Source organism: Mytilus edulis, chromosome 14 (assembly GCF_963676685.1).
Source record: "Mytilus edulis chromosome 14, xbMytEdul2.2, whole genome shotgun sequence".
NCBI classification, from domain to species: domain Eukaryota; kingdom Metazoa; phylum Mollusca; class Bivalvia; order Mytilida; family Mytilidae; genus Mytilus; species Mytilus edulis.
In genome coordinates this window covers 34,529,044-34,598,739 of record NC_092357.1, presented here as the reverse complement: position 1 = coordinate 34,598,739, position 69,696 = coordinate 34,529,044, and the positions used below count along the sequence as shown (strand labels likewise).

The 69,696-nt window shown below is 32.1% G+C and overlaps 1 protein-coding gene across 1 annotated transcript; it reads right to left on the bottom strand.

Annotated features, from left to right (window-relative positions):
* Nucleotides 1-15,561: 15,561 nt before the first annotated feature.
* On the bottom strand, nt 15,562-26,408 carry LOC139504142 (interferon-induced very large GTPase 1-like). Its single transcript, XM_071294201.1, has 5 exons — nt 26,313-26,408; nt 26,011-26,026; nt 21,522-21,818; nt 20,847-21,059; nt 15,562-20,447 (listed from the first exon to the last, which is right to left on the bottom strand). Exons 1-5 carry the CDS (start codon nt 26,406-26,408, stop codon nt 15,562-15,564), a joined length of 5,508 nt encoding a protein of 1,835 aa, XP_071150302.1.
* Nucleotides 26,409-69,696: the final 43,288 nt, after the last annotated feature.

Sequence of the window (69,696 nt, the reverse complement as noted above, 5' to 3'; positions counted from 1 at the left end):
GTCATTAATGACTTTTGATCAAATTGCTGCTTGTTATATGAACCTTTATAATTTATTACGTATATGTTCATATCCGTTATGATATAAATAAATTAGAAGATGTGGTACGAGTGCCAATGAGACAATTTTCCATCCAAGTCACAAGGAAAGAGAACAATTATCGGTCTAAGTATAACTTTCAACACGGAGTCTTGACTCACATCGAACAAAAAACTATAAATTGCCTCTACATGACTATTGGAAAGCAATTCAAACAGGAAAACAAACAGTCTAATCTATATAAAAACCGATAACGAAAAACCTTTATGAACCACATCAACAAACGACTACCACGAAACAACAGGCTCCTGACTTTGGAAAGATACAAACAACAATGCAGCAGGTTAAAAAGTTTTAACATGGGTCAACCTTCACATTATGCATACTTTTAATGTCAGTGATTATTTTAAATTTTAAACTAATATGGTACGATTTTTGTTCTGATCAAAACACTGGTGATCCATAATCTTTTAATACACAGGATTCATCAACTTTTATTTATTCAGTAAAAATACATGCATATGATCATCTCGACTACTGAAATATAGTTTACACTTGATTTTGAGTAGAAGTAACACATTCGTGATCGAAATTTTATCATACAGTCTATTTGGCCGTTTTACCCTTTTTGATTCAAGCGACACTGATTTTGTAGACGAAACAGGCACCTGCCGTAAAACATGTCCAATCCACGTATCTATGATGAGCTTATTGATATACTGATTCAATTTGGTTCGCGTATATTATTTATCAAATTTAATCGAAAAGTTTATTCTGTCTATCCTCTGTGAATATTTACAACCTCCCTGTATTTTTTCTGCACTTCTTTAAAGTGTACGTAGCATATAGCATGTAAAGGTATTTAACATCTATAATTCATCACATTTAATTAAGCCAAGATATTGAATTCATGATCATGATGATATTCATTCACTTTTACAAGTACTGACATGAACAGGCTGCCCAGTTAAATGACAAAGAACCGTCAAAAACCAATCATAAGGCAACAACGTTTGTGAAGCTCATTTTGATTGAATAACCTCGCTAATTTTCATGGCATCAATTGACAATTGATGATATGGAAAAGCACCCGCAAGTACAGACGATATATACATCTTTTAACGTTGTTTTCTGTCAGTTTCATTAGAATGGAGATAACGATGTTGTATTTTAAGCTCCGACGACATCAGTTGGTGATTTTATGGTCGCAAATATCGTTTACTTGCCTTGATAACGCGTCTCCAGAAAGTTTAATTTGCGACCATCAAATGATGAAATTTTTTATTTTTTACTTTTTCATTTAAAAATACACATTACGTTTGACAAACTAGATTGAATATCAAGTTGTTTCATTTCTTCATAGTTTAAGGTAAGTTTGAAATTCGAAAGTTGAATTCATTACGTCACGTCTAACATTTAAATCATGTGGTATGCATTTCACTCCTGTGTTTCTCTTAATTGTTGGTGTCAATCGTCAGAGGCAAAGACAGCTGCAAATCCTCTTAATAATTGACAGAAAAAGGATAACCAATTATGTTTGGATAGTTTTCTCCCTTCTGATTTCGCCCATTTCTACCAATTTCAGTCTGTTTTTGGAGTTATGCGGTGTATACTGAAACCTATTTTAATTTTTTTAGAGTGGATTATGTGGCATTTCAGCATACGAAAAATATTGCTGATGTAAATCTCCCTATCATGACATCCAACGAATAGGAAAAAAACAACTGACGTTGTAGCCGTTTTACTCTGTTGCAAATGACTAGACGTTGCCTAACTTGATTGAAATGATGGAACGTTAAACTAGAGGCTGACCAGTTCAATACGTGTTTACTTGAATACGAGTTATGACTACTTTCTCGGAAGTTTCAGGGACTTTAAAGTGATTTTTTAAGCAAGAATTTATTCGCAAAAGAACGCGCACTAAATTATGTCTGTAAATTTCAATTTTCATTTCTCCATTTCTCAATCGAGATAAAAAAAATATATAAAAATCAACAAATTTCAAATGATTAAAACTTGGCAATGGCCCCATAACAAATATATTTACTAGTTCACTGATAATGAACGCCATACTAAACTCCAAATTGTACACAAAAAACTAAAATTAAAAATAATACAAGACTAACAAAGGCAAGAGGCTCCTGACTTGGGACAGGCGCAAAAATGCGGCGGGGTTAAACATGTTTATGAAATCTCAACCCTCCCCCTATACCTCTAGCCAATGCAGAAACTAAACGCATAACAATACGCACATTAAAATTCAGTTCAAGAGAAGTCCGAGTCTGATGTCAGAAGATGTAACCAAAGAAAATAAACAAAATGACAAGATTACATAAATAACATCAGACTACTAGCAGTTAACTGACATGCCAGCTCCAGACTTTAATTGAACTGATTGAAATATTATGTCTTCATCATATGAATATCAATCACAATCCGTCCCGTAAGGGTTTAGTAACATACCATCATAACATATATGAAAAGAACATAACCCGTGTCATGCCAACAGCTGGTTTTTAAATAAATGTGTTTAGTTCCGATGCAAAGAACCTATAAGTGAAACAATATTAACGCCAAAATATGCAATCTTTAATGACCTGACAACAGTATCGTAACTATATCCCTTTTTACTGAGTATATTTAAAGGTTTTGTTAGCTTCTGATGTGAATACCGAAATTTTTGTGCTTTGTAAAGAATATTTCTATAAAATATTGGATGTGAAATACCTGAACGTATAAGAAGTCTGCTTGTTGAGCTACATTTACGAATGATGTCCTTATACCGATGATAAAATTTAGTAAATGTTTTGACTAGTTTTTGATTTCGAAAACCCTGCTGTAATGATTTTTCAGTAATACATAAATTTCTCTCGTCAAAATCGAAAACATTGTTACATACACGAGCGAATCGTACAAGTTGAGATACATAAACACCGTAAGATGGTGACAAGGGAAAGTCACCATCTAAAAATGGATAATTAACGATAGGAAATGAAAATCATCTCTTTTATCATAAATTTTAGTATTAAGCTTTCGGTTAATGGATATAGGAAGATGTGGTGTGAGTGCCAATGAGACAATTCTCCATACAAATAACAATTTAAAAAGTAAACCATTATAGGTTAAAGTACGGCCTTCAACACGGAGCCTTGGCTCACACCGAACAACAAGCTATAAAGGGCCCCAAAATTACTAGTGTAAAACCATTCAAACGGGAAAACCAACGGTCTAATCTATATAAACAAAACGAGAAACGAGAAACACGTATATATTACATAAACAAACGACAACTACTGTACATCAGATTCCTGACTTAGGACAGGTGCAAACATTTGCAGCGGGATTAAACGTTTTAATGGATCCAAACCTTCTCCCTTTTTCTGAAACAATAGCATAACATCACAACAAAGAAAAACATACGATAAAATATCAATTGGCAGACTTAACTCAATCAAAAAACGTATGATTAAACAATGAACGAATAAATTTGATCTGCGATATCTGAATACAAATGCACAGTTAATTAATGATATAGATATCAAGATCGAGGAAAGGGCAGTGGTAATTGTTAGTATTAGCTTTATTTAAAGTAAGTTCAACAAGATAAATTTCTTTAGTATACATACTGAAGTCGTCATTATTGAGAGCCAAAATATCATCCAAATATCTAAAAGTATTATAATTTGTGTATCAGATGTTGTTTCGATGGGTCTTTGCTGATTTTTGTCATAAATTGTAACTCATAGCATTACAAAAACAGGTCCGTAATGAGTGGTGCACAGTTAGTCCCCATTGGAATTCCGATAACCTGGCGATATACGGAATTTCCAAAGCGAACAAAAATCTTATCTAGTAAAAATTCAAGGGCAGATATAGTATCAAAGCATGTCCAATTGACATAGTTTTTTTTTTATTTATTGCTACTTAAAATGACCTAAAAGAGTTTAAACATATATAGTCTGAGGAAATTGAGGTATTGCTTTGTCAATTCAAAAAGGAGTACGGGAAGTATTGTAAGCGATGAAATGAATATAGGATTTGATGAAAAGAAAAATATTAACAAAGTAAAGTCCGTCGTTATACTTAGGTTTTAATTTAACTTTCAACAAGACTTTTTTACCAATAAAAATGTAACAGATGCACCTAGAGAACAAGGTAACCCTTACATTAAAATGTCTGTCATTAAAACAATTTTAAATGAGTCCGGCTAAGAATAGATAGGGGTCCTACACCCAAGGGATATTTAAACTCAAAAGTCGAAAATATGTTGACAACGCCATGGCTACAAAAGAAAAATACAAACAACAAGACACGAAACAGAGCATAGAAAACTATAGACATGTAGCAACACGAACCCCAGCAAAACAAGTTTTTTCATGTAGTGACATTTTGGAGATTGATACTCTATGTAATGTTCTAGAATCAATAACACAGAGCTGATTAAAGCCGATAAATCCTGCAGAACTGCTTGAAATCCTTTTTTATGGGTAAGAACCCTATTTTATTTCAGGAACAAGGTCATTGACGTTCCGTGCAACACGTGAGATGTTTAGCGCTATAACACCATGTTCAATCCACCATTTTGTATATTTGAGAATGCCTGTACCAAGTCAGTAATATGACAGCTGTTGTCAATTCGTTTGATGTGTTTTATCATTTGATTTTGCCATTTGATTAGGGAAATCACATTTGATGTTTGCAAAAAATGGGGGTTCAGTTTGTCATATTTGTTGATTATTTCACCGATCTTGTTGCATACATGTACCACCATCGGAAAACAAACCCGATATATGTTGTGTTAAGGGTTATATATGTATGCTGTCAATTTGTCATTACTAATACACATTTTGTTTAGAGGCCAGCTGAAGTCCGCCTGTGGGTGCAGGATTTCCCTTGCCAAAGTTAAAGTCACATTGGTGGCCTTCTGCTGTTTTCTGTTCTTTGGTCGGGTTGTTGTCTTTAAGACCAAGTTCCTAATTCTATACTTAAATTTATCCAATTCAATATGTACAGATCAATAAACTTCATTCCAGTAAAATTCCAAAAGAAAAAGGAGAAAACACTCTTTAAATTAGTTTATTTGCTTTCCATTGGTTGACAAATCTTAACTGTAAATCAAATCCAAATTTTTATAATAATTACTGCTTGAGAAGAATAAAAATCGATATTTTCAATTACCAAACATTTATTAATTATGTATCAGTTGTTTAAAGATAATATATTTGATAATTATTTTACATCTTAAAGAATTTGATTATTGACAAATATAAGCAATATTAAGAATAAATTGAAACATTTGACAAGATCTCAAACAATACGTTTACTTTTTTACATCATTATTCGTGAACATCTGGCCTATGTTAAATATATATACAATTTGCTATCATATCTGAGGTAAACCTATGAAAATCCGGATTTTTTTTCAGACATCAGTTGCTCATTCATTTTCAATATCAAGTTCTTCCATTCTTGTCGCCAAGCGATAACTGTAACCTGTGTAATGGCTAATTTATTGTGTTCCAAATTCTTATTTTTCTATTTCAGAATCAAATTGACTATTTTGGTCGGTCAGTATACAGTAAATTGTGTTATAAATTCTAATGATGCAAAGTTTACCTAAGTGCTAGGCATTTAAGTTGTTCCTTATTAGACTATCTGTACACACAAATGAAACTTCCTGTGGGAGGAGAAACATGTCACTAATAGTTGAATTGTAAAGAGAAAGTTTGCATTGTGATTTTACAGTAAATTGTGTAATACATTCAAAGTGATCAACAGTTGATCACATGACTAGGCATACACAGTTGTCTCGTTTTATCATAAGACTATCTGTGCTCGCAAATGTAACTGCATCTGAAATACAAAACATGCCACTGATAGTTGGAACTTCGAATCATGAATAGAAAGTTTGCATATCCACTCGGTTCTTCAAATGCCCATTCAAAATAAACCATTTCACTTCTGTCATTGTACTTTCATCCAAACGAGTCCTTAAACAATCCAAACATCTCAATATTATCTCTAGGACACACTCTTCTATTTCTGTAACAGTATATATCTTCAGAGAATCAGTGACCTATCGTATCATTAAATACATATATAGTTTATTTTCATGTATTTAAATATTTGAAATAGTCGGTCAATATTACAATTAGTTTCGTTTTGAACCAAACTATGAAGGCAAGTATCTATTTATTATTACTTCAATAGTAAAATCATGCACGCATATATACGCATAGATACTGGTAAGAAATAATTGAGTTGATGATGTAATATAATTTCACCTGGTGTTTCGGTTTAGGTTTTATATTACCTAGGCATTATCCTCATCAGGTACCCTAGCCTTACAGCAACATGACAAAATACACGATAATTTTGGGGCACGACACTCAGTGAATCATCTTTCTGTTTGCTTTATATTAAATTGCGAATATTGTGATATAGCTTAATCTACTACATTCTATTTAAGTTTAGAAGATGTTAAATATTCTTTCAAGTTCTTGTGTTTCTGGTATGCAATAATGGGTGATTTCATCACGAGACTTGATGTGTCTGTTTTTCATAGACATTATCTTAAGGTTCTCACGTTAATCTGTTTACGTTTAGTAGTAAGTTCAAATTGACCGGTTAGCAGGCAATATAATGAATAAGTTGATTCTTTATTACTGATCACTGTCTCTGTTGGAGAGATAAGTGTTGCAGTATTTGTTACAATAATTAAACTCTATTGGAGAGATTAATATGTAATTTAGTTGACTGGATAATCACTCCCTATTGGAGAGATTAATGTATAATATGCGAAATATTAAATCTCTATTGGGGAGATTAATGTATGCATATATGTTGCAGTTAACAGTTATAATAGTATTTTAACAACAGTGTATATGTACATGCCAGTATAAAACTTTGAATTAGATAAACATTTACAGAAATCTATCAACAAGGATGTATACAACAATTAAGTTAACAGGTTTTTAAAATAAGCTTAAAAGTAATATGGATGAACTTATGGGAGTATCCTTCATACAAAAGTGCCTTAGATATAGCAGCAGTTGATAAAAGACTGGTTGTGCCACCTCCGCCAGCAAATTAGGCAAACAAACAAGAAAAGGTGACCCCTTATGATAAGTTTAACAATGAATAAATGGGAAACATTTTTAATATCAATATAGTTAATATAATTTGACTATTTGTGGAGTCAATATGGATATTTAAAGCTTGTATATTGTTTAGCTGGTAACGGTTCTATTATTTGTCAAACAACACAGGATAGATGGTGACACAACTGTTCTATTTTTCGAAGTACATGGTAAATTTTCTGTATGCTTAATATCTGTAATTTCAGGAAAAAAAGTAGTCAGTACTTATTTTAAAAATAATATTTTATCAACTGAGTGTATTGGTTATTTCTGTTTGATTGCTTCCCAATATCTTTATACCCAACATCTTCTTTATTCATATATACTTTGTAGTTTTCAACAAAACGATCATATTTTATTAATTTAATGTTTCTTTATCCTTTGGATACTTGATGAGAATTTTAAAATTAAGTCCAAATTCTTACTTGAATCTTTAATATATTAACTTGAGTGGGGACGAAATGGAATGGGTGTCAATGGCGTCAATGAGTCAACTATCTACCAGAGGGAAAAAAAACAAAATTCATATTTTGGTGCATCCTGAAATAACTGCTGGTATAAAAATTCATGAAAACTGAACATGAATTAGTTTGTATGCCTCAGTCTCTGTGGCAGTCTCAAATACATGTGAAAGTTGGATTCAGTGTTTGTAGTTGAACTTAGTATGATGAACACCTAATCACAGAAAATTGATTGACTTCTTTCTTATTAGGAAATATTAACAATATAACAGTTGACTGAGTGGTCGTGAAGAGATCAAGATATGTGAACTTTCCAGAAAACTAGATTTCATACAGGGTAATAAACAGATTTGTATTAGCAATTTGACAGTAGAGTTACTCTCGAATTTTATCAAATTATCTAGTATATTAATAACTCTACCGTTCAAAATTTTATACCTCCCTATTTTGATAACATAGAACCACCTATGATTTCATACACCTACAAAAAAAACACCGCAGAAGTTTAATTTATAATTATACGTCGGTTACAACAGACGTGAATGTAGATAATAATACTCCTTTAAATTGAAACTGTGAATCGTCGAAGTTTAGGTATGTTCCCTATTGCCATGTTTTAACAGGTTACATTTCTCTAAATATTGACAATGCAATTTCCCATAGGAACTCCTTTTACGGCTAAAACTGTACCACTTTTACTAGGAAGTTGGAAAAAAATCTTATCCTAGAATTGAAAGTTCATATGCACTCAATTTTTTCAAATGTCAAAATATAGGGCTGTGAGGCATATTTTCAACGTTTATATGCCCTGAACTTTTTAGAGTTTAAACTAACACTAATTTTCTTAACTACCCCTACCTCGAATGAAGAGTTACCACGGATTCCAATGTTAACAATATGCACATGTATATTTACTGGTAACATTCCCAAGTTATGTCTCTATGATATAGAACACAGAGAACATAGCTGGGAACCAGTATGTAAACAAAATTAATTTTCTATGAATATTCTAAATCTCCCCAAAAGAGGCGTGTTTTGAGAAACAGCTGTAGTTACAAAGTACAACCTACAGGGGACCTCAATATCGTCTAGAACAGAGAGGTTAAAAACGTTTTGAAAAATTGACAAAATATCGTCCTCCATCTAAAAAAGATTGGAAAGAGTGTCGTCAAGTTACCAAAGATGGTCTTTCCTCGTTTCGTAAAAAGTGGTGTAAACGGAATATATCTGATAAAAAATATTTTGATTCTTATTTAAATAAATGTATGAATTTGGTAGATTATAGAATATCACATTTTGATAAAAATTTAGAAGTAAATAATAGAGTACATAATACGCCTATTTCCAGAAGCGGTTTGTGTTTGTGCTTGCATTTGAAGGTTCCTACTATGTTTTGGCTATCTAAACTTCACAAAAAAACATTTAAGTTTCGTTTCATCTCGGCCTCTAGTAAGTGTTCTGCAACTACTCTTTCAGTGTTTTTAACAAGTTCCTTAAGGAGGCTCGCGGGTACAAAAATTTCAGCAACAAATTATACATTTGTTTTTTCATAACAAATTTTATTTAGTACACTATTAGTTAGTACTTTATGAACAAAAGATTTACCCTAAAAAATCGATTCGGTTTGGCCCCAGATGACTTTTAAAATGTTTATTTCATTGATAAAGCTCCAAATTATCTCCCTTTGGTGCAAACATGCTATTTTTTGGCATGAAAATTGAAATATCTTTTTTTTACTCATCGGTAACCTATATTTTATATCATTGTTTTCAAATAAGCTATACATAAACTTAATAATTGTAAACTTTAAGCGATTTCTGTAATTAAGTTCTTTTTTTATTTCAATAGTACCTCTTTTTCTCCTATTACATGTATTAGTTCAACAGAAAAAAGTACCTTTACAAAAATGTATGCTTCTTCGAAGGCAAATTGTGAGCGTAAATGATCGGTGACCCCTCTTTTTTATTTTATTTTTCTATTAGGTATAAGATAAAGTTCATTTATAGAAAAAAAAATAGCGAAATCTTATATTTATTAAACCCGCGAGCACCCTATTAAAGAGCTTATCATAAACTATTGTAATAAAATATATGCACATAGTGCAATTAACTATTTTTGAAGTGTAAAAACTTATTTGGATGTTTTAGATAAATAACGTGCTTTTGATGATCCTTGTGATTCTCTTGACAGTTATGTTTTTCTACTCTTTACACTTCACTTCCACACTATCTTATCAAACAAAAGTTTCCTATTTAATTAAATGGTCGTTTGGTAAATCTGAATGCAAATATATTTGCTGCAACTCATTTAAAGCCTTTTTCTTCAATGAGAAAGGTAAATATACTAGATATACTTACCGGAGGTGTGATGAGATGATTAAAGCTGTTAATTTTCTCCTTGATAATATTTATGTACGTTTCGGCAACAAAGATTATCGACAGGTTGTAGGTATCCCTATGGGCACATATGGCGCCCCTTGAATAGCAGACTTGTTTTGTACTGTTATGAATCACAGTTTATGACTAAACTCAGTAAAGACCCGTCGAAATTGCATTTAATTGATAAATTCAACAACACTTACCGTTATCTTGATGATATTTTTTCGTAAATAATCAAGAATTTTCTCAATATACTGCTGAGATTTACTCCCAAGGAACTTACTTTAAACCAAAAATCAAAAATTAAATCTAAACGGTAATAACTGTCCTTTCCTAGATTTGGATATTTCGGTTTTAAACGGGAAACTCCACACTAAAATATACGATAAAAGGGACGATTTTTCGTTCCCTATTGTTAATTTCCCATTTTTAGATGGCGATGTTCCTTTGGCATCATCTTACGGTGTTTATATTTTACAACTCGTTCGCTATGCCCGTGTTTGTTGTGACGTTTTTGATTTTTACGAATGTTATCTATGTATTACGGATAAATTATTAAACCAGGTATTTCGTTACCATAAATTACTCAAAACCTTAACTAAATATTTCCATAGTTTTGGTTTTGAAGTTTGATTGTACCTGTAGAAAACTTATTTCAAACAGGATAGCACATCCTTATTTTTACGGAAATGTTGTTAACCGTGCCCGGTTAGAAATGATCCTGGTAAACTCCTTTAAATATACTTATTATAAAAGGTAACCAATTCAACCTAAAATCATTGAATATTGTTTTTATTGGTAGAAATATTTATTGTGTTATCAGAAAATTAAAAGCGATCTAAATATGACTAGTAGTACACATTCATAGATCTACAATCTGTCTATACCTGTATATTGGCATTGCACAAGGTCATGATTTTCTCTGATTGTTCATGACGTTTTAACACTAAATTCATTGGATGTTGGATGTGTACGGATTGATAATTAAGCCTTAAATGAATGTTTTTTTATTAGTTGTTATTGACTTTGAACTAGCTGTCATTTAACTGCAATAACTCTCAGATATGTACCTAGTGTCTTTTTGTTGTTGGGATGTACAAATAACAGGCCACGTCCATTTATATTTTGTCCATATGATGAGTTAAGCCTTTTATCAACTGATTTTTATAGTTCGTTTTTATGTTGTACTGTTCTACCACTGTCCCATGTTAGGGGAGGGTTGGGATCTCGCTTACATGTTTAACCCCGCAACATTATATATGTATGTGTCTGTCCCAAGTCAGGATCCTGTAATTCAGTGGTTGTCGTTTGTTTATGTGTTACATATTTTTTTTCGTTCATTTTTTTTTACATAAATGAGGCCGTTAGTTTTCTCGTTTGAATTGTTTTGCGTTGTTTTATCGAGGCCTTTTATAGTGGACTATGCAGTATGGGCTTGCTCATTGTTGAAGGCTGTATGGTGACCTATAGTTGTTAATATCTATGTCATTTTGGTCTATTGTTGAGAATTGTCTCATTGGCGTTCATACCATATCTTCTTTTTCTATTTGCATTTCACCTTTAATAATGAGGAATTCTCTAAAATATACTGCTAAGATGCAACTAAATGAACTTTTTGTAAATATGTCAAATATAAGCACCAATGGGTGTCCTCTCCTTGATTTGGATATAACAGTAATACACAATAAACTCTATACAAAAAATTACGAAAAAGTGGTGATTTGTTTTTGCAATATTGTTTATTTTCCTTTTTTGGATGGTGATGTTCCTTTGGCACCGTCTATAGGTATGAATATATCCTATTACTCATGCGCTATCACTACAAACCGCTGAGTCAGAAACAGTAAGGTCGAGCACAGTTTTTACTAGATAAGACTTTACATAAGCTCGGAAGTAACTGAACTAGACTTTGGTCTCGATTTCACTTTATAATTTAAATACACTATATAGTTATCTCAGTTATATATTGATCTGACAGAATACAAGTTTGTTTGATAGTTTGACGTATTGCTGTCAAATGTAAGGATTTTTAAATTAATCGGCAAAAAATAGCTAAAATTTGACTGAATTCAGATAGATACCTTTGAATTAAATATTTAAATTTGATATAATTTTTGTTTTGGCATTGCACACGGTCATGTTTTTATCTGACTACTAATGACGTCTTTACATTTGTACACTGCATCCATTGCATGTTAGATGTATACTCTTTGATATTTTAATCTAAGGTATATGCTTTTTATTATTAGTTTTTATTGTGTTCTGTGCGTTGAGCTGTCAGTAACTGAGGGTACCTTCAGATCTGTACCGTCATTTTGTCGTGAGGGATTGAATGAAATACCCTGCCACGTCCTGTCACGAACAAGTAGCATGGGAATGATGTACGATGAAAGATTTTAGACGGAGAAAAGTTTCAGCTAACAATTTTTCTATAAGCAAAGTCGAGTGTTAAATTTTCGATAATGGGCTGCATTAATGTATAATATTTGAAAGGCAAAATCACCAAACAAAATTGATCAATGAAGCTCGAAAGATGGGCTTACAATAGATAAACTTATGCAAATGGTTTTGTATACCAAAATAGCCTACTCAAATCCTAGAACGGATCGCAACATATTTACAATAAATTCTGAAACAGTAAATGAGTCTTGAATTTGAGGTCATATGCAACAAACATATGTCAAATGGAAACTTTACGCCACATTTCATTTGTGTTATGTATCATATGACTATTCAGTTATTTACCCTCAAACATATGAATCCAAACATTTCAAGTAACCGCCACCTCGTTTTAGACGCCATATAATTTGCCATCTGCTGCTTTGGTGCTGGTGACTAAACTGAGCATAGTATATTTATTTATAAGAACTTATCAAGCAACAATTGTATTTTTCTACATTAGTTCAAAGTAAACAACAAGACATATTATAATTATATTTTAATTTTTGAAATTACAAAAGCAATGTTGATATCGACAAAACCCATCTGTTGTAATAAAAATTATACAGACATTTTTTAAAACCTTTTAAGTTGTACGCCTAGGGTTTTGAAACTATATTTTTTCTTCTCATATTCAACAACGTTAACGTGAATTCATATAATTTATACATACAATTGTACATAAAATATCAATTATCTATTAATTTTTATGAACTTTGTGCAAACCACCTGACAGTGTGTTATCTTTGGTCCAACTTTTATTTGTGTACTTAATAAGCTACAGAGAAAATAACAAGCTTAAGGTTGATCAAAGGTATAAGTTTCCCGATATAGAGCTTTTTATACTTGTTTTCTTGCTACATGTAAAACAAATTAAAAAATCTCATCAGTCCAATATAATTTTTCACTTGAATAGTTATCTCCCCTTAAATGACTTAGTTGAAAAAATTGATTCTAACACATCAGTATTTGGTATTTGTTTCAATATTTTGGATAATGTAATAAATCAACAAGTTTTCCTCATATCAAAAACAGTGTAGCCAATAAAAATGCACGTCTGTCTACAAATTTGCAGATTGGGGCAAATAACTAGACTGATTATGTACTGCCATAGTACAATCCAAGATGAATCTACCTTAAGTAATTTATGTAAATAATATTCAAATGGTATAGGTTTTAAAAATTACAATTACATTAAACAAATTGTAAGTTCATCAAAGCTTACGTATTCTTCATTGATTATCTCATTTTAAATATGCATGTTGATGAAAATGTAACAAAAATGTTAAACAAAATTCAGTGTATGCTTACATGGACAATACAGAATGATATAGGAAAAGGATGCTAACTTTAAGACAACTTATCAAATAACCATGCATTCATAAAGTAATGCAAATATTGTCTTTAAAAAAATCAATTTTGAATAGTGTTTACTGTATTATAGGTTAAAATATTATCCCAGAAACTGTAGGGTAACAATTTTTAATAAAAAAACACAACTTGTTCGTTTTCAATTCTAAATAAAAATTCCAATGACTACACCTTGTTAATTAAAATGGAATGTAATATTATTAGTAAGCTTTTTAGTGAGTAGTACAGTTGTGCAATTTGACTATATAAATATAAAAATAATTCTAAAATTACACATTTGTTCATCTTATCCACTGTGTATTTCATTTACTATTGTCATTGTCAGTATTGATACATTTTTTACTATGAATCATGTGTTCAATTTGAACAATAGTTTCCAATAAGGTTAGAAGATGTATAATATGTTTCTTTAATTCTAACTCGATGTGTCCTTTTTCAGACCTGTTGATTATGTATATTAATATTCTGATTTACTATATAGTTACACCAATATAATTTTAAATCCACATGGAATCATAGAAAAATGGACTTGAATCGACCTCCAAACGATCCATGATTCTGCAATGAGGGTTCCCATCATTAAAAATTGAATAACAGATGTTTTGTTTTATTTCATCAAATATTTAGAACAATTTGACATTAGTCTATGCTTAATATTATTTATTTTTTTAAAGAATGATACTTTTTTTATTTGCTTAATTTAAAAAAAAAACATGATAATTTTGTGAGCGTAGCATGACGACGTTACCGAGGCTTTTACTTTGTTCAGACAATGGTCCATCTGTTTATATATACTGTAAAAATTGTGTGTCTATCTAAACATGTTAATCCATGTTGAAATACGTGTATAGTGTCAAATCATAAAATTACAAATGTTTTAGTTCTTAAAGAAAACTTGTTAGATTTCCGCAGCTATTTTTGTTGAATATATGCTGTGTGGGTACTGTGACGTTATGTATCCTACAGGAAAAATCAAAATAATAAAGAAAAACTCAACCTTGGCCTTCATGATATCTACCTCTACGTTTTACTCCATATACTTTGTAACAAAATGAAGATAATCAAATACCGGTACCCGTTGAAAATTATGTCATTTGGATATTATTATTTTTTAACCTTTATTGCAATTATTTATATTTGCTTTTTGTACACCTCATTTAAAGTCATTTTGGTAGATCCGGTATTGCTGATGATTTTTACTTAATGGTTTTGTTTATCTATTTATTGTTGTCTTCGAGATAATTAGTAAATTACAAAAAGACTATTGAAGTAATACCTACTACTTGTTCTACCAAGAGTCATTAAATGATTTTGGCCAAACAGTATTTTTGTAGATCTTGTATTGTGGATCTTTCTTTTTGTTTAAAGTGTCTATTTATCAATAACAATTTTCAGATAAAACTCAAAATTACGAATTTTAGTCAAACATTGTACTTGGAAAGCAAAAAAAACCATAAATACTATTTTTTTACAATGTAGTCCTTTTCATTTAAATTTCATATTTCTAGATTTATATTTTTTCGTGAAGAAATATATTCACCTAAATCGATAAATACGCCTGCATAACTATCAAATATAACTCGTGAATATCTCTTGGGTTTGATAAGAAGCAAAAATGCATTATAGAACAAAAAATCAATTGTCTCTTTAGAATTGTTGTAATAGTTAATGGAGATTTGATGTTCACAATACCGACTACGAAATTGAGATGTTTTAAGCAAAAACACATCAATCTTATGAAGTGTTTGATATGCTCTTTATTGCTTGCTCTTTAGTTATTTTCCACCAATCTGATGGTATATCAGGATGCTCAATGCTATACATTTCTACAAGCTGGTGGTGATATCTACAGATAACCCACATCCAGTACCGAGAAACATCAGAAGATGGAAAAATATCCCAGTCTGGGTGACGTTTCTTATATTCTTTGTAGAATTTCCATTCTTCATTGTCATCTGTTGTATTCCATCGGTATCTTTTGTCAGTTGAAACGTTGTAATTGCAGAAACTAATTACCATCTTGTGTGTATAATGGTCTCGAAATCCCCGGATTCCAATAGGTCTGTGTTGTATACACTGGTGTGCAAATCCAAGACTGATATGATCTTTATCAGTATTTTTGCAGGTTTCAAAGCAGAACATACATTTGGCCTCACATCCCCACAAACGGTTCATAATTTTTGGAATAGGACTTTCACTCCACTGTACGTTTTCTGCAGTTGTTGTCTGGAATGTCGCTAAGACTTCACTCTCTGTTAATTTCAGGTTATCTAGTAACATCTTGGAGAAATTCGTTATATCTGAAACATTTCTTCCCTGGACATGTATAAGAGTGTGACTTGATAAAGGTAAATAATTAGAATCCCCAATACTTTTTAGAAAATATTCGATCCACTGTTTTATATCAGATTGTTCATGTTCAGAGCAGAGTGTATCTGTTACTTGTATAATCTGTGACAACTGACAAAATATTTCATGTATTCGTTTGTTTGCAAAATCTGCATATTTTGTTATTTGTACATTGCCTTCAAGTTTGAAAATTATATCATTAGTGAATTTAGTTATCCACAAGTTTGCAAAGGTGCTTGGTTCCTTGATAAATGATTTGTACTCGTCAAAATCGTCAGTATTGGCTAAATATACCATGATGTCCTTCATCAGACTAAATTTTGCATTGCTGAATAGGAGCAAAATATATTCTTGAACATCTATGGGCAACAATAGTGTCACGTGTTCTACTATAGTTTTTATAATTGCTACATTAAAGAACCCAGCAGCTATTACGTCTTCTGTCTTTTCTTCTACTAAGTTAATGAAGAGGGACCATGCTGTTCCTTTGTAACTTTCCATCTGACCTTTAGGACTGTGTTTTTTATTGTACCTTTCATTCAATTTTGTAAAAAATGGTGTTACATGCATAGCAACGTGGTTTACAATCATCGCCCGAAACGGTGGAAGAAGATTAAATCGATAGTCATTCATAATATGATCATTGTGACTATCTATGTCATTCACTATTATATTCATTAATTCAGTAACATATGAAATATCGAACCTAATATCTTGCGAGTCCAGTTCCAATAGCTTGGAATCAATTTTTCGGAATGTTTGGTTAACGATGTCAACAGTTTGATGTCTACAGATTATTGACTTCTCCTTTATAAGTTTGAATTTCCAAGACGTACTACGACTGAAGTGCTCTTTTGAAATACTGGACTCGCTAATACTTCCATAAATCTTTTTTAAAACATCATATGGTTGGTCTTCCTTCAATCGGTTCTGCTTAAAGAATGCTGCATCGCTTGGAAATTTGTCATATAACAGATTTTCAATCTGATCGGCAATCGACATTATCTCGATATCATCTTTTAGACCTAACTGATTAATCCATGAACTCCAGAAATGATTGAATTCGTCTTCTAAATTATCCTTGTCCGGTTTGTTTCCATGCATTTTAACTGCTAGCTTAGTCGCAAGCATGTTAATTTCAATCTCGTGATTCGTCTTCTCCCTTATTTTCAATCTCTGAACTTTAATTTCTTCTTTGATATTTCTGACATATGTTTTTGCTTTAAAGACAAATTGTTCTGCTATCATTTTAAATCTTGTTTTCTTATTCTCAATCCACTGAATCATAACATCTTTCAGTGTACTTCGTTCAACAAATGAATCGAGTTCCTTGCATAAACCTGTTACCTGCTGTGTTATATCGACAGGAACACGAGCAACAATATTTGAAAAAGCCTGCTCTAAATCGGTATCATTCAGACAGTTTACAAGAATGCTTTTTGCATCTGATCTGACAAACTCGAGGACAAATTTTTCCAAGCTCCATGTTAGACTCTGGCAATGTCGTTCCATACTGTTGTAGGCTTTTACTTCCAGACTATTCCTAAAGCTGAAAACGAAATCATCTTTCAAAATGCCAACCCATAAATCCTCAATTCGTGAAATGGTATCAGTGATAGTTAAATATGTCTCTCTCTCTGTCATGGAAGCGGAAAAAAACAACGCATTCTTCACTTTTTGAACACATTTACTGTAACCCAGGTTTACCGGAGCCATTGGAGGGTCACCTTGCCAAAGATCAGAAAAATACCAAACATTTTCCTCACTATCAAAATCTATTACTTGACTGAAAGCATTGATGTCGGCTATATTTTCTTCACATGCTGCCTCTTGCGTCATTTTGTCCAAAATTTCTACAAATCTTTTTCTTTGTTGTATCATTTTGTCATTGGCATCCGTAGCGGAAACATTCTGATGAACAAACACGCACTTCTGTTTTAAGTTAATTCGGTCATTAGCAAGTTTGAGTCTGAGAAAAGCATGCACAACAATCTGTAAAACATCTTGTATTTCAGCAGTATTCTCTCCCATGGCATTCACAATCGTAACATCCCCTAATCCAATAACAAATGTAGCAAGCTCGTTATCATGACTATATTTTTCAAGAGCTAGTTCTGGAGCTCGAAGTCCTTCTGTATCTATCACAAGAACATAATCATAAGCTTTTGTTTCATCCCGAGCAGGTACAAGTTGCATAAACACACCTCTTGTACAACGTCCAGCGCTTACAGCAAACTGTAAACCAAACATAGTGTTTAGCAAAGTTGATTTTCCAGAACTCTGAATTCCTAAAACAGATAGCGTCAGTAACTTTTTGTCTCCTATCATTTCCCTTAGTTTTTCTAAAACTGCTTTAATCCAAAGCAGAGGAACATTTGCTGTATCGCCGTCCATTACTTCAAAGGGATGTCCCAGTAATAGAAGTGTTGAACTAATCTCTGGCAATACAGATCGAATTTTTACAGACGTTAGAAGGTTACATTCTATGTTAGCTTCGTACATTTGGCCCATTTCGCGACATAAATGTTCAAACCCGAAGGAAGCGTCTGCCAATTCAAATTCACGTTCACTAAGTTCATGACATAGTCTTTCAATTGTTAAAGCACTACCGTTTTGGTCTTGGGCAGATTTCAAGTCCTGCCATTTTGACTTGTATTTTGCGAGATATTTTGGTAGAATATTCCTCGATCTATCATCAAAAAATATCTTCAACCACATAACCAGGACAGTTAGTTCTGTTTTAGAAGGTAAAAAATGTTGTATTGTTTCAATAAAAGTGCTCATAAGAGGGCCGAGATTTTCACAAATTTTTAATTGTGCCCGTCTTGCTTCCGTCATTTTATTACTCATTATCCCCCTTTCTTTTAAAGTTTTGTACGTTGACGATTTGTTGAAAGATTTTTGGTTAATGCTCCATTCTTTCCATGGCTTTCCTTGAAGAGGTACTAGCTGTGCTTTAATACCCGAATGCATTGTTGGAATATGACTTGTTATTTTGTAAGCTGCTTCCTTCGTACTATTGTATATAATTTTGTTTTCGTCTAAACAGGTCTGTTTATCAATGTCTGTTTGCAGTCTCTGACCAAGAGATAACAATGGCCGTGGTACAACCAAATCTGATAAGAATTTTTTAATCTCTTTTTTAAGATCAGAAAAACTTCTCACATGACCATCAACAGCTGTGATGTTTATCTTAGTTCGGTCCTTATACTTGCTCGTTTTACCTAAGAAAGTTTTAAGTTCATTTCTTAACACACCTTTATTACACTTTATTGCATCGATTGACAAAATTACCATAACATTTGTGTTGTACACGTCTGTAAGCAACTGCATTAACCGTTTGTTCTTCAATTCATAAATTTCCACCATAATGACTATTGCATCAGATAAGTGTGTCATCAAAGATACCTGTTGCTTATGAACATCACAATCACCTCTTAGATTGAGACAAACAGTGACATTAGAAAGAAGTCTACTGTTCGTTGATGGTACATACCAGGCTATTTCTATCAAGCCATTGCTTATCCTTCTAGTGGTTGAACCAAGCGGCCTGTCTTTGTTGAAGAATGTACAATGATACTGGTCTGAAATGATCTCATTAATCATTCTAGACTTCGAAACAGATGAATATCCCATTCTAACAAATGATACAACATTACAAGGACAGTCAACTGCACTGATGGGAGATTCTTCTCGCTCTATAACAATCGGTCGAATTGGCCACACAGATACAAACATGGCTTCGTTTCTGGATTGTGGAAAGACAAATGGAATGGCAAGGCGGCACATGAACATTTTTGAAGCAATAATCTGTTTGACTACAGGCGAGCAACATTTGAAAACAGCAATGGTTAAGTCAGTTGGATTTACTCTACTCGATAAGTCATCATTTCCAAGAAAATCATCTAAAATGTCGACCTGTTTATTACATTCATCAGATACATTTTCAAAAAGTTCTAAATATTCTTCTAAAATTTTGTCACGAGCTTCAAAATTTATGGAAATCATTTTCTCTAAAAATACCCAAGGGATATTACTAAGCTCTGTTTTTGAATGAGCTCCTTGTATCTTTATGATATCAAATATACCTATCTTATCTGGATAATACATTTTTAATCCTAATTCAGTCAATAGTTCAAATTCTGATTTATATGTCAGAGCTTGGGCTTGTTCCGTTTCTTGGTTAATGTCCATGTTTTGAATCAGAGAATTGACTGCAGTAGTACTGTGGATGTCCGCAAAGTTATTTCCACGAGATGTTGATTCATTGGCTGTAATAAAAACGAAGGTTTAAGACAGAGTTTAAAACATTACACCTATCTATACATAAGCACATATAGTGTTAATAATTTAGTATCGATAAAACTAAAAGTGTTGTTACAAACATCAAATTATAATATCAATATATATATTATGCACATCTCGAAAAAGATACAGATTCTCATTTATAAGCAATATATTCAATATATCATTTGTCTCATTGTTATGTATTAGATAACTTTTTTTTTCTTCTTGCATTCTATAAAACCAATGAAACCTATCATACGTGTACCTGTTTATTGTCCCAGTTAAAAATTCCCCACTATTCACCGAATCTGTTGTTCTTTAAGGACAAACCAAACAAGAAAACTCACAAAATGCTCTATGTAAATTCTATCACTATAATATACCTCCTGGTAATAATATTGCTGTAACTTCTTTTTCTGGGAACAACTGTGTCTTTGTTAAAATGTTCTCCAAAAAACCACCAATACTCTCTTGTAAGGTGTTACTGGCTAGTAATATCTCGTTGTCTACCTCTAAATCCATTAAAAGAGAATGACTCCCATCAGAGCTAGAATAAAACTCCTCTGCTGTTTCAAAATCATTAATCTCAAAGCTCACTGAAAGGATATATAATGTATATATTTTTAAAAGAATCATATGCATGCAGTATCTTCTAGATTATAGAATTTCCATTTCATTTTCGAATAAAGTAACAAATAGCACACATCAGTATTACAAAACTGCAAGTATCTAAAAAGTAAACGTTACGATATAATAAACAGTAATAGAATGGAAAAAAATGAGGACTCAAATTTACTGAGATCAAATTAAAACGACAGTGTCTGTAAACTCGTCTAATCAGGACAAAAATTAAAAAAAAAAGGCCAATTACTTATATAGAACGTGAAATAGAAAAAAAAACAATAAAACAAGATAAGTATGGACATTTGGGCAAATTTATCGAACCCAGCTATATTGTTTTCCTTTTATCCTTATCAAAATTCTAATTTAGTAGCTTTATTTGAAATTTCTTTTATTCACGTTGGAAATATGATTGAATATGCATGATAGTTAGTTACCTTCTTCAACTGCTATAATAACATCAACTACTGTCTCGACATGGAGCTCGTGTATATTTCCTATTTTGAAAACATGTTCTAAGAAATGCATTAGGTCACACATCAGATTTTGCTGGTGTTGCAATACTCTATTCAGAACCGTCACTTTCAAAATTAAACTTCCTTCTCGTGCACCTTTGAACTGAATAGTGGCGGATCCGTCATTCAGCTGATCGGCAAGAGAATTCAATAAAGCTATCTTTTCTTCGACACCGTCTATTCCTTTAACAATGATCATAAGTGGTGTGGATGATGAATCTAATGAAAAAAATGTTAATTAAATGTAGAGAAAGTTATGATTAAAACCAAGACAATTAGAGAGTGAAGCAGATAGGAAAGTTAAGTTAATGCGACAAAAGGGTGGATACATTCAGTTACTCATAGCTTATATTGATAAAATTGTACTTGTTCTATGTAGAGAAAAGACAGCAGATAACAAGTTAAACTGTATTCTATATTCTTAGAAATGATACCCTGCTTTTTTCAGTTGATAGCTCTGCATTTATTTTAATAAACTTAGGATTTTCAAACTTTTTGCCCTCGAACATCAATGAAGGAAGTTTATTGTCTAAATGCGCATCTTGTGCAGAAAATTCATACCAATAATGGGTATAAAAACGTATTCGGCTAACAAGAAGTGGACAAGTCATGGATGTAAAATCACATCATGGAGTAAATTATACCAATAAAATTTTTGAAATCTTGATATATATAGTTCCTGAGATAAATGCAGACAAAAAAATCATGCATGATCATTATGTGTTAGAAATGTTTAAGTATTAGATAAACAGGAATTTTTCAGGGGATGAATCTGGAAATGAAATAAGACTTGGCTCAAAATCTCTTGAAGATTGATTTCAAAACTCAGGAAGCTCTTAAATATATATAAAGATATATTCAATGACCGATAGGCAACTGAACTTAGTGGATTCTTTTTTTTAAATGAAACAATTTTGGTACAGTAATTTAGTCTTCTCTATAACTTCGCTATGTGAAGTCTTATTAAAAGCATATTTGTCGATTTTTAAGTGTAATATGCTTGCCTAATTTAATACGAGCATTCCGAAAATAGTCTTTATTTTTGTTTTATCATACTAATCTTGTGTTTCCTATGGTGAGTTTTTCTGTACAGGCTTTAAATATTCACTCTGTTGTGTAAATTCCTCTTACCAGTAGAGGTAAAAAAAAATAAAGTTTAAGTATGGGACATACATCCAAAATTGAAATAGTCAATGAAACAAATACAATCTTTTTTTCCAGTATTCAATATTATTATGACTTCAGTTTTAAAAATTAAAAAGGCAATTAACAAAAATGCTGTAAGAAGAATCATAACAACTGTTTTTTTTTCTTTCCAAATAAATAAAAGAAAAACAGATACCGTAAAGAGAGTGGTAAAAAGGAAAACACAAATAGATATTTAATGAGCGTTATTATGGTTCAAATCTTAATTCTGAATTTGAACCAGAGCATGTGCAAATTGGTGTGCAAAAACAGCAAGTTGTAGACGTATTTACAAAATTATTCGCTGAAAGAAGGGATAGGTTTGAGGACATCCTTTTAACAACAAAAAGTATAAACATAATTACCCAGTATTTCCGAGAAACTTTGGTTGAATATTTCATTTACTTATATTGTCTGTTATTTTTATTTTTTGTGGCATTCGTCTACCGTAGAATAAGAAAATGGGAATGTAATACCTAAATTTACGATTTGCATTATGCTTTAATTTTATTCTAAAATGGCATACCCACTTTGCATCTAGTTTTCGACTTTTTATATATTTGATTTTACATTTGAATCTTTAAATCTTTGGTTTCATTAGAAATAAACATAAGCTTTGAATTTGCAATAACATGGATCGGTTTAACAACGTCTATTAATAGGGAATCCTACATGTATATATAAGAATAAGATGAATATTCTTCGTAAATCAAAATCAAAACGATAGAGTCTGTTTTTGTAAAATGACTGAATTTTAAGGCTTTTTCTAAAGACATAAAGACGTAAAGCTACCCATTTCCATTCTCAATTTTATTTATAAAATACCTAGAAATAAAAATACCTAGTCATTTTCTAAATGCCTGAAATTTCTAATGAAAATTGAATCGTTTCAAATTGTCATTTCGGGCCATTTATAGCTGACTATGCGGTATGGGCTTTGCTCATTGTTGAAGGCCGTATGGTGACCTATAGTTGTTAATTTCTGTGTCATTTTGGTCTCTTGTGGAGAGTTGTCTCATTGGCAATCATACCACATCTTCTTTTTTTATATCCTCAGTTTTATGCAAATTTTAATTATATGAAATGCATGAAATAGATGATAAAAATATCTTGTAAAGCAAAAATTTGTGAGTGAAATAAATAGTATTCTTCAGAAAAAGTAGCAAGCAGGTATGTTTTGTAAATAGAACATCTGCTTTGCTCTGTATTTAAGAGGGTAATTAAATGCCCTTCACTTTACAATGACAGACGGGCACATTTTTGTTTTACAACAGAACAAAGATTTGAAACCAAATTAATTGAAAATGTTGATTCTATTAATCAGAAATGTGCAATATGGAACACAGAAAAATATAAAACTATTTTGAATTCAATCAGATTTAAATAATTGAACATTTCTAAAGTATTTTCATATGCAAAGGTACGTGCATTTATTTTAAAGCTATAATGTTGATAACAGTTTAAAAAAAAACATCAGTAAAAAAATGAGTGTCCTGGGAGCCTGGATCACTCAAATAATACAACAAAAAAATCTGATGCACACAAGGAATATTATCAAGAAAAGGTCAAATCAAATAAGGACCGTTTATAATAAGCTGGTGACTTATGAAAGATATAGCGAATCTATTATTGTTATGTCCCTGTAATAATTACCGTACTTAGTGTGCATAAAATATTTGCCACTGCACCCAACAAATAATCGACGTACGATGAGACTTATTGTTTTACTGGTTTGTTTAATATTTCCAGTCGTTCTTTTTTGTGTATATTTCATTCTGGTTTCTTTTTTCAGGCATTTTTTAAATTGCCTTAGAATTTTTCAGGCATTTTTCAAATTGTCTGAAAAAATAATTATTTTTTAAAATCGTTTAGCTGGTGCAAAGATGTTATTTTCCCTAGAAAGGGTTTTCGTCGTGTTTACAACGCTTAACTCTCACTTCACGGGTTATCGGATATACGACATCTCCATTTGGACTGGACATGGCTGCGTACGTATTTATCCATTTACAAATCCCTAAAGAAGAGTTTACCCTCGGACGTGAAGAGTCAAGAGATATCAATTTTTTCTATATAACCAAATCATTCCTTGTTCTTGAGTACCAGAAGACACGGGCATACATTAAGGTGACAGCAACATAACGACGGAGACAAATCAAATAATTTAGAGTCAACATAGCGCATACATGTAACTATGTTTTTACAGATATCAATCACAAAACCGCCAAATGACTTAAAAAAGAGAGTTAGTTAAATATTATTCACCGTTAAAGATATCCCAACAGGCACAAGAACATTTTTTGTGGTTGAAAAATGTCACCTTCTTTTTTTCAATCTTGATAAGTTGAAATCAGAACGGTATAATAAAAAAAAACAGTAAAAGATAACACTTCACTATAGAGTAAAGATTAAAAAAATGATGAAAATGGAGGGTTGTTTTATCATCTAGGGACATGGATGGTTGTATTTTTATCTAGTGACATGGAGGGTTGTATTTTTATCTAGTGACATGGATGGTTGTATTTTTATCTAGTGACTTTCTGTCCTACGTTCATCAACCGGCCGTTTCATATACGCTTTCGCGCATGCTACGTCGACGTACTGCCAGCGAAATTTAAAAAAACCTTTTGTTTCAACACGTCAAAAAGTTGTCCAAATGAACAGCGATGATTTCGCGGGCATATTCTAGTGATATGAAAATAAACCATTCTTTGTACGAGATGAAATTTAAAGATGCGGTATGATTCTAAATGAAAAAACTCTCAACCAGAGACCAAATGCCATAGAAGTTAACAGCTAAAGGATACCATACGGACTTCAACAAAAACAAAACATAAAGCTACATGTAAACAGATCCACAAAATGACAAAAGTGAAACAATTTCTCAGAGAAGAATATAAAAATCTTATCTATGTACACAACGACAGAGGCAAACCGACTACGATATGCTATGCAGAAACAAACGACAACCACTGAACTACAGGCTTCTTATTTTTTTAGTTATATAAAAATAAAATTCTTAAAATACGGAATCATTATTTATTCATTTGCTAATTTTTCTTCTCATTAAGAAATAGATAATTCGGCATTTCTTGTTTTTTATTCTATAAAACTACGACACGAAACAACCCAAATATACTTACGCACTAAACAAAAAAAAATGAACATACAAGTTTCCCCTTTATAAATATAATTGAAGCCTTCCGATAAAAAAAATCTTCATTGTTACCTGCAAATTGGGATTGCTGGAAAGTAATGAAAAAATGCATAAAACAACAGGTTTGTTTTTGAATTTATAAATGTAACGTTTCTTTTGTCCAAGAATATACCCAAAAAGAAACGTAGTCATATTTTGATCATGCATATGAAGTCCGCGAATGACAAGTCAACAGGACAATTTATCAGCACGCATTCAGTTGAAATAGTGCGTTAAAATGCAGTATTTCATTTATTTCAAACAAATTCATGTATTACCAAACCGGCTGCAAAAGAACACATCTGACAGAGCCGTTACAATTCTGAATCACTTACCGCTACATATTGGGTTTCCATGGTATCATTCATGCTTTCGTATTTTTCTATAGTAAAACGTAAGGCATTAAATCTAGCATTGTCTGTAGAACACATTTTTTTCACTATTTCTTCAAAATGATTTGGGGAAAATTATTATAAAAGAGTAATAATTCTACTCATCAGAGTATGTTAAGATGCATATTTTCGATTGAAGGGTAAAAAACTTGGGGGAAGGGGCTGGACAGTGGGTGGCCGTAATACAAGGCAAATTCCCCCCCCCCCCCCCAAAAAAAAATAATAATAAAATATCTAGATTGTAAAGGCAGATTAAACTCATTAATACATTTATGAATAAATCTTGTTTATTTACAGCAATTTTGTCACGGAATTATCCATGGCCATAAACTTACGTACATATTATTCTGTTTTGTATCTGTATTCCAAGACTTTTGTGTATTTTGTAGAGAGTGCAATATGACCATTACGTTGTTAAATTTATAGAAGTTAGTGGATACATACATTTAACAAATCGCTAAAAGTATAAGTAAGTTACGCACGGCCGTAAAATCCGTTACAAGCAGCCGTTCTATTTTCATTTACGTACGGTTTTTCGCAATCTAATTAAAATATTGATCTCTGAGCTGATATAGTGTAGTATAACGTAATCAGAGATCAAAATTTTAATTAGATTGGGCTTCCCGTTTTTTTTAAAGTCGAATAAAACCATTATATCGTTATTTTATCTACAGAACACTTGATATTCGTGTTGTTCTTTAATTCACACCGACAATTTCCAATTTTCTCTTATCTATCAAAAATGCTTTCGGAAGTAAACTATATTAAAAAAACAGGTTGCCTTTATGATAATTAAAATTTGGCGAAAAGAATATATGCATCTTTTTGTTTAAGGCTTGAATGTTATTTAGCTTTTGTTTGGTTATTTTTTAGGGGGTAAAAATCTTTATGTGTCGCCTATCGTGTCGACACCAAGTCTTTTCAACTCCGTATCTTCTTTTTTTTTTGTTTGATGGACTGCATTCTTATTGACACATTTTTTTTGTTTCACTTTGTATCTTTCAACAGTAGGACAATCGGAAGCGCCTGAGTAAGGATTTCGGCGCTCAGTGATACGGTTCACTAGACGACGTTGTCAACACGTAATGGCGGCCAGAACTTTACGTTGAATTTTGCATTTCAGGCTGATAAGTTAATGATATCATAATGTGATGATTGAACATTATACTATACACGATAACTTAAGAAGGAAAGGCTTAGCGTCCCTGGAGAGTTTGATGTGACGAAACGCGCGTCTGGCGTACTGAATTATAATCCTGGTACCTTTGATAACTATTTACTTAAGGTTACCCCGATTTGTTTTTTGTCCATGGATTTATGAGTTTTTAACAGCGGTATACTACTGTTGTCTTTATTTACTTTTATTTTTAGCTGAAATATTTTACAAGAAAATGCGTTCATCTAAATGTAGACTGCACAATTGAAAAAAATGAACCGACGTGTAAAAGATTTGATGCAGGAAATACCCAACAACATGAAAGAAGATAAAATTCGGATTGTAACTCAAGCTATCCGCGTTTGACTCCGGTGATAAACCAATTCACAAGACATCCGTTTTCCAGAGTTTGACCCACATGGCACACGACTATTTCGTATATCTGGGACGATAAACACCAAATACTGAACAAAGTGAGTGAAATTAAAATCCACATGTGGTCAGTTCATACCAACAATTAGTTCTAACTCCTGGTACCACTGCAATTTGTCTCTGATATGTATCTGTATTTGGTGGTTGCCCGGATGACGAACATGGCGGACCCACTTTTCTAGCTGCAGAGGAAAATCGTGTTATTTTACTGTTTTAGTCATATCATTTTATATACACATTGTTTTATTAACACCAACTCTACTCCAAAACAATCGTTCATGTTACCTGCACATTAAAACCATCATGTTTCACTTGGATAGCTACGAATCGTGTGTTAAACCGGCATCTGCTGACGACGCCATCTTGAGTTTTTTGGGTAAATTGATATTTACTCATATATACTCCACATTGTTTGTGTCTTCGTCTTACCGGACCTTATAAGCAACCCTTACAGAGAAATGTTTTCACCTTTTAACAGATTTTATAGCATTTTTAATTGAACCTGTTCTTTTAGTCTTGGATATTTTTAACGATTTTAACTGTTGCGTTTTACTGCTCATAATTTTTAACCGGTTTAACCGTATGTAGTTAATTGCCTAACATTGACATCCATAGTACTACCTCACGATATATATCACTTATTTCCATCGATTAGTTAATAAACAACGATGGAGATAGCAAGAAGAAGGAGTGACAGAGTCAAACCAAAACGCTCGGCCTATACCCCTGCCAAGACAGCACGTAAAGCTGTAACTGTCGCCACAACAAGTGACAAGTCATCTAAGGTCAATACAACTGATCACTCAGCTAGATATGCTTTAAAATAAAAACAAAGCAATTCGTCAAAAACTTGATGCCTCAAATCGAACATTCTCAGTAGTACCTGAATTTAGTCCTGGTGACTTAGTGCTTACATTCACTGCCGGTGCCTATAAGGAATTTAAAATCGTGTCCTTGAGTGTGCCTCAGGGTCAGGGGCTCTCAATAAGAAGGACTATAACCACCGACATAAACAAAGCAGTAGTCTCTGAATCTGTCGTTGTCAATGATGCACAGAATAAACTATGTATTAAACTTTTACAATACCTCGTCAAAAGTAGTTTTAAATGGTAATCAGCTACATATGTCAGCTTTTATTTCGTCAACCCTACCTGATATCTTGAATGTATTTGACCACAACAAGGATTGCATAACAATTAACAGTAAAATCAGACAATGTTGCACAGTATATCTTAATTCAAATCAGGCTAGTTGTACTCGAACAACTGACATTAATACTAGTATTCAACAAGATCAATGTCAACATTCTAAACAAAATAGTGCTTCCTCATCTTTAAAGTCACTAATAAATGCTTCTGATCAACAACAAAATGACTACTGTCCTACATGTGGAAATCTTTGTAGTTCTGACGATAAGGCAGTTGAATGTGAGATCTGTAATAAATGGCTTCATTATAAATGTGAAAATCTTACTGTTAAGGAGGTTGATGAGATAGAGAAAGATTTAACTCTTCAATATGATTGTAACAGCTGCAAAACTTTAAAACCATTGCAGTTAGATCTACTTGTTTCTCAATTAAAACATGCTCCGGAAAACACTGGTATTCAACCAACCACAAGTATACGGTCACGTTCAGAAAATAGCGATACTTCTAAAAACTTGAGTCATCCCACCGTTCTGGGTTCCACTCAGCCTCGTTTAAATAACTCTAACGTATATTCTATTCCTGTGACCATCAGTGCCACTCCAACAACCACATGTAATAACACTAACATTTTAGAAGAGGAAATAAAACATTTAAAATCTCAACTTGGACCAAAAGATAAGCAACTTAAAACCAAAGAATCACTCATTTGTAAACAAGATTCTGATATGAAATTAATGAAAAAAGAATTGGCTATTAACAGAGACCTCACTAATAAATTAGAGCAAGATAAAAAGGATCTTGAACATTCCTTATTGATACAACAACAAAAACCTAGTAATACGGTACATGAACCATCTGCGTTTAATCGAGAAGATAATTCTAGGAACAACGTGTGCGTTCATTAGAATTTGAACTACTTAAACAAGACAATAACATTTCAAATTTAGCTGATAAATTCATTGACTTTAAAATAGATAATGGACGTAAACAAAGCAAAGAAAGAAGATAAATAAACAAACTGCTGATAAGTTTAAGTATGAGAAACCTTCAAATGACTCTTGTACGTACATTTTAGTTGATTCTGAGATTGAAATGCGTGATGACGAGGCAGGAAATGAACAATCGCCCGGTCATAGTATATCGTATACTGATCAGTCACCTATTTTAGGCTATACTCGTGCGCCGAAAAGACACCTGCCACATATGAATTATTCTCCACCAAAGAAACCAATGTACCAACCTCCTCCGACAAGACAGAGAAATCCGAATCATGTCCGTCAACCAATTGTCCATCGACAATACCAAGTGATCCCGAGATTTCAGATCCAGAGTACACAATTTCACCCATCGAATCAGTCAAGAATTTAACTACACATTTGTTAAATATTTTATCTTTTAACATTGAAGGCCTGACCTCTAATTTAGCGTATCTTTATAAACTTATTAAAAGATCTGATATCATCTTACTTCAAGAGCAACGGCTCTATAGCCACGAGAAGGATAATTTGTACAAGTACACACCCGTGATATCGCGGGTCCGTGACTGACTTAAAGTATATAACTATGCCTAAGCCTTATTTTAGTAATTGGTATTGTCATCTGATGGTGCGCCTGTCAAATGCGGAACGTACAGATAAGGTAATAGCTAACAGGTGAATATACTTTTGGTATCGGTATCGGATTCGAGCCGGAACTTGTTAATTATTGGCAATATTAATTATGTGGAAAACAAAAGGGTCTGGAGTGGTGTAATTTTTAATCTACACCATTGTCCTATATTAGTTCTATATAGAGTTGAATTCTTGGATTTGTCGTTTTTACCCGATGACGGCTGACAAATTGGACCTCGTAATTATAGTATTATAGATACTAATTTTACTGATTTTAACTGTCATATAAAATGTTTTGACGATGGAATTATCGATGATGTAGTTGACAGATAACGCGCGCATGCTGGGGTCGCAATTTGCGTAAATAATAAATATAGTCCATATTCGGAGAAACTACCTGATGGAAGTAATAGAATTGCCGCAATACGTTTGAACTTTGATGTACCTCTGGTGATAATTTCTGTATATTTACCTCCTCGTAGTAATAATTATAGCCGTGATGACTATCTTTCCGTATAAGACGAACTTATTGAAATTGTCACAAAATATAGAGACTCCGCTAATATTTTAATTGGTGGTGATATGAACGCCTCCATTTTCAGGAACCATCCTAGAGATATAAGATAATGATTTTAAAAAATTTCTACGTAATAATAATCTTCGTATTCCTGACAACTGTGTTGAGTGTAGTAAATTTTATCATTTTAACAATCGTGATGAGTCACAAACTGAATATTTTATTCAGAATTTTGATATTATTAATACATACTGTACATATAGCCGTGAATCATCGAACACTTCTACTCATAATCCGGTATCAGTTTAAAAAAAAAATCAGATAAACCAAATGCTATTCCAAAAAGCAAACATTTGCAGCGTATTAACTGGAATAAGATTGATAAATGTGAAAATCAGAGATTAATGGAATTAAATTTACAGTCAAAAATAACTGAAATATATAATCTATCAATTGAAAACTTTGATGAATTTGTGATCTCTGCCTGTGAGATAGTTGCTCAAACTGCTGATTCGCTTCAACCTCCTAATAGTAGAAAACGTGGGAAAAATAGTAGATACTGGACTCCGAATATGACAGAAATTTTAAATCGTAGTAAATATCATTATTGGATGTGGAAACAAGAGGGAACATCAGATAAACTAAGCATTCATTATCAACAAATGAGAGTACTAATAAGAAACTAAGATCAGAACAAAGGAAACTAGAATCTGCTAAGAGACAGTTCAAATTTACTGATATTATGTCGCTATCTGACAGAAATGATAAAAATTTCTGTACTTTAATTAACAATCAGCGAAACTTGCACTCTTCTATTTTAAAATATGACAATAAAAAAATTAATACTGAAGAAGAAATTTTAGATACCTGGGCTTCATATTATGAAAAGTTAGCCACTCCGGTCGATAACCCGGACTTTGATAATACATACGAACTTATTGTGGAACAGGACATATCAGCCTTGACCGATACTTATACTGAGAATAGAGATACTCTGGCCCCAGTCTCAGAAAAGGAGGTTGTACAAATTATTAATTCACTTAAGAATGGAAAGGCACCTGATGCCTCTAGAGTAACCTTTGAACATTTAAAATTTGGTAGGAAAACTCTCTGTAACGTTTTAACATCTATCATAACATTCTCATTTTCAAACCATATTATTCCAACTATATTCAAAAATGGACTTGCTTGTCCTCTTTTCATGAAAAAGGGGAAACCGATCCTGGTTCCTACAGGAAAATTACTATTACTAATCGCGTTGAAATTAACTGAAAAATTACATCTTGTCAGGAATAAGGACAATATTTTCAACATACAACGTCCGTTACAGAAAGGCTTTACTCGAGGTGAAATACCACTTGTGGCTGCTCGTATTCTTCCTGAATTACATATTGAGGCTAAAGAGAATGGGAATCCACTTATTATTGCACTCACAGATGCTAAAAGTGCTTTCGATGTGGTCTGGCATGATGGTCTTCTTCGAGAAATGGATAAAGCTGGTCTATGCGGTGACAACTGGCTTCTTTTTAAAGACTGGTATAAAGAGCTGAACTCTAATATCAAATGACAAGGATAAACGTCCAGAACATTCCTGGAATCTCAAGGTGTCAGACAGGGTGGTCTCTGGTCCCCAATCGCTTATAATATTTTCATAAACTCTCTTCTCACTACACTCGAAACCTATCGTATAGGTTTTCATATTGGTCATGTTGGTTCAATCTACGTATGAGTCCCGACAGTCGCAGATGATGTCACCTTAGTTTCAAACTGTCCATACGAAATACAGACTATGTTGGATTTACAAACTTTTCATTCAAATAAATTCCGTTATCTCATTAGTAGTCAAAAATCGTGTGTACTTAATTACAGATCCGCTGACTCTTATGACTAATCTAAACCGGTTACATTTTATTTTGAGATGCAGTAAATTAAATAATTTGAGAAACAGCTTTATATAGAATCCAAAATTTTTTATAAAAGATGTTGTATCTACTAAACTTTACGATGAACTATTTTGTTCCGAAATTAATACTTTACAGTTAATTATCGACTGCAGTGTATTTCATTTTCTGACTAAACGCGATGTGTTTACAGTAGAGTGCAGCATTAAAGGACTATGCTTTAAGTTACATCAGGTGCGATCGACTTTATTGAGGTAGTACTAACGAATCAATATCAATCAGCTTAATGAATACGTGCTCAAATGTGACAATTGTTAATTTGAAATGGGACAATGAACATTTTGAGTCCAATGACTTGCGCTCCAGTTTCGGTCATATATATATTCATGGGATGCATTCATTCTCGTGTGTAAATAGAGGGGGTGGTTAATGTGTACAAACAAACAATATTAGTGCATTGGATTAATTGACAATTTAAATGATATTCACACTGAAAACTGGGTCGTCTGATATAGGCGGAACAGTACAGACTAAAGTAAAGTAAAGTATTATGTTCCCGGTGATTTGATTAGGCCAGACAAAAAAGATGCGTGTTCTGAACTTTTCTACAACCCTACCTTCCTATTTTTTAAGCGAAACAAAGCCTACACGAAGTTTAATTTTTCAAGACGCAGTGTTGAAGTCATAATGTCCCTCCCATAGACTCAATCAGTCAATGTATAAAAAAAATGGTAAAATGAAAAAAAAAATCCCTACCTACACGTACCTAAAATATACCCCATTTATTCAAAGATGAAACAGGAAACACACTCACATATTTTTTTTAACCTTACAATTATGTCATTTATCAATTAGCAATCAGCTATAATTTGTTGTCCTGTTTTTCTGATGTCCTCTTGTTTAACCCTGAACTGGTTAGTATAAAATATATATATGTTCAAAAAAGGGAAAATTGGAAGGAAGGGACCAAGAATTAAGAAAAGGAGCAAGGGTCGATGTTTGCCTCAACCTTCGGGTTAATCTGAAATATTTTTGCCACTTTTATAAAACACTTAAATCTAAGTGTCTATACATTCATTGACTTTTAATACATTGTAATATTTGATTCAATTCATTCATATGAAAGATTTTAACTGATTTAGCTATAAAAGATTCTCAAATTCAAGCTTTGATATGAAACAATTATCAAATATGCCATGATATGTCACTTTTGAGATAGTTTTTGTCAAAAATGAAAATGACTGCATCCATGTCAATTCTCAACCTCTAAATATGTTATGTAAAATGTTTTGCAGCTCGAGTTATTATTTCAAACTGGACAGTGTTCAGCGGCAAGTATTACAATGTGATTTGGATCAGATCAAAAGATGTATATCTTGAAGCACACATTCTGACCTATAGAATAAAGAGAATAAAGAAAGACAGTGAAAAACAGGAAATATTTGAAAGGGTAAACATGGCAAACATTTCGTTTTTAAATACAATATATAATAATATACTGATAATGAAATAAATTTATGATAATTTCCATCAGGAAATAAACATACCTCATTTTATATTAATTGTTACAAAATATGCTTTACAATCAAATAAATTGTATAAAATATCAGATAAATAGTGTTTGAAGTAAACAATACAAAGAAAAAATAAGTTCGGTAATTGAGTACAAAGAGTCAATTCATATAACAAAAGAGGGATGTATAAGTACGCAGCCACACATTGGGCTGACTAAGATATGATTTTATTCAAATTTGGCCACTTTCTTTTAAATACTTTACAATAATAAAAAAGTACTTTTGGCATGATTGCCAATGAGATACATTTGTACCAGAGACCAGTACATTAAATGAGTACTGAAAAGTGTCTCTTGTCCTCTACATCAGGAATACTGAAATAAGCATTTTTTTATTGGAAAAAACTTACTTACAGATTGTGGTTTGAAAGTATAGTTATTTCTTAGTTATAATTGATATCAATTTCTGGTACATTTCTTACAAAATTTTAATATGTCTCCATTTGTTTTATTTTAATATTTTGTAGATACAGGTGTTATTTCATATTGGACAATGTTCAGCGGCAAGTGTTACAATGTGATTTGGATCTGATCAAAAGATGTTTACATTGAAGCACACATTCCAACCAATAGAATAAAGAGAAAAAGAAAATACAGTGAAAAACAGGGAATATTTGAAAGGGTATACAGTTCTTTTTTAAATATAACACTGATTATGATATAAATATAGGTTAATTTCCATCAGGAAATTAGTATACCTCATTTTATATTTATTGTTACAAAATTTGCTTTACAATCGAATAAATTTTATAAAATTTCAGATAAATAGTGTTTGAAGTAAAGAGTACAAATGAAAAATAAGTTCTGTAATTTAGTACAAAGAGGGTCCGTGTATATCTGCGTCCATTCGTTTTTCGTTTTGAAATATCATAAATTAAATACAAAAAACGAAAGTGTTTTCGTTTTTCATTTTTGATTTCACAAAACATAAAACGAAAAACAAAAGTATTTTCATTTTTGATTCTCAAAAACTAAAATCGAAAAATGAAAGTGTTTTCATTGAAAAATGAAAGTGTTTTCATTTTTCAATTTTGATTTCACAAAAACAAAAAACGGTCATTCAAAAAATGACAATGTTGTCATTTGTCATTCATTTAAAGGTCGTTAAAGTATACATGCACAGCGGTTGTCAGATCAATACTACTTTAATCAAATTTTCAAAATTTCCGCAATTTCACAATTAAAACTGGGATATTAAAGCCTTCAATTGGTTTGCCATTAGAAGCCTTTAAGGTATTAATTTTGCTTATTTGTGAAGACTATAAGGTGACATTAACTAGAGGCCGTTGATGAGGGATTATGGAATTGAGAATAGTGGACAAAAAATATAAATAATAGAGACAATATGGACCAAGAAATAAATAAAATAGCTAGAATAATGGTGTTAAAATGTAATGAGAAGAGAATGAATGTCAAAAAGTATAACATGTATAAAGAATAGAGAAAAATGGCCTCAAATATAAAAAATACAGAAATTAAGAACCCCGAATCCAGACAATCATACCGGTTGCCTTAATGAACGTTAGTTTGTCCCTGGAAGATTGTTATTGGTTAGACGGTTTCTCTTTATTTCTATGTCTATTGATTAAGAAGCGTGCTTTCATTATTTTCCAACATTTTACATATCACATTATAAAAAAAAGACTATTATTTTGCAAACTACCATAGATTTCCGGTAATTGTTCTGCATAGACCACACCACATTGGAGTCCCTGTAAAAAATGTTCAAGTGGACCTCAGTTACCCACCCTACCCCATCATTACATAAAAGTTAATAAAAAAATGTCTACGGAAATACTTCTGTCCCCACAATGTGTAAAGGGGAGCTGGGTAGCTGATGTCTGTACATTTTTCAAAGATAGGTCGAACACCCAACCCCTACCTTATCGAAAATGTTATAAAAATTGTCCTCACTAGGTGCAAAGGGAAGCTGGATAGCTGGGGTCTACAGTAGAAAAATCCAGGGTGTTGTTCTGCTTAGTTTTTTTTTCTAAAGTAGGTCTAAAGTTGAGGTCGTATACCCTACCCAACCCTTACCGGACAGTTAATAAAAAAAATCTGCGGCAATATTTTTATCTGCACTAGGTGAGAACGTAAGCTAAAGATCTAGGGCCTACTTGATCAAAATTACAAGTTAATTTATAGCACGGATCAATCTTTTTTAAGCTAATAAATAATTTACTTGACCACCATACTTTGAATACAAAAAATAAACCTTTGGCCAGTCATATTTAAGCGAAATCAACTAGTTCAGAGGTAGAATGTTGTAAAAACAGTTTTGTGTGGCAAACAAAAGTTAAAGCACGAGTGCAACTTTCTTTTCTTTTAATGCAGAATTATTATTACTTTTCATGAACTATTTAAAACAGGATGCCGATAATAAGGAAAGCTATTTCACACAATAGTGCAATTTTGCCATCATTAAAAAAAATCATAATTATTTACAATTCTATAAACACTCAAAGTGTTGACTATTTAAAATGTAAAGCGTGCAGTACGAAAGCGATTGATTTTGCCTTTATATAACTAATAATTACATTAGATGTATGTTTCATTATAATTCGTTATTCTGATTGGCTAGCTACACATCTCATGTTATTCCTTACGCAATTGCATTACACAATGAAATTCGTCATTCATGATGACACGAGGTCCCACAATAAAGTGCACAGGTGAATTTAATAAAAACTTGATAGAAAATGTAATTATAAATATGGAATGCTTCTTTATGTAACTTCATAGTGTTGTAAAAGCGTTGACCGTGTGCACATTTTCAGAATGAAGCGCTTCCGCGTTTCATACAAAATGTATTTCGGTCAACCCTTTACACCTCAATGAAGTAACCAAAAAAAAGCATTCAATTCTTAAATGAACCAGAAATGAAATTTTAAAACTCATTGAATAGTGTCTTTGACTGCTTAATTATATATCAAAAACTGATGATATAATGATTATATAGTAATAAAAACATTTTAAGTACGTTTGAGTCTGATGCAATATTTGTGTTTATATATTTGAAAACTGGCTGCTACCGACTGGCTGCTTGAGCCTCGTCTCACAAACTCCGCATTTTCATTACAGCCGATTACATTGAGTGTGTAGACACGGGTAATATCTTTGGATCGCTTGTTTGTTAGCTGAACTATGAAGTAACTAGGTAATGTATACTACCCTCCTGTAGAAGGAGCCTAGTCCTAAAGACATATTTATTGGTTGTCTGTCGAACTAGTCTACTCTTAAAGGAGGGTAGTTTACCTAAACTAATAATACAAGAAATCTAACCAAGGATATGCTACCTTTGCCTACACACTCAATGCAATCGGCTGTAACTTCTTTACATTACAGGTTGCAACACCTTGCCAAATCATTGGGTTCCAATAAACGTTTGGAAAATTAAGTCAATTTGCTTTCCCATAGGGTTTTATGCAAAACAATTACCGGAAATCTATATATGGAAACTTACAAAAACAATATCAAAATCGAAATCTAACTGAACAATGAAGTTACTCATATTAAAAAAGGTTACGACATTGAAGGCCAAATATTTTTTTTTATTCTTGCGTGTCTTATTATAATCAGACGGGAGTTTACAAAGAAATTTAAGACAAAAATTATATAGAGTTTCATTGGTGAAATTAACACTACAATACAAATAAAGGATTCTCAAATGATCATGATTTTTCCTTGTAGTAAAATGATCAATCAATCAATCAATCAATCAATCAATTGAGCAATCAATAAAATTGAGAATGGAAATAAAAAATGTGTCAAAGAGACAACAGTCTAACCAAAGAGCACAGCCGAAGGCCACCAATGAGTCTTCAACACAACTAGAAAATCCCGCAACCAGAGGCGGGCTTCAGCTGGTCTCTAAATAAAAAATATATACTAGTTATGTGAAAATGAACGTCACACTTAACTTAGATAAAAAAAAAAAAAGAAACATAAAAAAACTAACAAAGATCTGAGTTTCCTGACTTGGGACAGGCGCAAAAATACGGCGGGGCTAAACATGCTTTGTGAGATCTCAACCCTCCCGCTATACAACTATATCTAGCTTATGTAGAATAAACAAACACATAACTACATGTTTAAAACTCAGTTTAAAAGAAATCCAAGTCGGATGACAAAATAGCAAACAAAAGAAACTACACATAATGAATATGATTCATAAATTAACAAAGAACTACATGTACTAGCAGTAACTGACATGCCAGCTTCAGACCCCAATTAAACAAATCGAAAGAATATATAGATAAAAGAAGATGTGGTATGAGTGCCAATGAGACAACTCTCCATCCAAGTCACAGTGTGTAGAAGGAAACTATTATAATAGGTTAAAGTCCCCTCTTCAACACGAATCCTTGGCTCACACCGAATAGCAAGTTATAAGGATCCCCCAAGATGACTAGTGTAAAACCATTCAAACGGGAAAACCAAAGGTCTAAACTATATATATAACTAAAGGCTCTAAAGAGCCTGTGTCGCTCACCTTGGTCTCTGTGTTTTGGTGATGGTGATTTGTTCGTAGATCTTACTTTACTAAACATGCATTTTTGATGCTTACAATTATCTCTATCTATAATGAACTTAGCCTAGTAGTTTCAGTGGAAAATATTTTGTAAAAATTTACAAATTGATGAAAATTGTTAAAAATTGACTATAAAGGACAATACCTCCTTAAGGGGTCAATTGACCATTTTGGTCATGTTCACTTATTTGTAGGTCTTACTTTGCTGTACATTATTGTTGTTTACAGTTTATCTCTATCTATAATAATATTCAAGATAATAACTAAAAGCTGCAATATTTTCTTAAAATTACCAATTCAGGGACAGCAACCTAACAACAGGTTGTCTAAATCATCTGAAAACTTCAACACTGATAGATAATGACCTAATAAACAATTGTACCCCCTGTCAGATTTGCTCTTAATGATTTGGTTTCTGAGATATAATCCAAAATCTCGTTTTACTCCTATGTTCTATTTTTAGCTATGGCGACCATCTTAGTTGGCCAGGTCACCGGAGACATTTTTTATACTAGATACCCCAATGATGATGGTGGTCAAGTTTGGTTGAATTTGGCTCAGTAGTTTCAGAGGAGAAGATTTTTGTAAAAGTTACGACGACGGACGACGGACCACAAGATATGAGAAAAGCTCACTTGACCCTTCGGGCCAGGTGAGCTAAAAAAACGAGAAGCGAGAACGACATCACCAAACGACAACTACTGTTTTTTGTGTGATTATTTGATTCCTAGACCAAATATTTTTTTTATAAATTAGGACTGTATTTTGGATTAATAATTGATTACCAAGTTTAATAAAAACAAAATGTGTGTATAGCAAACATATTAACTTTGGCTTGAAAGACGTCTATTTAATTGTATTCGACTCGCTCTGCTCGGAAAAATTGACAAGAATAAAATCCTAAGATTGAACGCGTTCGTTCAACAATCTTATTAAAATTAATATATGTATATTAATTTTCTCATACACATAAGTATAACAAAATGAGAGATATACCTTTTAATTAGATTAGCTCGTCTAATTTACAAATGCAGTATTATCTGTAGTAAATTTACTGACTTCTTTAATAAAGGATTTGAATAAGAATGTGTCCATAGTACATAAATGCCCCACTCGCACTATCATTTTCCATGTCTAATGGACAGTGGAATTGGGGGTAAGAACTATATTTGGCATTAAAATTAAAAAGATCATATGATATAGAATATGTGTACTGAGTTTCAAAAACATTATATCTGTACATTAACTTCACTTTCAGGTATAGAGATGTGATTTTTTTTCTGAGACAAGTGCTTGTGACAATCCAAAAGAACTTGCAGTCATTCGATGTTCAGTACTTCAGTACTTTGATTGTTATAAAACGAGGTAAAAATACCCTGCCACGTTCGGTATGTGTTTTTGTTAGACCTTTTTTTCTTCTTCTGTTTTGTATCGATCTCATGCGTTAAGCCCTTTTCCACTGATTTGTATAGTTTGTTCTTATGCTGTGCTGTAACAATACTGTCCCAGCTGTTTACAAGCATGTTAAACGCCGCAATATATTGCATGTGCCTGCTCCAACTCAGGAGCATGTACTTCAGTGGTTGTCGTTTGTTGGTGTCTTTTATATGTGTTTTTCGTAATTCATGTTGTTTTAAAATAGGCCCTTATTTTTCTCAATTGAACTGTTTCATATTTTTCAATTCATTGACTATTGAAGCCGACAATACCGTATGGTTTTTTTTTCTCTCATTGTTGAAGATTATATGGTTGCCTATATATAATTGCTTACATCCACTACATTTGAACTCTGTGGGATAGTTGACTCATTTGCATTAATATCAAATATCCTTATTAAAAGTTGAGGGGTGTGTGTATTTCTTTGGACAATTTCAATGTTTTTCTCCACGGTCACCCAGTTTGAATAGAATATTTTGACATTTTGCTGTGCTCTTGGATTTGAGTTAAGAGCCAACCAAAGCTCCTGGCCTGTTGGTGGGTAGTTGATGACTATATGGTAAGCTCTGGATGTCTTTTTGAGTATTGCATACGGTGATTTGGTGATGTCTTCATGTCATGCATTGTCCCATTACTTTATATAGACAGCTTATCAGTCAACCTGATCTATCATAGTAGCTCTCCTCGCTTTTTGTATAGTCAGACGAAAAACAAGATATAAACTGACTTAGCTTGGTATATACATGTTTATTCAATATACTTATATAAATATAAAAAAAGAAGATGTGATATGATTGTTAATGAGACAACTCTCCACAAGAGACCAAAATAACACAGAAATTATCAACTATGGGTCATCGTACGGCCTTCAACAATGAGCAAAGCCCATACCGCATAGTCAGTAATAAAGTGCCCCGAAATGACAATGTAAAACAATTAAAAAAAAAAATAACAGCCTAATTTATGCACAAATATTGAACGAAAAACAAAAAATGTAACACATAAACAAACGACAACCACTGAATTACAGGCTCCTGACTTGGGACAGGCAAATACATTTTGAATGTGGCGGGGTTAAACATGTTAGCGGGATCCCAAATTCAAGTCAAATTGATATTTTAAAACAACATAAAAATAAAAAAAAGTGTAAAAATTTTTTTTTTAATAAATGTTGAAAATATTATTGTGTTTGTGAGTGGAAAACTACTTAAAATTGTAGAAATATTCAAAAGTAGGTCTCGCGTTTTGGTTCTGCGGCTACGTTAACGGAACACCAATCAAGTAGTCGATCTTCATGACTATGGTTTCAATATTCAATGGTATAAAATATCATGTTCTGCTTGTCGTAGACTCAAAAAGACTTCAAGTTAATCTACGAAAACTAAAGAACGTTCATGTGTGGTTTGGCAATTGTACATGCCCACGACACCGATGTCCAGATATTGTTCGGAAGATGTTTTGAGAAGTTACGATGCTACCGGACATGGAAAATTAAACTGTTACAGTGTATTACAGAACCCAAAACTGGCTATCTTTGCTGTAAATACAAGTTAAAAACCGGACATGGATTACCATTAAAGCTAAAAATCCCAATCCCACGGCATCAAATAATTTAAAAAAAACATATCACCTTTAACATAGAGGGCTAAACTAACATTGAGCCGTGTCCAGGTCCTAAATAGAAAATAAAGAGATGTGGAGTAAATGTACACGGGACAAAATCGCACACAATATATAGAAAAAATACAAATTACATTGTATTAATGAACAGGGCTTTTATTCCTGTTCTTCATCTTGAAAGGAGCCGGAGGGTCTTCAACGAGGAACTAGACCATTGATCCTCATTATATATACAAAAGTAACATAGATTAGTGCATCGGACTATAAACACATAAGTTCCTGGTTCGATCTCCGTTACGGGGAGAAAATTTCCAATCCACTATTAATAAATATGTTTAAACTAACAATAGCCACACACTTGACTTCGTGGATTACATGTGCATTATTTTTTTTTTCTTCATCCTACATATGTCTTTTGATATTGAAATTTGTTCATACATGTAAATACTAAAAATCTTACACTGTATCTATATATTTTGCTCCGAGACCAGAACATAATAAAATATATAAAACAAAACTTGCGCTTTAGATTAAGAAAGGGTCTGAAAGATTTTGTATCATTTTTTCCAGTTCTTCTGGGGTCCTTGGGCCCTTCCCTAGCCAACAATATATAGTTTGCTTTATTTGTAAAAGAGGCAAGTTACGCTTCTGTATTATCATCTTAGATTAACCTCTCCAAACTTTAAAGTAAAGATCACGCATCCTTATTGTTTAGATTGATAAAGACTTTTGCATCCGTCGATTAAAATAATATTGATCTGACAACCGCTGTGCATGTTTACTTTAACGACCTTTAAATGAATGACAAATGACAACATTGTCATTTTTTGAATGACAATTAAACAGTGTGGGAAAGATAAATTGAATACACTTTCGTTTTTCGTTTTTTGTTTTTGTGAAATCAAAAATGAAAAATGAAAGTGTTCGATTTTAGTTTTTGAGAATCAAAAATGAAAAATGAAAATACTTTTGTTTTTCGTTTTATGTTTTGTGAAATCAAAAATGAAAAACGAAAACACTTTTGTTTCTCATTTTGGTTTTTAAGAAATCAAAAACGAAAAATGAAAACACTTTCGTTTTTTTGTATTTTATTTATGATATTTCAAAACGAAAAACGAATGGACGCAGATATACACGGACCAAAGAGTCAATTCAGATAACAAAAGAGGGATGTGTAAGTACGCAGACACACATTGGGCTGACTAAGATTTGATTTTATTCTAATTTGGCCACATTTTTCAAATATTTCATTTGTATTTTACAATAATGAAAGAGTACTTGTGGCACGATTGCCAATGAGATACATTTGTACCAAAGATAAGTGCATTAAATGAGTACTTAAAAGTGTCTCTTGTCCTCTGCATCATGAATACTGATATAAGCATTTTTTATTGGAAAAAACTTGCTTACAGATTGTGGTTTAAAGTATATTTATTAAGTTATAATTTGTATCAATTTCTGGTACCTTTATAATATATTTTTTATATGTCTCCATTCGTTTTATTTTAACGTTTCATAGATAAAGCTATTATTTTATATTGCACAATGTTCAGCGGCAAGTATTACAATGTGATTTGGATCAGATCAAAAGATGTTTACATTAAACATGTTAAAGCACACATTCCGATCCATAGAATAAAGAGAAAAAGAAAACACAGTGAAAAACAGGAAATATTTGAAAGGGTAAACAGTTCATTTTTAAATATAACAGACTTATTATGATATAAATATATGTTAATTTCCATCAGGAAATTAGTATACCTCATTTTATATTTATCGTTACAAAATTTGCTTTACAATCAAATAAATTGTATAAAATTTCAGATAAACAGTGTTTGAAGTAAACAATACAAAGAAAAAAAAGTTCGGTAATTGAGTACAAAGAGTCAATTCATATAACAAAAGAGGGATGTATAAGTACGCAGCCACACATTGGGCTGACTAAGATATGATTTTATTCAAATTTGGCCATTTTTTTTCAAATATTTTACAATAATGAAAGAGTACTTGTGGCATGATTGCCAATGAGACACATTTGTACCAGAGACCAGTGCATTAAATGAGTACTGAAAAGTGTCTCTTGTCCTCTACATCAGGAATACTGAAATGAACATTTTTTATTGGAAAAACCTTACTTACAGATTGTGGTTTGAAAGTATATTTATTTCTTAGTTATAATCTATATCGATTTCTGGTACATTTCTTACAAAATTTTAAATTAAAATTATATTTATTATAATTGGAGTTTATTCTGAACTTGTCATCTCACTCTATTGGGTAGTTAATTATCTTTGCACACGGTCTATGACGTCACAGTGCACATTCCATTCTAATCTATATTGCTACGTTATTACTTCACACGATGTTTGCGTATGATATGTGCATGCACGTAATACATGAACTTCTATGGTTTAAACAGCTTTTTGACTTGAAACTGTGTACTTTGTTTCTTTATACATCAAAAAGAATTTCTTCCTATAGAACAACTTTGTGTTTAGCCTGATGCTTTTATTATTGGACAAATTATCTGTGTAAAACGTTCCTCTCGTTGTGGCTTCTAAAAGGAGGGATACTAGGAAAAGAACTCGTGGTCTAGAACTAGAACCTAATAATCCGAATAATTGGACATCAACAGAGCTAAAAGATAAATTAGCTTCGCTTGGGATCAAAATATCCGAAAACTTTACTAATAAACAATTAAAACGTATTTTCTTGAATAATCAAAAAAGTAGTACGGCAAGTTCTGACAGTGGAAATACTGAAACTACCAACATCAGTGCAAATTTGAATACTTCTATAGCATCAAATGTAGAAGATGATGTTATTTTATCGACTACAAATACGCAAAATCCCGAATTTTCCAATATTCCGACAGCATCTACCTCGCGGATGAATACATTGGAGCCCACGCCTTTACCAGTAATAGGTGCTTCTGCGCATCAAAACAACGCATTTCCGCCCAGGGCTGATCTCAATACGCTTGACTATGCTCTTGTCAACAACACATTACAATTGTATTAGCAAATTATTGCCGGAGTTCCAAAACAGATTAATAAATACAACTTGCATTCCGCCATGAACTTTAACCCCGGGCCTGGATCAACATTACCCGTTAACCAAAATACATTTGGTGTTCAAAACCCTACGTTGGGAGAATTTGCAAACCCCAATCAGATGAATTTTCCAAACAGTTTCGTTTCACAAGTTCCAATCTTTTCCATGCAAAACCAACAAATGCAAATGTCAAAACATGGATATCCCGCCACAGCGTTTTCCGGAGTTGATATGGTTTCTCCAGAGATTCGCACCAAAATTATCTCAGGTAAAGACATCAACTTAAACATACTCCTACTTCCAAACTATGAAACGCCCAATCACCAAAAATCTAAAGAAAATGATGACCGTTTAAAAAGAAATTTAACATTAGACGATTTTATTATAGCTTTTGGAAGATATAAACAAATAATGTGTCAAGTATTTCCAAACAGGACAGAAGAACTAGATGGCTGCCTATCTCACATCATCGAGACCGCTAATGTGTGGCCAAAATTTTTTGAATATCACAAAATGTTTAGTGAAAAATGTTCAATCATGTTACTAAATCACAATATAAAAATTGACTGGTCAAGGGTTGATTTAGAATTGAGACAAATTGTTTGTGCTGGATCTACAGTTAATATGTGCAATATCTGTTCTTCAACATTTCACAAATCATCTATGTGTGGGAATAACAGGGAATATCAAAATTATAAAATTCAACCTACACAGGATAAATATGGAAGAGATATTGTGATGCATGATGGAATGCAAATCTGTAATAATTTTAATCAACCAAAAGGTTGTGTCAAACCTTACTGCCGATATGCTCACGTGTGTAAAATCTGCAAGAAAACCCATGGAAAGTTTGAATGTTCCACTAATAAATCTATGTCAGGAACCCAACAGGAACAAAACAAATCATTCCCAGTTAGACAGCCCAACAGAAAATCAAAATGGCTAGATTCTATTGATACAACAGACGTTCCTTCAACACCTATTAACATTGACCATTTTGAAAGGGAACTTTTCAATCATATTTTTAAGCTAAAGCTTTGTACAACGTGGGATATGAACATTATCTTAAGTTCTTACAATTACAAGGATTAACTTGGTCAACTTTCCAGTTACCACCTGTTTCTGAGAACTTGTTGATGCGTTTTATAGCCTATTGCGAATCTAATAAGCATCTGAGATATTCCACCATTAAATCCTACCTATGTGGTATACGTTTCGTTTACTTACTAAAAGGGGGTGTTAATCCATTAGAGAACTTTGTCGGTAAACCATTGCCAAAATTAAAATCAGTATTAGTAGGTTTAAAAAAGAAGCATGCCATTATGCCTAAGAGAGTTCGTTTACCTATAACATTTGATATTTTACACAAAATATGTTTTTTACTACGCAATTGTATTTTTGATAGTTTTACAGATGTTTTAATAGAAGCTGCATGTGTAACAGTTTTTTTGGGGGTTTTAAGATGTGGTGAATGTTCTGTTTATGATACCAAAACATTTGATCATGAATCAAATTTGTGTCTAAGTGACGTTCAAATATCAAATGACTGTATTTTTGTGCACCTTAAGAAATCTAAGACTGATCCTTTTAGGTATGGTATTACTATTCCTTTGTTCAAAAACTCTACAGATATATGTCCTGTAGTTGTACTTCAAAAATACTATAGACTCAGAATGAGTATTTTTAGCAATTCTGAGTCCTTTTTTATTACTAATAAAGGTGATCCATTGTCAAGATTTTTTTTTCATTTCTCATGTAAAATGTACATTAGACAAATTAGAATAATCCAGCGAAAAGTATAATGGCCATTCATTCAGAAGTGGTGCTGCAACTACTGCACACAAAGCACGACAGGTAGATCATCTTGTTCAAACTTTGGAACGATGGTCCTCAGATTGATATACCAAATATATTCATACATCTCCAGATGTACTTAGACAAGCTCAAATTCAAATGACCTCTACTTTAAAGAATTAAAAATTTGTACTGACAGCAAGGAGTGGATTGATTTTCATCCTTCTCATTATTTCAAGTTTGGGCTACAGCTGCAAGCATCTGTAATTGGCTATTTCGATACAGAATGTTTAGTCAATCTATGAAAAATTAACTCAATTCCAAGTATCAAGATTTAGCTAGAGTTATCTCCCTTTTCATATGGAGATAGAACATTATACATTATTGGTTTTTAATTGCTGTTGCCATATTGTAAATAAATGCATATGCTTTTAGATTCTTGAATAAATAATAGTTTAGTACTTAGTCTTTGTATATATTAGTATACTTCTCATCACACTTACAAACTACAGACATGTGTCCTTTAGAATTGAGGTTTGGGTTTATGCTTATGAGACAGCAACTCGAAGGCAAGAATTGTCATTTCTGTGTTAAAGAGTGGTATGGGTAAACTAAAGAGACATTAATTTGGTATTAGATATAACCACTTATAATACATCAAGAACAAGTGAAGTCATAAAATAAAAATTATATCTATTATAATTGGAGTTTATTATGAACTTGTCATCTCACTCTATTGGGTAGTTAATTATCTTTGCACGCGGTCTATGACGTCACAGTGCACATTCCATTCTAATCTATATTTGCTACGTCATTACTTCACACGATGTTTGCGTATGATATGTGTATGCAAGTAATACATGAACTTCTATTGTTTTGGTCAGCTTTTTGCCACCACCTCCCCGCCACTCTCCTTGCTGTCAGTGCCATGGGGACTTTCATTGATTTTATATATGTTGTTACATAGTTTGATGTTTATATTATATACTTTTTGTTTATTATTAGAATTTTACAATTGCTTGTTATTATTTTATTTGTTTAAGAATTTTTGTTTTCTTTGTATTGTAATATCAAATAATATTAACCATTGAATCAATTTTTGATACCATACTGACGTATGGTCTTAGTACCTCATTTTGACACCATACTGACGTATGGTTTAATTTACCTTGATACTTATAACATATTTTTGATACCATACTGATTTATGACCTGAGTACCTTTCTGTGGCACCATACTGACGTATGGTTTAAACCGCATCATGTGACACCATACTCACGTATGGTCGTAATTCCTTATTTTGACACCATAATGACTTATGGTTTAAATTACCTCTTTGACACCATACTGACGTATGGTCCAAGCACCTCTTTTTGACACCATACTGACGTATTGTCTAAGCACCTCTTTTTGACACCATACTGACGTATGGTCTAAGCACCTTTTTTTACACCATACTGACGCATGGTTTAAGTATCTCATTAATATCATACTGACGTATGGTCTAAACATCCTATTTTGATACCATACTGACGTATGGTTTAAGCATCTTGTTATTTTTATACCATTCTTTTTATATGGTTTATACTTTGCTACAATGTACTGTTGGTACAAAATATCCTTAATTATGAACCTTTTATTAACATTATACATTATTGGTTTTTAATTGCAGTATGTCTACATTTGTTTTATTTTAATGTTTTATAGATACAGCTGTTATTCAAAATTGGACAGTAATCAGCGGCAAGTATTACAATGTGATTTGGATCCAATCAAAAGATGTTAATATTGAAGCACATACTCACAAAAGATATATTGAAGAATTATCCACAGACAGTAATAAAAGATAGTGAAAGACAGGAAATATTTGATAAGGTTACTATTTTTAAAGAATAGGCAGATTGTGGCTCAATTATAATTTATAAACCTCGTATTTACTTGTGACGTCACTTCTCGAGTCCCAGTTGTGTTATTAATTACAAATATATTTACGATACCTTATTTATTTGTCCAGCTCTAGTAATATACTTTCACTGGTGGTGAGTGGATGGTCGTAACGTAAAGTGACGGTTAGTCGAAAAGGGGACACAACTCTGGAGGTCAGTTTTTCTTTTTCCGATTTTCGTGCAGTAAATGGTTTGTTTGAACCAAACTGCTTGTCTCTTACATACTAATCGTCAGTTGTTTGATATTGCAATAAAATTTGATACATAAAATCATTCTAATTTTAGTCATTAAAAATATCGAGCATGATTGTCGAAACTAAAACAACAAAATAGGTGAGGATAGTCGTAAAGTGAATCTTGATGGTTGTAACACTTTATTGATAGGTCAGAATAAGGCAAGTCAAGACTTTTAAACGTGTCTTTGTGAATAAACAAATTATTTATTTATATATATATGATTATTTGTGAAGATTTTTTTTACAAACAACATTTAGTAAAGCAATTTCGGTCCGTCTAACATTTAAAAAAGTTTTAAAATCTTATTTTTTTGGTATTTGGATCAAAGTTTTGAGATATCAAAATTCCAAACTTATTGAATGTTTTTTAATTGTAATATGTTCACCAAATAATAAAAACTAAAAGGGGTGAAAAGAGTGGTACCTATAAAGTGCAAAACAGAAGAAAAGTGGAACGAATCGAACCCTTTTCCGATATAAACACTCAATATCAACGCACTTATGAATAGTGTGTATGAGACAAGCGGTTTGGCTCAAATGAACCTTTTACTGCACGAAAATCGGTAAAGAAAAACTAATTTCTAGAGTTGTCTCCCATTTTCGACTTACCTTTACTTTACGTTACGACCATCCGCTTACCACCAGTTAAAAGGATGATCTTAAAGTACTGATTTTGACTTGCACAAGACATATCCTATAGAAATAGCGCTATCGGGTATTTTTAGGGTCTAATCACAAAATTATTGCTGGTTCATCTTTATATCTACTGTTCTAAGTTGGTGTTTGGGTATCAACAAAAAATTGATAGACCTTTTTCCTAATTTGTCAAAATGTAATTTATATTGTGATACATTGGGAAATGTGACCGATCTTGATTTCAAGCTACAGATTGTGAAAAAATATAGTTTTATGGATTATACAGAGAAAAGGCGACGCGGGGCGGGGCTAGGTAAACGGATATTTGCGACAGTAAAATCAATTTTAACGAAGGTCAAACTTAAATTACAATGAAAAAGTCCACGAAACTATTGCATTGTCGATCTTTATATGATTTTCTTTCGTAAGGAGATCTGGTATAATATTGCCTACTAAACAACCAGATTTAAAATTAATTGGTAGTAGTAAGCCACAATAAGCCATCATACGGTCTTCAACACTAGGTAAAAGCATACCCGAGTCGACTATAAGAGGCCGCAAAATATGGAAAAATAATAAATCAAGGAAAGGTAACAGCCTAATTATAACGAAAAACAAATATGATTGACATGACGCAAAGACATCTGGCCTACAAGCTCCAGACTTTGGCATATACAAAATTTGTCGGGGTTTTAAAAACAGTGAGTGCTGAATCATACCTTACCGGTTTTATTTTTAATTAATTAATTTTATTGTCTTACCTGTTTCGTCTTTATATCATTTATGTCTATAATTTAACCTGTTTCGCCATTCTACACAACTTTTTTATCAGCTTACCAGTTTTATTTCACTCGCACCTGATGATAAAAGCTTACCTGTTTCATCCTTAATATCTCTGATGAGTTCCTCTAATGCTTTTCCGTAATATACATGGACCACTTTTTCTTTGATACACAATTGGGTTTTCTCTAATAAAAAGAAAGAGCGGAAATTATTTTGCTTTAAAATATAAGCTACACAAAGTGTTTTCCAATATAAACTATATATATATTAAATTTTAAATCGATTGACAAAAAAAAACAAATCCGGGATACAAACTAAAACTGAGGGAAACGCATCAAATATAAGAGAACTACGACACAACAAAAACACAACATTAAAATGTTACACACACAGAAACGAACTATAATACAATTTATAACAATGGCCATTTACCTGACTTGGTACAGGAAATTTTAAGAAAAAAATGGTGGTTTGAATCTGGTTTCGTGGCATGCCCAACCTCCCGCTTTTATGGCAATGTTAAATATAACATTAAAATGAAAACATTTCATGACAGGCCTATAATACAAATAAATGGGAGAAAATATAGGACAGAGAAACACATGAATAATAGCTAACAAAAGGTAACAAAAAGACCGTGCCTACATTAAATGTCTTGTAATGTATTTTTTTCAACAATTAGTTTCGTGTAATCAACACTGGTTTCACATTGCATTTTTCCTCGTCTTTACATCAGTTTTATTTGCCAAAGAAGGGGGTGGAGGAGAGAAGTTTTTTTATATTCATTTTTTTAGAAACACATAGATTTGCTTTATGTTGGAAGTGAGAGAAATCGTATGAATCATTTAAAAATGAAGGCTGGGAGGATTCAGCATGGCGTTCCAAAAATGTTGCTGTATGTTATTGAAAAAACAGGAATTATTTGTTACCTTCAAGACATCCTATTTTCTGTAATTCTTTTGTGTACTTCTCCTCAAAATTCTCATCAATGGGGCTAGTCTTGTAGTTAACTATATTTGTTTCAAAGCTCGCATCCAATGGCTTCCCAAGATACACATCTATCCTCTTTCCAAGTTCACTAAACTCATCAAAAAATGTGTTTAGTTCTGCGTCCGTCATTTCACAGTTTATTCTATGTACTAAATCATTTCTTTTTAGCCTGATCCGCTCGACATCGTCACCAATTTCCCTCTCGTGAACCAAAGGCTTTGTTCCCCTTTGGCGCGATGGTGATGGGATAAGGTTAAAGAACTTGCCAATTTTATAGATAAGTGTGACGTCCAGTTTAGTAAAGCCATCGGTACTTAATGTTTGTAAGGAGATTAACTCTGTTTTACTAAGTCGTTCTTTGAACTGCTTGTTGTTAAGTATAATTTTATGTAGGGTAGATGGTGGAATTTGAGATTTTTCCAGTAATTCTTGCATCATTTTGGGGAACACTTCCAGCACTACTGCACTGCATCTTGCAAACTTGGAATGGCAACCCATAACTAAGTTGAATTTACTGTTCAGCTTTCTATGGTAAGAAACACAAAATGTGTGTAAATATTATGTATAGGCATCTTATAGATAGATGTTTCAAAACCACAGAAGACGAAGACTTTTTGAAACAATTTGATTATATATGTATGTTAATTGATAAATTCAGTGGAGGTGCGTTTTAATTGCTGAGTTCACATGTAATTCGAAATCGATTCGCATTAACTAATTCGAAATAGTTTAATTCACATTCAAAACCTTTTACGTCCTAACGTCAATTATAATTCGAATTGAAATGCCCGTCAAATTTGCTTTACTGTCCTTACGACGTAAACTTTTAATTCAAATTAACAAAAAAAAAGTAAAAACACAAAAATACTGAACTCCGAGGAAAATTCAAAAAGGAAAATCCAAAATCAAAAGGCAAAATCAAAAGTTCAAACACATCAAACGAATGGATAACAACTGTCATATTCCTGACTTGTTACAGGCATTTTCTAATGTAGAAAATGGTGGATTGAACCTGGTTTTATAGCTAGCTAAACCTCTCACTTGTATGACAGTCTCATCAAATTCCATTACATTGTCAACGAGGCATGAACAAAACAAACATACTCAAAGAGTAAAAATGTCAAAAATAGGGGTACAGCAGTCAATATTGTGTTATCATCTTAAGGTTTATGTACCCTTCTGTAGCCATTTTTGTACGAATTTTTCAAACCTCAATTGTATCAAAACTAAAGATATAATAAATAATAGAGATATGCCATTTAGTACATGTACCCAGGGGAAACTTGATGCAAAGCATTATTTTTTACTGTTTCATTGCATTTGATAGAAAAAGAGGACTTTGTGGCAAATAAATCAAGATTTTTATAGAAAATCCACAGCCTTTAATACAGAGATTTTTGTTATAAAATTTGAAACATAAATTACTCACTTGATTTTCTATGATGTGCTAGTGTTTATTTTTTACAAAAAGTTCTAAGAAACCTGTAAATTCCAAAACACCTCGTGCTGAGTCCCTAAAGTCAAACGCACCCTTAAAGGTGTACTTGATTTTGGTCATATTTATACTTGTCTTAACCAATAACTACATTTATAAACTTGTTTTAAGGAAATCAATGCTAGCACTGCATGCAATAATCCTATATCTATCAGTCATCAAATTGCCAAACATGAGAGTACAAGGATAAAGGCTGTGGATTTTCTATAAAAATCTTGATTTATTTGCCACAAAGTCCTCTTTTTTCTATTAAATGCAAAGGAACAGTAAAAAATAATGCTTTGTATCAAGTTTCCCCTTGGAATATGTACAAAATGGCCTATCTCTATTATTCATAATATCTGTAGTTTTGAAACAATTGAAGTTTGAAAAGTTCGTACAAAAATGGCTACAGAAGGGTACATAAACCTTAATATCACTATAAAAACAACAAATGTAACGTAGAAGCACAAAAAGGTATACATCAAATTTAACATACTCATCTCTTATACGAATTGGATAATGCGAATTGGTCAATTCGAATCAATTCAAATTAAAAAGAAGAGTGTGTGAATGCGATAAGAGAATTCGATTCGCATTCGATTCGAATTCAATTATATACTTTGTATTGTTTTAATTTATATTTTGTATATTTCTTTTTTGTATTGTTTCGATTCGTTACGTTGTGTTTCGTTTCAGTTTGTTTTGGTTTGGTTTTTATGGGAGGAGGGTATGGGTGTGGTGGCCGGGGGTTGAAATGTTTAGGTATGTATAGTTCTAACAATATTTTTCATATTAAGTATTCGAAATAATTCTAATATTGGAAAATGTTTTGTTTTTGTTTTTGATGTTCACTAGCTACTGTGATTGTGGAAATAAAATATTGTTCCTGGTTAACAAGTGGCAATTAAAAATTTGTCCAAGTAGAATTCGTAATCAGAATAGACACAGGCATCAAGATCAGGATGACACTTTTTTCGTAGGAATTGTCACTTCATAAAATAAAATATCATTGTCCATCAGCTTAGTTTAACCTATTGGCATATTTGATTACTGTTTACGCATGAAAATTTGCAAATACATGTAGTTATTTTAGATTTTCCAATGTATTACCTTATTTTTTTATTTTGTTTACCTAAATATCAAATTTTAATAAGGATAAATATGACCGAAAAGCGAGAATATTTTTTTTAAAGCAAGTATGTATTTAATGTAATTGAATACCTCATAGAGATTTAAAATTGTTTACAACCATCTTTATTATGATTATTAGGTCTTTCCACTTTTCTGTGGAAAGACCTGTTGTATTTCTTCTGATTATTAGGTCTTTCCACTTTTCCGTGTAAAGACCTATTGTTTTTTCTCTGATTAATTTTTTTCCGCCTAATTTTGTTCTTGCGATAAATATTTGTTTTGCAATATGTCGCTTAGATATTTGGTATATGATATCGAACAGTTTATGCGCCTTTGAAATTTACCCTGCGTAACCGAATACTTTTCTTTGTAGAAGTTATCTCCCCAAACACTGATTTCCTGGTGTCCGCTACTCCTTCTCAACCGTAAAAGATTAAGACATTTGATATAAGTGAGATGCATTTCTATCTTCTAAACCATAAGTCAAAGAGACCTAGGATCTTTTGATTTGAGGTCCTTGGTTAACACTTTTAAAGATATATATAAAAGAACAAGCCTAAAATGTTTGCTTTGTCGTAATAAAGATATGTTACATTTAGTCTGAAAAAATCTAATGGTATCTTATAGGATTGAGTGTCCCATAAATGTCTAATTATAAGGTTAATTGATTATTACTACAACTTGGTTCATTATAAAGCCATATGACCTTTTGCAAAAGATTAAGTGACATATGACCTTGAAAAATAACAACCGGAAGTGACCTTGAGAACACCGGAAGTAGCTTTTTGTGCACTTTTTCATGGAAAAGTACTCATAATTCATTTTTTTTGTAATTTAGATACATAAACTACCCACCAAGGTGACTTTTCATAAACCGGAAGTGGCCAGTTATCTCCTGTTTTACATGCAAAAGTATATCGAAACTATATATTTTGGGAATCAGTGTGAAAAAAATCTATTTTATGAAACCGGAAGTGACATTCAGTTAACCGGAAGTAGCTAATTATCTCCCTTATTTCACCTAAAAGTATCTTGAAACCATTTAGTTATTCCATCAGTAAAAAGAAACTTATGATTAGGTGCCAATTTTAACATTGAGTAGATAGGAACTAGATTCTTTTCAATAACTTTGAAAATTGACATGATTGATGTGGAACAATTGGTTTTTAATTTTTTTTATTTTTCTTCTGCCAAATTTTGTACTTGCGATAAATGTTTGTTTCGCAATATGTCGCTTAGATATTTCTCATATTGTATCATATAGCTTATGCACTATTAAATTTCACCCTGCTAAGCCGACTCATTTTCTTTGTAAGAGTTATCTCCCTATTCGCTGTTTATCATTTGTGTGCATCTCCTTCGTAACAAAAAAGATAGCGACAAAATTCTACACACAAATTGTTCATTACATCCTCAGGAATTTTTGGCTAATTTGGTTCGAAGGGATTCGATGAAATTTTATAGGAGTTATCTATCTTTAGGTGTAATACCACCAAATCATGGTACGTCACATCCGGTTGTATACGAAAGTAGGTCTAAAAATATTCCCTTGAATTTGACAGTTGTAGAAAATTAACCCCGCATTTCAATGCACTTAAATTTTTCAGAGTCATAAACATGTATGTTGAGTGTCTGAAAGCATCATTCCTTTTTTATTTGATGGTCTTATAAAATATTTTGCAAAGTTAAGGTTACATAGTTACCAAAGCAGGTAACCAGTAAATAACAATGTAAAAATTGGGTTGTTTACTTCCGGTGATGGTTACTGTCTTATATGCAATGAAATGTAGTGTGAAATTTTCACTGTAGAACTGGCAAGGATTTTAACTTTATACATGCAAAGTATTTCTTTGGTTGAAATAAATGTAAATACTTTACATTTGTTTAAAAGTGCCAATTCAACAAAAACTAATGGGGGAAAATCAATGGTGGTATTACACCTATTTAGGGAAACTACATGTGCACTCGTGACCTTATTCTACTTTCATTTTTAAAAATTATTACTAAACTGGTTCATACATTGTAAACATGGACTATTCGGAATGGATTGAGATACAGAAAGCACGTTTGAGGTAAAATTGCCGTGAAATGGGGGTTTACGGGTGTTTGCTAAGTCAAATGGGTGGACAGACAAAAATGTATTCAGTTTACTGTGTCAAATTTTAAATTACTCTTACAGTTTTGTTTAAACAACATGTGAATTTTCATTTCAGTGTTAACCATGTTCTGAAGAGCAGTCTGAAAAATCTTATATGTGAATTAGTCTGCAGATGACACTTTAGCATTAAAGTATGTATCAACTAATGTTATATTTTTTTTGTGTTTTGGTCGCAAAAGTTAACAATTTGCCATTGTGCCGTCTGCATTTTGCACCGATAAAACATCATCTAAACACTTATTTGCCCTGGATTTATACACATAAGAATCCAGTCTCACATACTTAAACTTTATAATTCTGACCTATTTTTTATTTTTTTTACCAGCATTCCAAGGGACATAACTCTTTTTAAAAACATTTTGAGGTATTTTTTTATAACTCCTTCTCCCCATTTTCTAATATAAAATACAAGAAAGTGATTTTTTGTGTAAATCTATTAGAAATATACTGTTATAAGTAAATAAAAAGACTTTGATACCAGTGACAATTAATGATTGAATGAAAGGGAACCGTTATTTGTCACACTAGGGGAACAGACCAAAAAACTCAAGTTACACATAAGGGCTTATAGAAACTTCCTTGGAGACTGTTAACATTTATAGAGACAGTTCTTTCAGCTAAAACACTTTACCTATTGATTTAACATTACATTTATAATATTTTTTGGGGAAAGTAATCACATTTGTTTTGTTTTTTAGACAAAAGATATCAAGTTTTGATGAAAATAGAAGGAAGAAGGAAAACTGGACCAAAACAGACCAAACAGACCTTCAAATGAACTCTAAAAGGTGCAATAAAATTGTTTATCAACTTAAAGTTGTCTTTTGTGTCCTATTTAATTGTTTAAATGCATAGATCATGAGTATATGATCAGATATTAGTCAACACTGCATTTAATAATGATACACTGAAATTATAGGATTTTTCGAAGAAATTAGACTGAAATCGTCGTAGGATATGGCCTTACATTATAGTGATTTTCTCTTAAACTATAGCTCTGACTGAGACAAAACTTGACAGTTATGCTTGAAATAACTGGCAATTGGAGGGGAAAAAATTACATTAAGTTTATTCGACATTTAGGTATTCTTTAGGTGTAATACCACCAAATCATGGTACGTCACATCCGGTTGTATACGAGAGTAGGTCTAAAAAATATTCCCTTGAATTATGACAGTTGTAGAAAATTAACTCCTGCATTTCAATGCACTTAAAATTTTCTGAGTCATAAACATGTATGTTGAGTGTCTGAAAGCATCATTCCTTTTTGATTTGATGGTCTTATAAAATATTTTGCAAAGTTAAGGTTACATAGTTACCAAAGCAGGTAACCAGTAAATAACAGTGTAAAAATTGGGTTGTTTACTTCCGGTGATGGTTACTTTCTTATATGCAATGAAATGTAGTGTGAAATTTTCACTGAAGCACTGGAAAGGATAAAACTTTATACATGCAAAGTATTACTTTGGTTGAAATAAAGGTAAATACTGTAAAAAAAAAATTAAAGTGACAATTTAACAAAGACTAATAGGGGAAAATCACTGGTGGTATTACACCTATTTTTACAAAATAAATTTGTCGCTTTGTGTTTTCAACTCATCAACCGTTAACTGTATAACCATGGAATGTTTTTATTTGAGGCCCCTAGGTTCTTACTTAGAAAACGAGGCCAAGGTCAAAGGTCAAGGTAAAAGGTCAAAGTCAACTGCTCAATTTTGATTTTTCCTTGTTTTTGCATTTTTTCGGACAATTTAAAAGATACATATAAAAAGAAAGTGCAAAATGTTTGCTTTATTGTAATGAAGATATGTTACATTTGGTCTGATACATTTTAATGTCATCTTATAGGAGTAAGTGCCCCTGAAATGTCTTAATATAACGTTATTTGATTATAACTTGAACTAAGTTCATTATAAAGCCATATGACCTTGTAGAAAAGATTAAGTGACATATGACCTTGAAAAATGACAACCGGAAGTGACCTTGAAAAACCTGAAGTAGCTATTTTTGCACTTTTTTCATATAAAAGTACTCAGAATCAATGTATTTTGTAATTTAAAAACATTTACTTATAAGACTAAAAGTGACTTTCTGTAATCCGGAAGTGGTCAATTATATACGGGTTTAAAGGCAAAAGTTTATAAAACTATATATTTTTGGAAAGAATATGTGAAAGAAGCTATTTTATGAGACCGGAAGTAACATTAACGCAACCGGAAGTTGCATATTATCATCTCCTTTAGTTCACTTTAAAGCATATCAAAACCATTTGTTATCTCATCAGTCAAAAGAAATTAGCTTCTCTTCAAAATTTCTTCGATGTGGAAAGACCTTCAATTGTTCTCTGAACAATTGGTTTTTAATTATTATTATTTACAATATTTATATAGCGCATTATCTAATTAAAATTACTCTAAGCGCTTAACATAAAACAATCAATGCAATTAAAAAAGGTGTTAAACATTAATACAATCAATACAATAAGAATGAAATAAAATTTTGAAACACATATAAAAAACAAAAGGAACAGAATAGTAAAAAAAAATTAAAAAATAGTCATAATTAAAATGCATGTTATATAACAACGAAAAGAACAGTTAGAAAGTCATTGTCAGTATAAAAAGTTAAATGCAATCACTGAAGGCGAGTCTAAAATAATGGGTTTTCAAGTTTTTCTTAAAAAGTTCGATTGAGTGTTCATGTCTTTGATTGTAAAATATATAGTTAGCACTACACAATCGGTGTTGATCTTTGCTAAAATCTGAAAAAAATTAGAAAGATTGGCAACCTATGTATGAGACTGTTTCTTTAAATAAAGAAAAAAGGTGATTTATTAAGTCTGTTTTAACAAATACTAACTACTTCGCAACTTTAAGAGGACAAATCTTAAATTATTTTGTATACTGAAATGACAGTGAAATTTTATTTTTTTACTTGTAGCAAGACAATAAGTTTGGAGACACCATATTAATTTTGTTTTGATTTGTATTTTGCTTCTTCTGCCTCATTGTAAGATGTTGCTTAGATTTTTTGCAAACGAAATCGAATAGTTATTGCACCTTTGAGACTGACCCTGTTTAACCGAAAACTATTGTAAGATTTGTTTTTCTTGTGTGTGCATCTCCTTTCTAACCGTTAAAGGTTTTACCAATTTGCTCGTTATATCCTCAGGAAATTATGAATAATTTAGACTATTTACCGGGCTTGTAATAACATGAGCAACACGATGGGTGACACACGTTGAGCAGAATCTGCTTACCCTTCCTGAACAACTGAGATCACTCCCAATTTATGGTGAGGTTCGTAGTTGCTTAGTCTTTAGTTTTCTATGGTGTGTCTTGTGTACAATTATTTGACTTTTTTATGTTTTAGCCATGGCGTTGTCAGTTTATTTTCGATCTATGAGTTTGACTGTTCCTCTGGTATCTTTCGCCCCTCCTTTAATCGAAGCGGTCTGCAGACACCTGGGTCCATATGACAAGTTTTGTCCTTGCTGTATTTATAAATAAGTATAATGTAATTGTTACTGGTAACCCATAAGTGCTAGAGACCTAGCGTCTTTTGAATTAAGGCTCTTGGTCCACATAAAAGAAAATGGGATCAACGTCATATGTCAATAATAGAAATAATGTTTGTTATCAACGTAAGGGGTATATTCTCATCGTTCATTAAAAAAATCTATCTTATAGATTCTTTTATATTCGCAAAAAAGAGGGGTTTTTTATGAAAAATGTATGCAAAATTTGGCAATTTTGGACGACTAATTAGCTTTTGATTATATTTTTTAAAAAGCATGGCAAAATATTCATTTTGTCAGAGTATAAGGGACGACTGTAGGATAAAAAAAACTTAATACATATAGTTTTTTTTCACTGATCCCCCTACCCCCCTCTTAACTTAATTTGGGAAATATTGATTGACCAATAAGGATATATATAAAATCGATGTCAATTAAACAACACTTGCAGCAATTTTGACCCCCACCCCAAACTATTTGAATTAGGTTTTTTATCCTTCATTGATTTTTTTGATGTTGTCCCTCAGAAAATACTGTTTTCACCGTTGATAGAAGATGTACTTGGGATTTAAGCGTCAAATATCATTGCACAATAAAACATGTGTAAACTGATTTGTTACGAAAATTTCACCTGCTTTCATGTCACAGTAAACGATGGCAATCATTTGAAATTATCGATTTCTAACCTTGTCGGTTTTCTTTATATTTTTATCATTTATCTATTTTCTATAAAATTTCTATCTTTTTGGAACTTATTTAATCTCTAGAGGAGTTTGCACTCTCCTTTTTGTACAGTCAACCTCTTTGAAATGATCAACGTTTACATTACTGTCTTCATTTAAACTATCAAATTGTATATCAACATGAGTATTCACTGCCCGTAAAGATAAAGAAAACCCGCTTAAATGGGAGATACTGAGAAACATGTTAATCTGAAATGTCTCTTTTTCTCAAACCAGTGACTTCATAAATGGCCTTTGACCAAATGCTTTTCTTATTATATTATGCTTCTATATCAATACAAATAATGTTTTGTTGTAAATTCAAGCATTGATTATTCACATTTTCATATTTTTGCACTAATTCTAATGAGTTGAAGATTGTTTTGCTTCTATCATTAAATTGTGAATGAGACAATGCTTGCTCTCTATATTTAGTTTAAACGTGAAATACGTTGTTGCATTTATCTTTGATTTTAATAAAAGAATGTTAATATTAGATGAATATTGATAACATATCTTTGACACAGTAATCTTAAATTAGAAAAGGCTACTTATCCTAAATTTTCCGGCTGTTTTATATTTTTCTGTTTTAATTAATTGTTGTTTTTTTTAAATGCAGATACGTGATTGCATCTTTGCCGGTTTTTCATAGGTCATGGGAAGATATTTTAACTGTAAAAGTAATTGTAAACAACAAAGCTACAAAACTTGATTATATTTAGAAAACTATCCTTCTGGGCTTTGACTTGATTGCATTCTTGAACATGTACTGAACTTTTATAATCTTTTAATCAGATGAGGTCTGGAGCTGGCGTGTCAGTAACTGCTAGTAGCTAGAAGTCCTTTGTTAATTTGTGTATCATTGTCATTTAGCTTAATTTCTTTTGTCACCTTTTTCTAACAACGGACTTCTTTTAAAATGAGTTTTAATGTCCGTATTACTGTGTGGGTTTTTTTCGACATTGGCTAGATGTATAGGGGAGGGTAAAGATATCCCAAACATGTTTAACCGCGCCTGTCCAAAGTCAGGAGCCTCTGGCCTTTGTTTGTCTTGTGTGATTTTTAATTTTAGTTCATCTATATATATAGTATGACGTCTATTATCAGCTGTGGGCTAGTACACATTTTTGTGTAGGGACTAGCTTAAACAATCCTTCGGGTGCGGAATATATTTGCTTTGTTGAAGAACCATTCGAAACCTTCCACTGTTTTCTGTTCTTTTATGAGGTTTTTGTCTCTTTTGACACATTCCCCATTTCCATTCTCAATTTTATCTTGCAAACTGGTAGTCTTCATTAAGTATTAGCATACGTGATGTATTCTCAGTCCCTCATGTTTCTGAATTTGGTGGCCATATTTTATTTTTTTTCGTGACCCGATATCACAGAATGTGCATAAGCATAATTACTAAAACTGTGCTTCATGCTTTTACCATAAAGTAGTAATTTTTGTTTTCGGAAATACGCTACATACTATTGTTTCTACGTTAGAAAGTGATAGTTTATGACGTAAAAATTAAATATTCATTCCCAGATTGACCTGGGCGGGATGTCAACGGCACCATCTCTGCATCTTAATTATATCAAGTTTCAATTCAAGAAACTGGGATGTTGTTATGTTTAATAGCATACCTGCACAGTTCTTCTTTGTTCTCTGGTGACAATCAAAATCTCGTCAAATCAGGTCCAACCATTATTTTAAACTAAAATAGAAATATTTTCCAAAAAAATCCTTAAATATTTTATTTATGTATTAATTTACGGACCTTTGTCTCTATATAATCTCAAATATTGTAGCTTATATGGTGAAATTGAGAAAAGAGACATTATCACTGTACTAGTATACATATTTTTTTAAGGGGCCATCGGAAGGAAACCTACGGGTGCGGGAGTTTCTCGCTACATTGAAGACCCATTGGTGGCCTTCGGTTGTTGTCTGCTCTATGGTCGGGTTGTTGTCGCTTTGACACATTCCCCATTTCCTTTGTCAATTTTATATCAACGATTGATTAACATAGTTTTCTCATAGCGATTTTTTTTTAAATATGATTCTGTACGATTTTAATAACTAATTTTGATAAATTTAGTGCTATGTTTTATCATATACTTATGCAATGATATCGTGTCTGTGATGCCATTTTTTACTTATTATACGTTACACTAAAGAAATAATCATCCAAATTCATTGACAGAAAAGAAAAGAATTGCTGAATGGAAAACTCCGATACGATTTGTACAAGTGGGTAATACATTTGTTATATAACTTATGAAATACAAAATGTAGTCACGAAAAATATCTTGCTATTTCTAAGTAGCGACCATTTTTTTAAATTCAATAGAGCTGTTAGATTCGAGTATTCGAGACCACAAAAATGGCAACAAGGAGTTCTATATATTGTGAAATTTTCACATAAATTTTACAAATAATGTGTCGCCTCAACATGAAAATTTGATTAGTCAATACATAAATTCATTGTTTATCCACTTTTTCGTGTCTTCCTTAAGCCTCGGTCATACCTTAACGGATAGCTCGAACAGATCGTTCTTATCTGTTAGACGTTCGTTCTTGTCCGTTAGACGTCCGTCCATATCCGTTGCATGTCCGTTAAGCGTACGTTTTACCCGTCGACGTCCGTTCTGTCCGGTAGAAAATTTTGAGCATGTTCAAAACTTTGAACGGACGTCCAACGGATAAAATAACCGTTGAACGTCCGTTTCGTTTCCTTTTTATACGACCGCAAAAATTGAAAAATTGGTCGTATATCGGTATCATGTTGGCGTCGTCGTCCGTCGTCGGCGTCCGAAGACTTTTGGTTTTCGCACTATAACTTTAGTTTAAGCGAATAGAAATCTATGAAATTTAAACACAAGGTTTATGACTATAACAGGAAGGTTGGGATTCACTTTGGAAGTTTGGGACCCAACAATTTGGGAATAAGGAGCCAAAAAGTGCCCAAATAAATATTTTCTTGGTTTTCGCACTATAACTTTAGTTTAAGTAAACAGAAATCTATGAAATTTTGACACAAGGTTTATGACCACTAAAGGAAGGTTGGGATTGATTTTGGGAGTTGAGGTCCCAACAGTTAAGGAATTAGGGCCAAAAAGGGGCCCAAATAAGCATTTTTCTTGGTTTTCGCACAATAACTTAAGTATAAGTAAATAGAAATCTATGAAATTTAAACACAAGGTTTATGACCATAAGAGGAAGGTTGGGATATATTTTGGGAGTTTTGGTCCCAACAGTTTAGGAATAAGGGGCCCAAAGGGTCCAAAATTAAACTAAGTTTGATTTTAACAAAAATTGAATGATTGGGATTCTTTGATATGCTGAATCTAAACAAGTACTTAGATTTTTTATTATTGGCCCAGTTTTCAAGTTGGTCCAAATTGGGGTCCAAAATTAAACTTTGTTTGATTTCAACAAAAATTGAATTCTTGGGGTTTTTTGATATGCTGAATCTAACATGTACTTAGATTTTTTATTATGGGCCCAGTTTTCAAGTTGGTCCAAATCGTGGTCCAAAATAAACTTTGTTTGATTTCAACAAAAAATGAATTCTTGGGGTTCTTTGATATGCTGAATCTAAATAATGTTCTTATAATTTTTATTATAGGGCCCAGTTTTCACGTTGGTCCAAATCGTGGTCTAAAATTAAACTTTATTTGATATTAACAAAAATTGAATCCTTTGGGTTCTTTGATATGCTGAATCTAAACCTGAATTTCGATTTTTGATTATAGGCCCAATTTTCAAGTTGGTCCAAATTGCGGTCCAAAATTAAACTTTGTTTGATTTCAACAAAAATTGTATATATGGGGTTCTTTGGTATATGCTTAATCTAACCATGTATTAAAAATTTTGATGTTTGGGCCCGGTTATCATATTGGTTCGCATTGAGGTCTAAAGGGTCCAAAATTGAATTTTATTTGATTTCATCAAAAATTGAATTCTTGGGGTTCTTTGATATGCTGAATCTAACCATGTATTTAGATTTTGGATATTGGACCATAATAGGTAATGTCCAATTTAAAATTTAAAGTTTTTAAGTTAAGGTTCTTAGACCACATTCATTATGTGTCAGAAACTTGTATCTACCTATTATCTAAATGTCTGCTTAATAATAGAAAGATTGAGAGATCAGGGAGCTCTCACCGTTGCCCTGTGCCCTTTGTCCTGAAATTTTGACATTTTTTAGCTGAAAATTGATAAAAACCTATATATCATAAAGACAAATATGCAACTTACTTAAGCATTGATAAGGGTTTATATTCAAGGACAACGAGAGTTTAAGACAACGGGGTCATAAGACGATTTCCTATGTATCTGTTCGCCCCTTTCAACATGTTCAACTATAAAAATCATGCTTTTTATGTTATCAAATTTTATATTTTTTAATGATGTTCAAATAAATTTGAATATCCAACCGACTGCTAACTTCACATCCATTTTCATAACGTCAAATTTTGATATAAAAAAAAATGCCAACCACAATTCTAATGCAGTCATAACTGTATGTATCATATTCTGTTACAACACCGAAGCTTTTGTGTTCGGAACGAAGCTGCAAATAATGGGAATCAGCTAGAACGAATGTTTGTTTAAATACGCATACAGTCCTGTCAACAAAACCGACACACAGATGCTTGTAAAATTTTACTGAATTTAAAGGACTGTACGTAATCATGGCGATTATACAAACGAGGATTACATCTTACCACACGCTTCAGATGTCGATAGCACGAAAAAGGGGGTGCTCATTGTCTAAAGCAACCAAATAATTGGCAAATATTTATTTGAAAAATTAAAAGTTGAAAGTGGGTTGATAACATTTAAACGCTTGAAACACTAAAAAACTTGGGTACTGACTGTTTCTACGCGAAATCGTTGCCCAGACAAAGCTACTTGTACATGTGATGATGGATAATTGACCATGCCAGAAGATACGTATTTCAAAATTGTTGACAGTCTTGAACAATGACAAATATGTAACACATAATATACTTTCGATAGGTAAATTTTCACTCGTTAAAAATCAATATGGTATTATTGTTACAAGTTTCATGACTTTCGTTATGTACAACTTATACATGTAGTTATCAAAGGTACCAGGCTGATTATTTGATACACAAGAAGCGCGTTTTGTCTACATAAGACTCATCCGTGACGCCCAGATCAAAACCGTTAGAAAGGTTAAACAAGTAAAAAGGTGGAGAACATTGAGGACCCAAAAATCAGAAAAGTTGCGCCAAATACGACTTTGGTTATATCTATGCCAGCGATAAAAAAATCCTTAATATTTAGGAAGTGATTTCAGAAGTCGGACACAGTTAAAAAAAGAACATGGTTAAAGTTATTGGGGAAAAAAACATTATTGCTTTAACAGGTTTGTCTTTGTTTTTCTTTTTATTATTTTAGGTCAGGAGAACATGTGAAAGATGGTGATTTTGGATAATGCTTAAATATTTCAATCCTACGAGAAAACTATGATCATTTATAAACTCCGTCAAATGTCGCTTCTGAGTGCTATTTATTAACCCTATATGGTTACATAATCTATTTGTCGAAAGGTAAACTAAATTCGTGGGGTTCGATCATTCAAGGAATTTATATATCCTGTACATGTGCCATGACAAAAATAACTTTGAACTATTAATGTGTACAGTGCTTCCTGTTTTTAATAACGAATTTATAATATTTATGTTGATTTGATAATTTATTTTGTAATATAAATTCATATTTACCTTTTGTCTTTAACATTTTGTTAATATTTCATGAATTTAGAAAAAAGCATCCATATGGGCTAAATGTAGAAATCGTTCTATTATCCAACATAAGATAGGAAAAAGCATGTGATGATCCCCTACAGATAAGATACGACTTATGTCGTCTTGTCTGTCCAGTAATAAAGTTGAATGTTAATATGACAAAGTTTATAAAACTACATTCATATCAGTGATGTTAAATACATAGCCGTCCAAAAGAGTTCAAATCTGATATAGAAATTATTTACCCTACATCAAAGGTTAAACTGTTGCTAGCAAATTCAAAATTGATAAAGTTTCATATGTGCACTACATTTGAGATTATCTGTAAGTCAAGCAGTTTGTTGATTCATAATAAGATCGAAATAACGATAACGAAATTTGAACAACTGCACTAGATCCTGCCCATAATCAAGCATTTTAAAGTGCAGCGTAATATATTAATAGTAGGTAACCAATGGTTAAACAATATGACTTTTAAGACATTGGGTTATATATATATATATATATATGGTATGTAGTAAAAATAAGATAAATCTGAAGCAACATATAAATATGCATTATTATCAATACCTTTGAAAGATGATGCGCTTATTTAACCTAGTTGTACTTATTAGCTAACAAATGCACAATTTGTATCATCGATAACCAATATTGAAGTTTCATGTTAAAAAGGTGGTAGGATAAAATGATATAAATTGGTATATAATCATTATGTTGCTATCAGTGTTGACCTACAAACATCATTATATCTAGCAGTAAGATATTTTCATTTTTGCATTTCAGATATATGATTAAGCATTATGAATTTCACAGTAACAAGAAATTAAACAACTACAAGTTACAAATTGACAGGTTACGAATTAAGAATTTTGACTCGTTGGCTTTCCATAGATATAAGGTTGTTTTTTTTTTCATTTTGATAATTTTGAATAAATTGTGCCCAGGTGTAAGTACAATCTACGAATGTTTGACAAAGTTGTTAATATCTAACGATTTTATCCCAGCTTGTATGTTAATTAAGAATTGAATGCTCTTTTTTGTAAATTTATTGGGGTGTAAAAGCGTTGACCGAAGTACATTTTGTATGAAGGCGCGGAAGCGCTTCATACTTAAAATGTGCGCACGGTCAACGCTTTTACAACCCTATAAAATTACAAAAAAAAGCATTCAATACTTATAATTACATTTTTACTTCTTAAAATGTGCGCACGGTCAACGCTTTTACAACCCTATAAAATTACAAAAAAAAGCATTCAATACTTATAATTACATTTTTACCTATAGGATCATGAAAACACGCCTTTTATCAAGTTTTTATTTCATTTACCTGTGCACTTTATTGTGGGACCTCGTGTCATCATGAATGAGAAGTTTTATTGAGTGATACAATTGCTTAATTAGCCAATCAGAATAACGTATTGTAATGAAACATACATCTAATGTAATTATTGTACCATACTGATTCTGCTTTAGCCAATTTACAGGTACATGTAAAATCTGAATGGCATTTAGACAAATCAAATAAGAAAAAAAGACAAAAGACAGGAATACAAAAATTTACAAGAGCACAATAACATAATGGCCGGATGTATAAATACTGATCCATATAGGATATTGCCAAAAGTTGTACATGTTGTAGTACAGGTTAAAAATATACAAAGAAAAATGACACATTATTTATTTTTATGATAAACGACGTTCATACCTAGATTAATCTTTACTTCAAGACCATTTGTGAAGTTGATATTGAATATTTATCAACTAAGTCAGGGTATCTTTCGATGAACTTTTGGATCCACGAAATTCTGCTCATGCAGATACTGGTGACGTTTTATAAAGTGTGACAAGAACCTACATTATGGTATAGTTTGGATCCTCGATGCTCTTCAACTTATTACTTGTTTGGCTTTATAAATATTTTGAAGTACAAAGTTGAAGAGCATTGAGGATCCAAACTATGTAGGCTACATAGTTTGGATCCTCAATGCTCTTCAAATTTGTACTTGTTTGGCTTTATAAATATTTTAATATATGCGTCACTGATGAGTCTTAACGGCAAAGTTTCCTTAAATTTTATTCTTTCAAGACCTCCTATTTTGTTCCGAACATTGAAGTACTTTTTGTTTGCAAATTTTAAAATTTGAAAGTGGTGTATTTGACTTTAAATCAGAGCCCCATTTTACACATTCACAACCATTTTTCAATACTTAATAAATCGGTAAGTAAACTAAACATATCTTGTAATGTGAAATTTCCATAGTTACCACCAAACTCCAATTTGTGATGTACCAAGGATCCATGTTGAAGACCGTGCTTTGACCTATAATGCCGGGTTCACTTTTACAAATTGTGACTTGGATGGAGTGTTTTCTTATTGTGCTTATACCACATCTTCCTATATCTATTATATCAGAACAGGTAGTAATAGGCATGTACACTAATATCGGAACAGGCAGTCAATGACTAGCACTCATATCTGACCTGGCAATTATTGATGTGCAATCATATTTGAACAGGCAGTAAATGATATCCACTCATGTTAGAACAGGCAATAATGGATAAACTCATATTAGTACCATCAATAAATGGTGTGTACCCATATCGGAACAGGCAGCTAATGATAAAAACTCATATCCGAGCAGGCAGCAAATGATGTGCTCTCATATTCGAACAGGCATTTATTTGTGTCATATCTGATCAGAACAAGCAGTAATTGATGTGCACTCATGTAAGAACAGGCAGTAAATGATGTGAAGTCTTATCAGAACAGGCAGTAATTGATGTATACTCATAACAGAAAATTCATATAAGAACTGGCTGTAAATGAATTAAGAATGCATAATAGTAAAATAAAGACCTTTATTTAAATGAAAATACACTCTGTAGCAAAACAAATTATATATAAAAAACAAAAAAATCAAAATACTGTAAATTCATGAATTATTGTTAGATTTTTATAAATGGGAATAATACAAATGGGTAAGTTTTGAAATAATTAGAACTAGCCTTCTGATATCTGATACATTCATCTGTATGAAGCTTTTCCTGAAATTGAAATAGTTAATCTTGGTTTTTAGTTCTATATACAGAAAACGCAACAATCCTTTCTAGTTCTATACAGAAAACACAACAATAAATGCCTGCAATAATTTCTGAATTTACAGTACAATATTATGTTATGAAAGAGTTA

Excerpts from the sequence above, each read along its gene's own strand:
- LOC139504142 (XM_071294201.1), bottom strand. The coding sequence starts at position 26,408 with ATGTGTTCTACAGACAATGCTAGATTTAATGCCTTACGTTTTACTATA. Across the intron at positions 21,060-21,521 it reads TATTATAGCAGTTGAAGAAG|TGAGCTTTGAGATTAATGAT; the intron begins GTAACTAACTAT and ends ATATCCTTTCAG. Across the intron at positions 20,448-20,846 it reads AGCAATATTATTACCAGGAG|CCAATGAATCAACATCTCGT; the intron begins GTATATTATAGT and ends TTTTTATTACAG.